Source organism: Dryobates pubescens, chromosome 4, assembly GCF_014839835.1.
Source record: "Dryobates pubescens isolate bDryPub1 chromosome 4, bDryPub1.pri, whole genome shotgun sequence".
Lineage (NCBI taxonomy): Eukaryota > Metazoa > Chordata > Aves > Piciformes > Picidae > Dryobates > Dryobates pubescens.
In genome coordinates, this window is record NC_071615.1 from 2,589,030 (window position 1) to 2,658,689 (window position 69,660).

Sequence of the window (69,660 nt, forward strand, 5' to 3'; positions counted from 1 at the left end):
AGAGGTGGCTGCCATGCACGGTGCAGTGCACGCAGGAGGCTGCAGTGTGGCTCTGAGCGTTCTGGGGCCCCAGAGGGTCCCAGTGTCTCTTACTCTCTGCCTGTGCTCCGATTTCCTTGCTAAACTTGCCAGAGGGAATTGCCCTTGGCAGTGCTGGGTTAATGGTTGGACTTAATCTTTTCCAACTGAGCGATTCTGTGATGCTCTGGAGGGGGCTGATGGAGGAGATGTCTGTAAACCCTCTCGGTTTGTCTGTGACTTGGTTGTCACAACGCTTTGAGGGAGACCTGGGAGGGCTGTTTCCAGGGTCCTTTCTCTAAGGCACAAACAGGGTTGGATCAAGGTGGAGGAGGAGGATGAGCTCCCTGGGCAAAAAGCGAGTGTGCTCGGTGCTGAGATGGGGCTTGTCTGCAGCCACGATCAGAGCCTGATGGTGCTGGGGAAGAGCCTCCCTCTAGCTACAGAAGAGAACTGTGTTTGCCAAAAAATATTAAACTCTTGTGCTAACAGGGTAATTAATTAATTACAGCTCGTTAGAGGAATTACAATCCCATTAGTACCTTGGGATCACAGCTTGGGGGGAAGCTGATCCTTGGAGGATGCGAGCAAGGGCACTGCAGGCTGCTGAGCACTGCTGATTGCACCGGGGAAACTGGGGGAACTTTGGGCTTGATTGTGAGCAGTGGGTCAGGCTCAGTCAGCCTTTCTTGGGACCCCTCCAATGGTGGCCAATTGATTTCGAGGAAGTGTCCATGGATGTTGCTCCTGGCTTCCTAAGATGGAAGTGCCAGCAGCAGTGTTATCCCAGCCTGCTCCTGCGACTTCATCCTGGGCGTCAAACCATGCCCCATCCTCTGCCTGCATCCCTCTTTGGAGACAGCTCCTGAAACTCTTGCCCTGGGTGAGGATGGATGAAGGGAACAGGCTGAGCCCAGGTGGGACAAGTTGTGGCACCCTGGCACCTCCATTCTCAGGAGGAGCAAAGCTTCCCTCCTGCCCCACTTCTCCCCTCCAAATCCCATTAGCGCTTCCTTTGTTCTCGGCTGCGTGCTGCCTCGCTGCCTGGGCGCTCATCTCTTTGATCCCTTTTAACTTAGTATTTTTATTTCAAAGAATTAAAAACTAAAGAAATTAAGGTTGCCTCCCAGTCTTTTTTTTTTTCCTGAAGTCTCCATCAGCAAGGTGAGGTGAGCCTGGACCTCCTCGATTAAATATAGCAATGAGATGTGCTGATCAAAGCACACCAGCCTCGGGATGTAGAGCTTGTCCTCTGCGTGCTCGGGCCGTTTCCCACCTCCCTCTCCTCCTCCTCCTCCTCCTCCTCCTCCCTGCTGGGACATGGAGGAGTGCTAGGGCCTGCCACAAGTCCAGACAAATTGCTCCAGACCTTAAGCCCTGGCTGGAACAAACAGCCAGTTTCCCCCCCGATTTCCCTTGCCTGAGCCTGGAGATCTGGGCGTTGCTGTCATGCAGCAGCACACCTCATGAATAAAGATTAAGTTGATTAAAAAGAAAAACCCACAGAATAAAAGTGATTTGCAGAGATTAGATGCTCTGGCACATCAGGAGTTCCCTAAAGGGCTGAGCTAACATGTTCAAGCATAAGAGCTTTAAGCCCTCTTCCCCTGTTTTGTAACTAATGGCTTCAGATTGGGCTGACTCCCTCCACCGTTTGCTAATCGTCCCTGTGGGGCACTGCTTGGATTTCACACACCGAGCATCCCCTCTTGTAACCTCTTCTGTGCCCTCCAAGGGATGGGCTTGGAGTACTCACACGAACTCTGCCAACAAGATGCTCCTTTTGCAGTGGCCAGAAGTGGAGGAAATGGAGCAAAGGGCTCTGAGGATGATTAGGGGACAAGAACATCTGCCTTCTGAAGAAAGGCTGAGGGACTTGGGGCTCTTTAGCTTGGAGGAGAGAAGACTGAGGGGGGATCTTCTCAATGCTTGTGAATACTTGGAGGGTGAGGAGGATGGGACCAGTCAATTTTTAGTGGTGTCTAGTGGCAGGATAAGAAATAATGGGCACAAACTAGCACACAGGGAGCTCTATCTAAACACAAGGAGGAACTTCTTTGAAGCTGCTAGAGCACTGGAACAGGCTGCTCAGGGATGTGGTGGAGCCTCTGGAGTCATTCAAAACCTGCCTAGATGCCATCCTGTGCAGCCTGCTCTAGGTGAACTTGTTCTGGAAGGGGAGTTGGATTAGGTGATCTCCAAAGGTGCCTTCCAACCCCTATCACTCTGTGATTCTGTGAAAGGAGCGGTGTGAGGCTTGTACCCCAGCAGGCACATCTTCCATCCTTCTGCATCCCAAAGCTGGGGGATCCCTTGCCATCAGGTGCCCAAAGAACAGATTTCCACAAGCAATCCTACAGAGGAAAAAAAAACAACCCTAAACAATAATAGAAGTTTTCTTACTTGAAAAAGGAGACTGAAAACGAAGCTCCTCCCAGCAGAGCATGTCCCAGGTCCCTGGTGCAACCAAGGCAAACTGCTTAACTCCTTTTGTCATGCATCCAGCCTCATGGGTGACTGGTGTCACAGCCTGAGCTTTCCATCTACCCCACCAAAGCAAAGGGACATCTTTCTTGACAGCTGGGGAGGAAGGAGTTCCCCTACATCCTCTTCTTTCCCCAGGACATCTTCTTTGGGTAGCCCCAAGGTCCAAAGCACTGCTGCTGCTCCTTGCTCTGGGTCAAGTGCCCTGGTGTTGCACTGGGAAATGGACACTGGGTGTTATTTAATGAAGTGGTGGGGAAGGGAATGTGCCTGCATAATCCAGAAACCCTTTTGTCCTGGCTTTGCAGGGGGAGACAGAAGGGCAGAATCCAGCCCACTCCATTTTAATGATGCCAACCTCTGTCTTGATCAGAATTTATTTGCTTGCAGGTCTGCAACAACATATCTGCCCAGGCCAGGACCTTGTCTTATTAAGCTCTGTTTGAATGAGCAAGACCATTCCTGTACCAGAGAGATTATAAAGTAACTGACCTTTTAATTCTGGCCTGAAAATGCAGTATTTTCTATGCCACATTTCCCTTCCCTGTCCCATTTTTCTCCTCTCTCTGAAGATGCTGTCACTGAGACAATGCTGGCTGTACCCAGATGGGAAACCAGCTCTGAGGTGGTGTCTGGGACCTCTGTGTGCCCCAACAGGTTGGAAACCAGCTCTGAGGTGGTGTCTGGGACCTCTGTGTGCCCCAGCACGTGGGAAACAAGTTCTGAGGTGGGGACTCCTGGACTTGGAGGATCCCCAGAGCTGTTGGGAGGAGACAGCTTCAGAGCAGGATGCCAGCAGTGGCAGGGGTTAGAAAACTGAGTTAAAGTTTTCCATGAGAGACTTCTGAATTGGATTATGCAGCCTGGTTGCTGGTGATGGCAGGGTCTGGAGCTGATTGATAATTCAGGGTCCTGCTGCCTGTCCCTGTGTGACCTGGGAGCCCTAATTCCTGCCGTAGCACTTGTTTTGTGCAAGCCAGCTTCCAGCACGGGTAATTACACTCCGTCTCTTCAGACTCCTGGGGGAGCATCGATGCCATTTGCTAGTCCTTTCTCCCCGCTGAAGGAGTCTCGGGTTGCAGGGACGCTGCAGCCCGCAGGTGGCCGCATTGCAGGCGTGCCGGCCCCGGTGAGCTCCAGAGCCTGCCAGATGCTCGCCGGAGCTCACACTGGTGGGGTTGGGGGTTCCCTGTCTGGTCGCTTAACGACATAAAACTGTTTTGCTCTGGGTTTCCAGGTGGCGATGGCAAAGGGGAGGTTTGGAAGGTGTGTTTGGGCTGGATGTGCTGCCCCTGGAGGTCGGGTGCTGAGGGATGCGGTTGTCGTTTGGGGAAGGTGGCAAAAGCTTTGAGTCCAACCCAAACTGCAGCCAGGGGAGCAGCTACTCCCCACTGCTCCACTCAATTCTCCCTGCAGCCACAACCGTTCATCCTGAGCAGTTGTATCCAGTGCTGTGTGTTGGCAGAAACTGCTAGCCCATCAATCCAGGCAGCTCCTTCGTTCCCCCCAGCGGCTTCCAGAAGGCGATGAGTCTGCAGCAGCACAAACGCTGAAGTGCTGCACGTGGGGGATTAGTGACTTGGCAGTTGAAATATTTGACCTACATCTCGTTGAGGACCAGCAAGGTCAGGTGACTCTGTGCTTCCTCCCAAAACTTCTGCCCAAAGGGATTTCATTGTTGTGGTTGCTTCTCTTTGAACAGGCTGCTTGTTTCCTACCGACTATAAAGGGGAGGGCTTGGGGCTGGGACCCATGGATGGGGCTGTGTGAGGGCCAGACCCCTCTGCAGTGATTTTTGGGGTGGTGGGAGCAGCTTCTGGGGGTAGGTAAGTGATCTTCTCCAGCACAAACACCTCTGAATATTGACAGGACTCTTCCCACAAAGGCAGCAGAGAACAAGCATCTCCTTTTGTTCCTGAGCTCCTACGTGCTGAGAATCCTTGTCCAAACAAACAAACAAGTGAGGTTTTTCTTCCAGCAACCACCACAGAGCTTTTTTTTCATCTTTTTAAGTTGTTTTTTTTTTTTTCCCCCTCTCCCCTCTCCCTCCTCTTTTTCACATCTTGTTCACTCTGTTCTGCAAACAATGTTCTTTTTAAGCTTGGGCAGAAAAACCTCTGTCTGTCTTCAGAGCCCAGCAGAAAGCAGCGGCGTCCGCTTGGCAGTGAGACGAAGCAGAAGTCTTTTACAAAGCTCCTCTCATCCCAAAGCAAGGGGAAGGGGGAGCAAGAACATCCCCACCCCCCACCACTCTTTGCTTTGGATGGTCAAGCATGCAGCTGGGTACAGGGACAGCAGTCAGAGGGTTCATAGACACCTCCCAGTCCCAGATCCAGCACAAACCCTCCTTGGTTTTGAAGAGCAGCTACTGGGGCTGGAGTTGAACATTGTGGCTAATGGGGGCTGGAGGAGAACTGTGAACTTGCTCCCTTGGCCCTTGGGCTGTTGGCTGTCCCCTCAAAACTAGCTTGCCTAGCTTGCAGCCCACCATGGCCTGGGCAAGGCACTGTAATATAGGCTGTTAGTTTGTTCTACAGCTGGGTCCAGCAGCTCTCCTTGCAGCTCCTTCCATCAGACAAGCATCTCCTCTCAGCTTACCTGCTCTGGGTGGGACTGCTGAAATACCAAGCTGCAGCAGCCTGGTGGGAAGTAGTATCTCAGGGGGTTTGGAGTCTACCTTCTGGAGCTGGAGGCTGGAAGTGGCTGCAGCCATGTGTGGGCTGTGACCCTGTGGCTGGTCTGGGGGTTGCCACTGGCTCCAACTCCCTGAAATTCCACTGTTCCTTCCCCTCCCTGGCCAGTGAGGCTGGGGGTGCTGTCCTGGAGGAGGAGGAGGCCAGGCCATTGTCACTTCCCACTGGTGCTCCAGAACCCAGCATGAATCTGAACTGAATGGAAATCATAAAATCATAGAACTCCAGGTTGAAAGAGATCTCAAGGATCACCTGGTCCACCCTTTCTTGGCAAAAGCACCATCTAGACACGATGGCCCAGCATCCTGTCCAGCTGAATCCTGGAGCTGGCCAATGTTGGGCAACCCACCACCCCTAGGGAGATTGAAATGGCTCCTCAGCTCCTGACAAAAAGTTGACCCTGATGTTTTACCCATCCAGGCCAGGAGCAGGAGTGTTTGCCAAGAGACTCAAGTAACAGGTTCCCCTAACAGGAAGGATGGATTTTGGCAGAGCAACACTTTGGAAACGGAAACCAGCAGGGCTTGCAGAAACCTGAGGCTCTGCCATCCTGGAATTCAAGTCCTTTGCACATCCTCTCCATGCTGAGGGGCTCCCCCAGCCCTTCAGCTCCTTCCCAATGGAATGATGCTCCACAAAAGGTGTGCATTTGGGATTAAAACCAAAAAAATCCCAGTTGCTGCTGTGGACTTGCTTTAGTGAAGGTCATTGCAGCTCTCTTTGCAATTACATGGTGTGCTCAGGCCCTGCTGGGCTTCTCTTGCCTCCCCAGGTGGGTTTTGATAGCCTGTTTTTATCGAGTCACGCTGGCTTTGGAGTCCCACAGCAAACCTCTCTTGCACAGCCATCAGTGTCTTGAGGGCTACCAGCTTGTGAGCCAGCAGGGAGCAGGGAATTGCCGAGTTGGGCTGAATTTGTCATCAGAAAAAGAGTTCCTCAGAGTTCCTCCCTGAGCAATGCACGACTTAAAACAAGAAAAAAAACCCTACCCCCAACCCAAACAAACAAAGGAAACAACCCCAAACAAACATAAAACCCAAACAAAAACCCCAAACCAAACCAAACCAAACCACCCCAGACAAGAACCCAACCCCCTCCCCAGGGGCACCCTCAGCAGCACAGCTCTGGAGAAAAGCACATTTGGTTGGTTTGGGGGGGGGGGGGGGGTAAGTTTCATTCAGCACATTCTCCTGTGCCTGCTCTCTGATTTCTCTTTAGAAAAAGAGAGGGGGAAAAAAAAAAAGCAAATGAACTTCTGCCTAACCCTATTCAATCTCACAAAGCATTTCAATTTTGACAGGAGTGCAGAGGCTGGAGGAGCGTGGTTCCATCAGTTTTCTCCAGCCAGCTCTAATCCCAAACGCCTTGCTGTGACTAAACCTCATTTCTATGTTAAGTACTTCAGCTTGCCTGTAAGGACCAGGTAAAAACTCAATCAGTCAAGTAGCTTCCCTGCAGCTGTCTTGTTAAACACTGAGGGTTTAAAATTTTTCTTTTTCACTTTAATGGAGCAGGGGTGGAAGATTCCCTGGGGAGAGGCACGGTCTGATCCCTGATAAACCAACCCAAAAAGCTGCGCCGGGGAAGCTCCTTTGCATCAAGAGAGATGAGGAAGCTTAGGGGGTCCTGGTCCCTTGGGGCTGCACTCTAGGAAGCTCTTTGTTTGGCTTTTATTATCCAGAATGGAGGGAAAGAGATTAAAAAGGAAAAGTCAAGATATTCTGCAGAAGCATCTGAAGCATCTCTGATGAGAAGTGCAAAGTGTCTGGCACAGAGGGCAGCTCCACCACGCTGGCTGCAGTCCTGAGGGGAGAACATATATGGAAGCATAGAATGGTCTGGGTTGGAAAGGACCTTAGAGATCATCTAGATTCAACCCTCCCTGCATCTTCCACTAGAGCAGGTTGCTCAAGGCCCCATCCAGCCTGGTCTTGAGCAATTCCAGCAAGGGAGCATCCACAATTTCCCTGGGCAATCCTTTGCAGTGTCTCCCTACCCTCATAGTCTCTGGGTACCACACTTCCTCTCTCTGATGCTTCTTGCATTGCACGCTTGCTGTCCCCAAATGAAGTGTAGGTAGCACCTGGACATGGCAGCAGAATGAGCTCCTTTCTGAAACAGAGGATTGTAGAGAGATACCCAACAGCTGCATGTGGGAATGATCCCTCCCAGGTCTTTGCAAAATTGCAGGAGCAGCAGCTATAGAATGGCTTGAGTTGGAAGGGACCATAAAGATCATCTAGTTTCAACTCCCCTGTCATAGGCAGGGACACTTTTCACTGGGCCAGGTTGCTCAAAGCCTCATCCAGCCTGGCCTTAAGCACGTCCAGGGATGAGATGTCCACAACTTCCCTGGGCAACCCCCCCCAGTGTCTCACCAGCCTCACAGTAAAGAACTTCTTAATGTCCAATCCAAACCTACCCTGCTCTAGTTTCAAACTCTTGCCCCCTGTCCTGTCACCACAGGACCTTGTAAAAAGTCCCTCTCCAGCTTTCCTGTAGCCCCCTTCAGATACTGGAAGGCCTCTATAAGGTCTCTCCAGAGCTTTCCCTGCTGATGTGATCTGTCATGCAAAACCCCACATCCCAAAAGAGATTCCCTGATTCAGTCCAGCAGGATGAACACCCCAGGAGAAGGGAAAGAGCCTTTGCCCACCCTTTTATGAGCCTCCTGCCCTCAGCTTTGCTGAGTGCTCTCTCCCTGCAGCCAAAGCCCAGCTCTGCTCCGGCAGCTCTGTGTGCTCAGCACCAGCGCTGCAGAGCCTGGCACTGATCCCAAAGCTATGCAGTGTTTGGAAAATCCATGTGATGGCATAAATCAGGGGGAAGGAAACAGCTGAAAAGATCACCTCAGCTTTTGGAAATGTGAAGGTTTTGTTTCAGGAAGAGTCAGATTTGAAGAGCAGGTTGCCTTTTTCAAATGGGATTTTGCCTTTTCCGCCCTGCAAAATGCCTTTTAACTGCTCCACAGGAGAGCTGTGATGACACAAATGGATGCAGTAACCTGGAGGGAAGCTGGCTCAGTTTTGGTGAAGTTACCAAATTGGTTTGAGCCTTTTGTTTGGAGAACACCTTCGTTCTGCTGTCTTTTGCTTCAAACCCAATTTGTTTCCATTGGAACGTAGTTTCCTTTCGCTCCACAGAGAGTACCTCAAGCCTTCCTCTGCCCAGCTCTGGGTATGCTGAGCTCCCATTTTCCAAGCCCACCCCCTTGCAATGCCTGTCACAGCTATCTCCCTAAAATCCAGCTCCCCTGACCTCTCACTGCCCTGGCTTCCCTGCCACAGCCCAGGTGTCTCATGCTGGTCTTGCCCCATGGCTTTGGGCAGAGGATGAAAACTGGGGATTTCTGTGCTGGTTCTGACAGTTTCTTCACCTCTACAAAGTTTGAGCACTTGCTTCTGGAGCCTGCAGCTGCCTGGTGTCACTTCATGCTGCGCACCTGGGGACAGGACCGGAGCGATTTGTTATTGCCACACCTCAGGTCTGAGGAGCTGCCAGGCAGACCCCTTTTGCCCTTTCCCAGACCTTGAGAGCTGCCTGAGAGTGAGCAGTGATGAGGCAGAGGCCTTGCCAGTAACAGGAGAGCACAAACACTGCCGTGCCCCCTCTGCCAGCTGCAGCCACAGAGACCCAAATTCACCCTCGGACTCCGGCTCGGGGTCAGTGGTGCCACGGCCAGCTCGGCCTGGAGCAGCAGCACTGATGGAGAAGCTGCTGGTGCAGGGATGAGTTTAACCTTGCTCCTCGCTCAGGACCGTCCAGGGGAGCCCTGGTTGTGCAAGCAGTGCTTGGGCTGCTTTATTTAGCAGCGAGGGCTGGTGTGAAGTGCCTCTTGTGAAAGACGGGGATGGGTTGTCGGTGGCTGCAGGGGGTTAAGCGACCTGTGAAAGAGGAGCAGGGAGGCTGGGGCAGGCAGAGGGGCAGGTTCTGTCCTGTCTGCTCCCTTGGCCTTTTGCTGTCTGTGCCTCTGAGCGTCCCCCTGCTGACGTCCAAACCCGCCGTGCTCTTGCGGGATCTGGTCTGGCAGGCTGTGCCCTGTGGATGGGCAAGTCCCCCAGAGCTGCTGCTGAGAAAGGTGACAGAGAGCCTCAAGTCTGCTCATTTGTTGGGTTTTTTTTGACCAAAACCCCTGTGCAGCCAAGTGGATAAATCCTCTGGGGATGTGAGCCTGGAGGGAGAACACCGAGGGAGCAATTGACATCTGCCAGTACAGCCCCTGCCTCAGTTTTTGCCTCATTGAACAGCCTGGAGGGAAAGCCACTGCTGTGGATGCTTACAGGTTATCCTCTGTGGCCTTCTAATGCCACAGACCAGCTGCTTTTACACCTGGCTGTGTCTATCCATGAGCTTTCTTCAGCATCTCAGCTCTGGTGGGCTCCTGGAGGTTGCTTGGGACAAAGAGAAAAGACCTCTGTGTGCCTCTGGACATCCTGAGGAGTTTGGTGGCTAGCCTGCAATGAAGGAGGCTGGGATTTGAAACTTCCCAAGCAGGGAGAGGCAAGAGCTGGCAGAGGTCTCCTGGTTGGTGTGGAGTCTCCATCACAGAAGATACTTAAGGTGCAGTGAGACATCTGTGTCTGGTCTGAAAGGACTGGCCTTGCTCCAGGTGGGTGCTGGGCTCTCCAGCTACCGGGTGCCAGAGGACAAAGAGTTTGGTGGCAGAAGTGACTTGTCATTGTGACCCCCTTCTTTTGTGCCTTTTTTGCCATTGGGTTTGGGTTGCTCTTCTCCAGACACCAGGGCTTCTCCTGGAGTGTCCTGTGGAGAAGGATCACCAAAGGTTCTACAACTGTATCACAGAATCATAGAATCACAGCCTCATAGAATGGTCCAGGCCAGAAGGGATCTCCAAAGGTCATCCAGTCTGACCTCCCCACAGTCAGCAGGGACACCCCCAACTAGCCCAGGTGTGTCCAGGTGTGTACTATGAGGTGAGGCTGAGGGAGCTGGGGTTGCTTAGCCTGGAGAAGAGGAGGCTCAGGGGAGACCTTATTGCCATCTACAACTACCTGAAGGGAGGCTGTAGCCAGGTGGGGGTTTGGCCTCTTCTCCCAGGCAACCAGCACCAGAACAAGAGGACACAGTCTCAAGATGTGCCAGGGGAGGTTTAGGCTGGATGTTAGGAAGAAATTCTTCCCAGACAGAGAGATTGGCCATTGGGATGTGCTGCCCAGGGAGGTGGTGGAGTCACCATCACTGGAGGTGTTTAAAAAGAGCCTGGATGAGGCACTTGGTGCCATGGTTGAGTTGATCAGATGGTGTTGGGTGATAGGTTGGACTTGATGAGCTCAAAGGTCTTTTCCAACCTGGCTCATTCTGTATTCAAAAGCCCCTTCTGGCTCCTTGGACCTTCATCTCTTGTGCCTCTGCCCAGGAAGGACATTGCTGCACAACAAGGCTGAACTGGATCCGACCTCAGGCCAGAGGTGCTTATATAAGATATTTACTGTGTGCCCCAAGACCGCCTTGGGAGGAAGCCAATGTGCTGATTAGGTGACGTCTGCTCAGGACGGGGTGGATTTTGCCTCGGAGCATCTGCTGCCTGCTCTGGTGGTCTCAGAGGCGCTGCCCTGAGGTCATTTATGTAAGAAGCCAGTTGGGCTCTTTGGCTGCAGCAAGCCCTTTGGGAAAGGCACCTCGTGTAACCCAGAGGCTGTCTGGAGCACCCAGCTTGCCTGGGCTCTGCTGTCAGCAGCCGTCGGTTGGCTGGTCCCTGCTGCGCTTTCCTCCTCCCTGGCCCAAAATAATTCCCCTTGTGGGAGCTGAATGCTGCTGGTGGAGCATGGAAGGCAGGAAGGGGATCAGTGGTTTCTCCTGGGGGGCTATGAACACTGTGGACACCCCAGGGGAGCTGCCCTTTGCTGTTCCCCGTGGAGCATCCCATGGTGAAAAGCCATGCTCGTCCCAGCTGGCCCAGGACGTGGAGCTAGCTCTGGGCTTACGCATGAGGTCTAGGAAATCCCATCTGCTGCCCCAGATCCTGCCCCCAAACACTGCAGGTCACGACAGCAGCAGATAAGCTTCTTGCCTCCTGCTTCATCCTATGTTTTCCAGGCAGGATCCCAGCATGACATAGTCTCTGGCCTGATCTTGGGGTGGTGGCACGCTGAAGGCATCCCAAACCGCCTCTTTTCCAGGCTTCCACCTCTGGCTGTGGTACAATCCACGAGCCAAGGTCTCCTCAAGTGTTTGTCCAACAGATGTGGCCTGGGCCTCTCTGCATGCACCAAGGCAAGGCCAAGTGCCTTTGAAGTCCTAGAAAGACTGTGTGGTAAACATGCACACCGTCAGCTTCTTTAAGGTTCATGCCATCAGCCACCTTTAAGGTCCCTTCCAACCCAAACCATTCAGTGATTCTATGAACCGGGGTAGCCTAGGGCTGTGCTTTGTGGCGGAGATGGTTGCTTGAACCACTTCCATGAGCTCAAGATAGAGCTTGCTCTCCTTGCTCAGCCTTCCTGAGGTGAGCAGCGTGTGTATGGAGGAGGGAAGAAGTGGAGGAGGAGTTGGGGGAGGCTGCTGGGGTGTGCTATCCCCTCGAGACCCTGCTGAAACAAGCTCTAATGGGTGAAATTAAGCTGAATAGAAAGAGAAATTTTCCTGAGGTGGGTTGGAGTCTCCCAAGGGACACAGTGCAATCCCAGCAGCGTGGTCCCCACAGCAAACACAGGGATGAGGAGGGTGGGAGCAAACCTCAGCAGGGGAGCTGTGCCCATGCCGTGGTGTGGCACAGGGCTGGCCAGCTGAGAGCTGCCAGCGCTGGGATGCGACGGCTGCTGCTGCCAGTGCCCGTGGCGTGGCTGGGGCTGGAATCCAGCTGGAAGCTGGAAGGAGCAATCCTTCATCAGCAAAAACTGCAGAGTTTCACTGGCTACAAGTGGCATCTCATTTTGTTGGCTGGCAGAAATACAAATGTCTTTTTCTCCCCCTTTCTCCCTCCCCCCCCCAACCCTGTGCTAGACATTTTAGGGGAGAGATGGCTCACCTGCCCCATGGCTTGGCATCAGACAGATTGCTGCTCCTGCTTGATGGTTCCTCAAGCCCAACCCTGCTTTTGCTTTTCTTTCATGGGTGAGTGAACACAAAGGTGCTGAGCCTGGGGAGTTGGACCCGCTAGGCACGGTGCCACTCACGGCCAGCCTGCAGAGACCTGCTCCACGTCCCTGCACGGCGGTGCCGATTCTTGCCCCCATCAGCACTTTCTGGTCCCCAGGACCTTGCACACGGTCTTACAAAAGCACGGCAAGTGCTGACCTCGGCCGCCGTGCTCCTCCTGCCGGCAGCCCAGTTCCTTCCCTGTCCTCCCTCCCTCCCTCCCACGCCAAAGCACAGGCAGCAGCCAGAGGTGGGCAGCGATGCACGCTCTCCTTTTCCAGATAAATCTGCAGCAGTGCCACAGTTCATTACTCCTTGTGCCTTGAGTTCAGTGGTCCTCAGCTGTCTGGGTTGTGCTTCCTGCTAACCAGCTGCTGGAACAGCCCTTGAGATGTCCTGGACATAGAGACTAGATCTGAGCATCCATTGACCCGTATCCAACTGCTCTTTGATGTTCTCAGCTGCACTCTCAGGCCCAGATCCCTACCCTCCCCCCCCGTAAGCCCCCACCTCTATCACACAATTATCTGTTCTTCTGCACTGGCCCTGCACCCCTATTTTCTCCCTTGGTGGATGACCAGGTGTAGTAGTTTTAGGCTGATGGGGATCCATCCTATGAGGACAGACTGAGAGAGCTGAGGCTGTTCAGTCTGGAGAAGAGAAGGCTCTGAGGAGACCTAATTGTGGCCTTCCAGTATCTGAAGGGGGCCTACAAGAAAGCTGGGGAGGGACTTTTTAGGGTGTTAGGTAATGACAGGACTAGGGGGGAATGGAAAAAAACCTAGAAATGGGTAGATTCAGATTGGCTGTGAGGAAGAAGTTGTTCCCCATGAGGGTGGTGAGAGACTGGCACAGGTTGCCCAGGGAGGTGGTGGAAGCCTCATCCCTGGAGGTTTTGAAGGCCAGGCTGGATGTGGCTGTGAGCAACCTGATCTGGTGTGAGGTGTCCCTGCCCATGGCAGGGGGGTTGGAACTGGATGAACCTTGAGGTCCCTTCCAGCCCTGACAATTCTATGATTCTATGATTTTTCAACCCACTGCACCAGGCAGCCTCCATCAGCCCCCCCAGGGCAGAGAACGATGCCCACAAACCCACAGCATCCTCCCACCCGTCTGCCGCATCCCCTGGCCCCTTTGTCTTCCCAAAACCCACCAGGACTTGGCCTTCCACACCATCAGAGTGGCCAAGAGTGCGGGCTGGCAGAGCCGGCATCCCGCGCCGAGGGCGATGCCAACGCCCGGAGCAGATGGCAGGAGCTGTCCGGTGCCTTCCCTGCAGCCGGTGTGGAGCAGGGTGGCCTCGGTGTGCGGTGAGACGGGAGCCAGCTCGGCCGGAGAGCCAGGGGCAAGGCATTGTCGATGGCACAGGAAGGCTATTTTTAACTGTGAGAGAGGAGAGCTCATTTCCTGCCGCGGCTCGCGTGGCGCAGCGGCACACGCGTGTCTCCCGCTGCCGGCGCCCGGAGGATGGGCGTGGGGGAACGTGGGCCTTGTGGGTCATCACGTGGGCCAAACCCCCAGGCCCCAAGAATGGTCTTTCTGAAGGTGGGAAGGGAGAAGCGTGCCAGGAGAGCAGGGCTGGTACTCCACAGGCATGTGCCACAGCCCCGGGGGTGGGCTGGTGGGGCTTGACTTTGGGCTCTGGGATAGATGCTGCCTGGGTGTTCCTCGGCTTGTGCTCAGAGTCCCAGTTGTCATACTGCAATCTCAAGCCTATTTCCCCAGCATCTCCTCTCCCTTCTTTTGCAAAATCCTGTGGAGCAAGCCAGGGAGATTCCCATGGGAGCAAACCTTCCCTTGGCACCAGGGATTTGTGACCAGCCTTGCACATTTTGGGGCTCAGCAAAACCAGGTTGCTCCAGATCCCATCCTGTCATGCTGCTGGGCTTTTGGAGGTGCTGGAGTGTGGTAGCTGCTCAGCATGGGATGGGAAGCATGCTGGGGTGGTGGCATCTGATTTGAGCAGCCCCATGGTGTTGGGATGAAGGGTGGCATGGGTGGGAAGCACACTGGGGTGGTGGCATCTGATTTGAGCAGCCCCATGGTGTTGGGATGAAGGGTGGCATAGATGGGAAGCACACTGGGGTGGTGGCATCTGATTTGAGCAGCCCCATGGTGTTGGGATGAAGGGTGGCATGGATGGGAAGCACACTGGGGTGGTGGCATCTGATTTGAGCAGCCCCATGGTGTTGGGATGAAGGGTGGCATGGATGGGAAGCACACTGGGGTGGTGGCATCTGATTTGAGCAGCCCCATGGTGTTGGGATGAAGGGTGGCATGGATGGGAAGCACACTGGGGTGGTGGCATCTGATTTGAGCAGCCCCATGGTGTTGGGATGAAGGGTGGCATGGATGGGAAGCACACTGGGGTGGTGGCATCTGATTTGAGCAGCCCCATGGTGTTGGGATGAAGGGTGGCATGGATGGGAAGCACACTGTGGTGGGTGGTGGCACCCGGGCCACGCAGCCCCATGGCGCTGGGATGAAGGGTGACTTAGCAGGTTTGCCCATCCCTGCTCCCCCCACACCTCCCCCTCAGCCTCTTCCTGCAGGAGCCCTGACACTAATGCAGCGGCAGTGTGGGATTTATGGGCGGCAGCCCTCCAGTGGGGCCATCTGTCTTGATTAAATTAGCCCTAATGGCTCTGTGCTGGCTCGCTCCGGCCCCGCGCAGACGCGCGGCGGGAAGGGGCCTGCCCGAGACCCTGCTGGCTGCACCCCCTCGCTTCACCCTCTCACCCTCCTGCCCTCCCTTTGGTGGCTTCTGAACGGCCCAAGCTGGCCTGGCTGTGGGGTGAGGCTGGGTTCTGATCCCAGCTGCTCTCCAGCCGAGAGGTCATGGGGTTATTTTCTGGGGGCTGGGGTCCTGCACCCCAGGATGGGCACTCTGGGGGTGATGGGCTTCTCCATGGCTCTCTTCACACCCAGGTGTCCTGAGTTGATGGCAGGAATACAGGGAGCTTCTCTGCTCACCCAGTGGGTTGGGTGAACCCTGGGACTTGGAATCATAGAATGGAAGGGGGTTGGAAGAGACCATCAGAGAACATCTAGTTCAGAGGTCCCTTCCAACTCCTACCCTGCTGGCTTGCTGGGATGGAAATCCCAGGCTCTTGGGAGCTTGGACAAGATGATCTCTGGGGGTCCCTCCCAACTCCTCCCATTCTCTGTGACACAAACTCTCTTTTCAGGGAGAGGCAGCTGAGATGTTATTTCTTTGCATTTCCCGTAGCGAAACAGAGGGCTAGGGGTAAGCCTGATGGGGTAGGGCAGGGTGATGGGAACCCAGCCTCACCAGTTCTGCCCAGCTCCCTCCTGCCCTCCCAGCTGACCCTGCCCACACCTCCCATTGATTCCGAGCCCCAAACATCTCCCACTTGCTGTCTCTGGCAGCCCAGGCAGAGCGACATGTTGGTGACCAGGGTTGGGGATCCCGCTGGGGACCACACAACTGCTCCCCTCACCTCTGGTGTTTCCTCCCTGCCCAGCCCTGGCCCAGAGCCAACAGCCAGCCCCAGCCCTGCAGCCAATTTCCAGGCTGCCCTGTGCCTTAATTACATTTATTGCTGGAGGATGCCGGGTGCAGGGTGCCTGGGGCTGGCATGGGGCTGGCTGCCAGGCATGGAGGCATTTGGAAAGCTTTCCACAAGCGATGAGCATGGTGGACTGGCAGGAGAGGAGCAAGCCAGGGTGTGACAGGCTGCTCAACAAGCGGAGGGGAGCAGTGTTTTGGGGTCAGGACACTGCTGGTTGACCCATGGCTGGCTGTGCAAATGGCCACCGTGCCTGGCATGCAGGGTGGTGCCTCCTTTGCTCTGCAAAGCCTGAACTGCTGCTGTTAGCTGAGCACGGGGGGTGGGTGGGTGGGGAGGGTTAGGTGATGCTGCTGCCAGAACAAGGCCCAGGGACTTCAAAGTGTTGGGTAAAATTACTGGTTTGTGGGGTTGGTGAGATGGGTCAGGTCAGGGTGGAGAGGGGAGAGGAGGCAGTGCTGCAAGCATCACCCTGAGGTGCTTGGGAGCTTGGGGGTGTTTGGGAGTGGCAAGGGGAAGAGCAATGCTCCATTACTGTGCTGGGGAGGGGTGGAAGACAGGGACAAGGAGAGTCACTCTGGGGTGCTGAGGGACATGGTTTAGCAACAGACTTGGTGGGGTTAGATAATGATCTAACTTGATGATCTTAAAGGTCTTTTCCACCCAAAATGATTCTATGATGCTGCTAAAGGGAAGAGGAGAGAGAGGGATCGCTGGTCCCAAACCTGTGGTGAGAGATGGAGAAGAGTCAAGAGAAGGCTGGAAAAGGGTAGGAGGTGATGCAAAGGGGTGATAGAGCAGGTGGGGAGGCAACCTCTTCATGTGCTGAGGGCTTTTTACGTGGTCTGCTGGCTGCAGCGTGGAGTCTGGGGACCTCCTGGTTGTGATTGTTTCTTTAACAAAGCCCAACAATCTCCTAAAAAGGAGCAGGCAGCAGCCCTGGGATCTTGCAGGCAACTGAGAGTGGAGGAAGTCTAGCAAAAAATTACAGATGGTGACTGGTTTGCATCTCCCTCTGGCTGGAAGCCAGCCAGGGTTGTGAGCCCACTGCAGCATCCCTCAGCCACCCACTCCCCTCCACGGCAGGGAAAAGGCTTGGGAGCCGGGTTCCACTTTGAACCTCTCCAGAAGGCCTCTCTGTTATAAGGACAAAGTGTCCTGGAGATACCCAAAGCCTCCCAAAGGGCTTAAAATAGTGCTCACCACCAACACATAAACTTGGGCTCCAAACAATGTTAAAGAGGGAAAAAAAAGGAAAAGAAAGGGGGAAAAAAAATCCTCTTCTGCAATGAAAAGAAGTGGCTCTGGCCTGGCCCCAGCTCCTCTCTGCACACTCAGACCCTTAAACTATCCAAAACCCGAGGGAAACCTCGGGGGACACGGTACCCACCATCGAGTTTTCGTGGAAGGCGCCCAGAGAAGGAGGGTGAAGGACTGCAGGGCCACAAGCCCCCAGCCACAGCAGCCGGTGCAGGGGAGCTGAGATGAATCCATCAGCAAGGGGTTGTTGCTTCCTTGTGGCTGTGGCTGTCGGAGCAAGGGCTGGGCTAGAAAAAGCAGGCGGAAGCCATCAAGGTGGAGGAGAGGAAGCGAGGAAGAAGAAGAAGAAGAAGGGCCGGAGGACTCGGGCGAAGCAGCCATTAGGAAAGTGCTGATGCAGAGGTTCACTTGTGTCTAAGGGCAGAGTTGGAGTAGTTGCTGTTCACGGACAAAGGCGGTAGGAGGGAGTGGAGCTTTGTAGAAGCCGGAGCCTGTCTCACTGGGTGTCTGTGTTTCATTCCCTGTCAAAAGGCTGGGAGCCGGGGAAGGGGGGGGGGGGGGGGGGGAATAAAAAAGCAGGGAAGCGGCGAGCTGCAGCGCTCGCTCGGGATCAGATAGCGAGAAAACCAATAGCAGCGAGAAAGGGAGGAGAGAAAAAAAAACCCAGAAGAAACAGAAAACCAACCCACATCAACCAGCCGACCAACCCACCCACCCTCTCCACGCTGAGGCTGGAACAGGCAGGTCCCTGCCAACTCCACAGCACGCAGCGAGCAGGGAAGAAGTCCACCCTCCCCGGGCAGGAGCGGAGTTGAGCCCGAAGGATATTTGATGACACTTTGGCGACGATGGGTCCCCCAGCATCTTCCAGAGCCCATTTGAGGGTGAAGGCTCTGAAAGCACAGAGGGAGTTTGAAGCTAAATTCACCTGAGTCTGGATCTTTTGGTCGCTGGGATTTACCTTTTTTATTATTATTATTAATTTTTCTCCAAGGGGTGGCAGGGGGAAACCAAACCAAGAAAAAATCCTCGGTTTCTTTCTTCCTTTTTTTTGTTTCTTTATTTCCCCCCCCCTTTTTTTTTCCCCCTAGTCTCCCTCTTTTTAAATTTTTTATTTGATTTGATTTTTTTTTTTTTTCCATTTGAAGAAGCTACGTTTTTATTTTTGTTTTCCTCTGTGGTTGGAATGGAGGGGTTGGGTCTGTGCCTAAGAAGAAGCAACCGAACGTCGGTCCTGGGAGAAACCCGAATGGATCTGGGCTCCCCTGCCAGCTAACTCTCCAGGACCTGCAGCCCCACAGCCGGGGTGGGGGGGGGCTGGATGCAGTGAGAGGTAAGTGACAGCTCCGGCGTCTGCCTGCCAGCGAGCCGCCGCGACAGCTCCTCCGCTCCTCCAGCTCCGTCTTAATCCCAAGTCAGAGGCAAAAACAGCAGTCTCATAGTGAGTCGATCACTTCCACTCAGTGCAGCCCTGATGGGGAAATAAGATGGGGAAGTTTTGCAGCAATGAAGTTCTCCCGTGCCCGAAATGCCAGCTTTGGGGAGGAGGGGGGGGTGGTGAGGGGAATGGATTTTGCAAAGCTAACCACCCTCACCGTGCCAACGCCGCGGGCCCCTCGGTGCCCAGCGAGCCAGGGTTTTGCCGCTGCTGCCCGGGGAGCATCGGTGCCTCGCTGGGCTCCTGCTCGCTTCCCCGGGGCCGGCTCTCCTTCTTGGCCAGAAACTTTTGCGCTCTGGCTGGTTTTGGCGATGCCCACGCGGGGTTATGCCCCCGAGCATGTGCACACATGTGGGCGCACACGTGTGTGCCGTGCACGCTCACCTGACCCTCCGGTTCCCAGCTACCTGCTTGCGTGGGGGGCACGCCTGGGGGGAGCCCAGGAGCTGGGATGGAGCGGGGGGGGGGGGGGTGGGATACGAGCGTGTGCTTCAAAGGCAAACTGCAAAGCGCAGGGGGGAAAGCGAAGGGAGCCGACAACGACAGCAGCAGCATAATTGCATCACTGTAATAGTATCGGCGCTGAGCGTGAGCCAGGCGAGTAAAATTGTCCAGAAATGAGCTGTGCTCAAGTGCCTCCAGTGAGCAGCACCTGCACGCCTTCTCCGGGTGCTTGAGGCTATCTGTATTTTTAGAAGGCTCTCTTAATTATAGAGCAAAGAGTGTTAGTTAGAGGGGGAAATGGTGTGTATTTAGCAGCCCTCGTTCCCGGGTAGTTTTGCAGTGAATGTGAGCCCAAAATCACCAAATAAGGGTTTTTCTCCCCCCTCACCCCTCCCTCCCCCCCTCCTCCTCCTCCCCCCTACCTTCTCCCCTGCACTTGTGATTTTTGAACCACCTGTTTTGCAGTGGTGTCAGCAACCAAGGGCTGGAATTTTTTCCTTCCTGTTCTTAGAAAGCACGGTGGGGACTTTGCCTGTGTCCAAAGGAAAGATGGGAGATGATCCCTGGGCCTTCCCGTTGCCCCCCTCTGCACCCCAAACTGACTCCACTCTCATAAAGGCTGTGAGCTCTCCCTGCTCCCAGCCTGCTGGTGACCCTGGTGGGGACAGGGGACTCGTGTGCCAGTGCTGGGTCTCCTGCAGACACCAAAGAGCTGATGATGCTTTACAGCTGACTGCAAAGCAGAATAAAACCACCACCCAAGCCCTGCAACAACTCCTTTGGCTTCTGTAAAGATCCTTCCCCTCAAAACCCTTCTCCACAAAACTTTCCAGGGCCCTTTGTTCCAAACAGCAGGTGAAATTCCCTTTGTGTGAGCACAAGGCGACGAAGCCACCAGAAAAAGAATGAAAACAAGAGTAAGAGAGGGCAAAAAAAAGGAAGGAGAGAAATCCTTGGCTGCTCTTTTTGGGCCTGGAATAAGAGTGAGCATTCCCAGCCATGCTGGATGGGCTTCACAGAGCACCAGCCTTGAAGGCCACTTCATTTCTTGTCCCTGATCTACCACACACTTTGAAATCCTGTGTTGCCTCTGCTGCTCTGTACCCCAAAGTGTTGTTTTACATGGGAACTTCAGGTGGGGTTTTTCCACCCCCTCCCCATAGCCCTGAAATGACCCCAGGGGGTTCAGCCAGCACGCCAGGACCAGCCCAGGTGGGCTGCCGGTGCTCCCTTTTGATGCACAGCTCAGTGCCATGGTGCTCTGCGATGCTCTGGGCATGGCCATGTCTCCCTGTGGGTTCCTCCTTTCTCCTTGTAGAGGCTGTAGGGGCAGCTTTGCTGGTGACAGGGTGGGAATCGTTTCCCCCCTGTGGATAAACTTCAGAGGAGCTGCTGGAAGTGCATGAGGAGCTTAACCCCAGCATCTTCTCCCTACTTGGCGTCAGGTCTTAGGGTGTAAACGTGCCTGAGGGAGACGGGAGCCTCCCCCAGCCTCTGTGTGGGGAGCAAAGGGGTTGGGTTGGCAGTTTTGAGGCTGCTGGCTCTGGAGAGAGCAGGAGCACCAGGACTCTGAGGGAGGGATGGATCTGTGCCCCGCTCCCATTGCCGCTCGGGCTCGTGGCACGCAAAGCGGGCACCTTATGTAAGCAGCGATGACAGCGACGTGCCCCAGCCCTGCCATCCTGCTCCACCACTGCCAGGCCCTTCCCAGCCTCAGCCACCTGCCTCAGCCCTTGTCTGGGGGGGTCCTCTTTGGTCCTCCCCTGTGACCAGGGTGGCAAGCGACTCCAAGCCCAGAGGTGTGTCCGTAGTTTCTCCAGAGTTTATGGCTGCATCTTTCCTGGGCTTGGCTCTGGGATCCCCAGCCCTGGAGAGATGGCACCTGGCCTCAAGCCCCTTTCTAGCCTCTTCTGTGCCCCTTGCCTGAGGTCCAGCCTGGTTTAGGTTTGACAGTGCAGGGTGAGGGCTGATTCTCAGGGATGAGAAGGGAGAAACCAGCCCAGCTTGCACCCGTTCCTCCTGCCGCCGACTTGCTGCAGGAGCTGGGAACTGGCCTTTGAGCACAGGAGCTCCAGCTGGTGCAGAACCTGTGTCCCTGTTCCAGATCAGAAGCCTTCATCCCTGTGGGCCCCTGGGTGCCCCAGTGCTCGGCACTTGGCACATCTGAAACGGGGGAAGGGAGAGAGAAGCTGAGCTCCCCTGCACCCCAGGCAGCAGAGTGCAGCGGGTGCCTCACCAGCCTGGCCCCACTCCAGTTTCTAGGTTGAGGTGGGAGGGAGAAAGCTGGGAGTGGGGTAGCAGTGGGGGGACCCCAGTGCTGCTCCCCACAGCTCTGGGTGACAGTGGGCCTGTCACCTTGCTGAAACATGCCCCTCTTTCTGTTCCTGGCTCATCCCTAGCTTGCTCCGTGTTTCTAGCTCAGTTCTCCAGTCCCAGCTCCATCCTTTGGTCCCAGCTCAATCCTTTAGTCCCAGCTCAGTGCTGGTCCCCAGCTCGACCCTGGTTTCCAGCTCACTTCCTGGTTCCTGGCTTGCAGGACTGCCGGTGGGCGATGGTTTTGTGCTAAGCTCTTTCAGATTCCCCCTGTTGGACTTCTGAAGCATCTGGTATCACTATCTCAGCGTCATTATGAATTAATTAACATTAATTCCCTGTTCTGTTATCTCCTCTTGCCGGCAGTGTTAGCCTTGGCTTGCTCCCCACCCCCCCAGCTGAAACGGCCAGATCCAGATTGTGCCTGGCAAAAAGCCACAGAGAAGCCACAAGTTTGGGGGGCTATGGTCTCCCCATCACTGTCCCCATCCCACACTGGGCTCGGGGATGCTGCCAGGCCCCTGCTAGTCTGTTAGCCTAGGGCTGGCCCTGGGGGGGCCCCGGTGCTGCCAGTGCTGCACACCCACTGCCCGTGCCACCAGCACAGGGCACGGGTGCTTGGCAGGAGGGTGATGCTGGCTCTGCCAGCCCCCCCCTCTGCTTCCCTGCAGGGCTGTAGTGCTGTCCCACAGGGGCAGGAGCTCCCCTTTAGCTCTGGGAAGCCCCAGTCTTGGCTCCCCAGCCTGCGTTGGAGGCACCAGGGATGCTCTCCTCAAGAATGCTGACCTGGGGATGCTGATGCCAAGGCTGCTGTTCCCAGGAGTGCTGATCCCAAGGAGGCTGACCCCAGGGATGCTGTCCCATGGACGCTGATCTGGAGAGCTGTGGGTGTGGGAACACAGCCACGGTAGGTGGCTGCAGGCTGGGAAGGAGGCCGGGAGGCTTTGCCCCGGATGCATTCATCCTTACTCTGTGAGTCACTCCGAGGGAGGCACAACTCAGGAGTCACAGCCTGGCCACCCAGGTCCATCCCTGAGCTCTGGCTTGCAGTGCTGAGCCCTGGGGAAGGGGTGATTGAAGGCTGAAGAAGGACTCAGTGGGATGTGGGTGCAGCACCCACCACCTCCCAGCCCTGTCCCACTCCATTGCCTGCCCCACTCCCCACCCCACAGCAACACAACCCTGCTGCACATCTCTGTGCCCACAGCGCTCTCCCCCTACCACCACCACGTGCCCCATGGCAGTGCCACAGCAACCTCCAAGCCCACCCCGAACCCCCCCTGCAACCCTCGCAGTGCGGGCTGAGCCCGTGGGGGGGATCTCCCCAAACTCCATGGGTCCTGGGGCTGAGGTGGGATGGGGGTGACGGCTCCCGGGTGGGCTCGGGGACAGCCCTGGTGTCCTACATGCCTGGAGCCCAGCTCGGGCTTACGTAACGGCCATGCTGCAGTGTGCTCTGCTGAGCCGCCGGTGCCACCGGCAGAGCTGCAGCGAGGAGCCCATCTCCCTGGGTGTTTGCTTTGGGGGAAGAGGAGGAAGGGAGGGGGACACCTGAGAGGCAGCCGAGACTCAGGAGGCGGCCAGGACCTGGGGAAGGTGGTTGGCAGGGCTGGCTGAGCATGAGGGCTGAGCTGTTTGCCCCCAGCCTCACCTGTCTGCCCCCAGCCTCACCTGTCTGCGTGCCTGGTGACCTTGTGAGTTGAAATCCCCCTGGGTGGAAACACCCTGTGGGCAGAGGGGTTGGGGAGAGCAGAGAGAACCCTGCCCTGGTCCGTAGTGAGGGTCAGGATAGAGACCCTGCTGGCATCCTCTGCCATCCATGTGGCCATCTCTACCCTCCTTGGAGAGCATAGCCCCCTTGTGCAGATGGGGAAACTGAGGCAGGGTGCTGTGACCTCCCATGGGAGCAGGTACTAGGGCCCCCCTGGACAGAAAGAAGGAGACAGGACAATACCAACCTCTCAGATACTCTGGCTGGAGATGCCCTGGTCCAGCCTGGACTCTGTACCCGGAGCTGATGCCCTGGCTCAGGGCTGGCATGCAGGGGTGGGGGTGTGCTGGCACTTGGTGCAGCATCCTCACACCAAGATGTACCTCTAGAGCTTGCTGCAAGTGCCATGACCTGGTGACATGGGGCAGTGGAGGACAGCAGGCTGGCCACAGCACCCTTCCTGCCCCCAGGGAGGTGCAGGAGGGGGGAACTGGGTGGAGAGACCTAAGTGCCAGGTTGTGTTGATGCCGTGGTCTGGAGTGGGGGGGTGGGCAGTGCCACCGTGCCTGATAACTGCTGAATGCCAGGGCTCACTCAGGAGCTGTTTTGGTGTCAGCATCTACCAGGAGCCAGAGGGCTCAGGGTGCTGGTAGCAGCCCCAGGGCTCAGGGTGGTACCTGCAGAGGGTCCCCATCCAGACAAAATGTCATCACACCTCAGTTCCGGCACAGCTTGCTGGAGCAGCAGGAGGCATGCAAGGTCCTGTCCCTGTGCTGATGCAGGGAGCCAGGGGGTCTCTGTCCCACCCCAAGTGTGCAGGGTCACTCAGTGCCACCAGCATCTGGGTTGTGCCTCTGTGGTGCCCCAGTGAAGCCAGAGGCACCCTGACACGGCCTCTGAGGGGGAAGATGCCACCACCAATGGGTGCTGCACAGCCTCGGGAGCTCCTGGCAGGGCAGTGTGGACATCTGTGCAGTGCTGCAGGAAAAGCTAACATGAAAACTATGGTGTCCCCCACCAGGGAGTGCCAGAAATCCCCACAGCCTCTGAGTCCCCAAGACCCTCACCCTCTCTCTCGTCTTTCACCCCTTGTTCCCAGGCTCATCTTGTGCTTCTCAGTGGGACAGGCCCCAGCTGAACCCCAGCTGAGGCTGCTGCCCTCCCCAGGCACCCCAGCTAGCCCTGGCGCCCGCTGTGCGTGGCACAGGGAGCCTGCACCCCAAAGCTGGGGGGAACCAAGGACAAGAGTGAGCTCATCCCTCCTGCCTGGGCTGGGAAAATAATTGCATTGTGCTCTCTGAGAGAGGCTCAAAGGCCTTTGGTTCCCCTTTAGGACAGGGCTGGAAAGGAGCCACTGAAACGAATGCCAGGAAAAAGAAGCCTTTGGTAGGGGCTACTTTCTTCATGGGTTTGGAGGGATCCAGATGTGGAACCCTCACCTTGGGGAGCCCCTTGGGGACTCCCTAGTGCTCATGCTGCGGGGATAAACAGGGAGGTTTAGCCAGTGCTGGCTCAGGCTCTTCCCTTCTGAAATGCCAGATCCAGCCCTGCCAGGCGATTCAGAGGTCGGGGAAAGAGGGGTTGGGTGCAGCTCTGGACCCTGCTGCCCTTTGGCACTGCCAATTCTCCTAGAGGGCCAGGACACCTGGCACTGTGGGATCCTGCTCCCCAGCCTTGGATCCCCCAGGCCCAGATCTGGCAGCCTCAGCTGGGCTGAGGACGCCCTCCAACTCATTACAGAGAGGGGCCAGCTAATCTCCATCTGACAGCGAGTCATCCTTCCTGCCGCGCTGAGAGCCGTAATGACAATGTGCTCAGAGGGGCTGATGAATTAAGTGCATCTTATAAATACATCAGATATTAAAATTCCCGTGTAATTACAGTGCAATGGATTATGTGTGGTGCTGAAGGGGAAGCGAGTCAGTGGAGCCAAGGAATTACAGTTGCAGAGGAGAGGCAGCGAAGCGTAATCTCTGCTCTGCTCTGCCTGCTCGGCTCGGCTCGGCTCGGCTCTGCTCCGCTCGGCTCTGCTCGGCTCTGCTGGGGGTGTGAAGTGAGCATTTGCATTGGAACTGCAGCAGGAGCCATGCCGAGCAGCACCGGGGCTCTGCTGACACCGAGGGCCTGGCCCAGCTGCTGACAGGGTTCAGGAGAGTGAATAGGACCTGAAGGGGTTTGTGGTGGGGACAGGGGGAGAGAGTTTTGCTCTGCCTCATCGCTTCTCTTCCGGAAAAGGGAAGCAGCCTGCTCCTGTGGGCTGGCTCCAGCTGGTGGCTCTGGGGACTTGGGCAATCTCTTGCCCCTGCACTGCTCCTGTGCACACACAGATGCTCAGGTGTGAGACAGCAGTCAGTGCCTGAGCTTCCCTTCCCTTCCCTTCCCTTCCCTTCCCTTCCCTTCCCTTCCCTTCCCTTCCCTTCCCTTCCCTTCCCTTCCCTTCCCTTCCCTTCCCTTCCCTTCCCTTCCCTTCCCTTCCCTTCCCTTCCCTTCCCTTCCCTTCCCTTCCCTTCCCTTCCCTTCCCTTCCCTTCCCTTCCCTTCCCTTCCCTTCCCTTCCCTTCCCTTCCCTTCCCTTCCCTTCCCTTCCCCTTTTCCTTCCCCTTTTCCTTCCCCTTTTCCTTCCCCTTTTCCTTCCCCTTTTCCTTCCCCTTTTCCTTCCCCTTTTCCTTCCCCTTTTCCTTCCCCTTTTCCTTCCCCTTTTCCTTCCCCTTTTCCTTCCCCTTTTCCTTCCCCTTTTCCTTCCCCTTTTCCTTCCCCTTTTCCTTCCCCTTTTCCTTCCCCTTTTCCTTCCCCTTTTCCTTCCCCTTTTCCTTCCCCTTTTCCTTCCCCTTTTCCTTTCCCTTTTCCTTTCCCTTTTCCTTTCCCTTTTCCCTTCCCCATTCCCTTTCCCTTTTCCCACTTTCCCCTCTCCTCAGAGTCAGTGCTCCCAGGCAGCTGCAGGTGTGTGATGCCCAGGCAGGGGCTGCCATGCCCCCCTGCCCGTGCAGTGTCACAGAACAAGCGTGCAAGCCACTCACATCCTGACTCCTCCACATCACCCAGCCTGGCTGGCACAGTGGGGTGGGGGTGTCCCTGAGGCCTTCAACCCACCCTGCTGTCCCCAGTAGGACTTGGGGGCAGAACAGACATCCCCAGCAAAATTAGGCTGCTGGGGGCTGCTGGGGGCTGCTGGGGGCTGCTGGAGCAAAGGCTTTTCTCTAACGAGCTGGAGCTGTTCCCCCCATTAATTAGAGGGAGCGCTGCCAGCAGCAGACAATGAATCAGTGTTGTCCCAGGCTCTAACAAGGGTGTGGGGAAAGTGGGGCACGGGATGCTGTGCCCTGGCACGTGTGCGGGCACGGAGCGGGGCCGCGCCGAGGCACCTGCACAATGGGCACCAGCTGAGACCCTGCCAGCACCACTGCCTGGTCTCACCACCACCCACAGCACGTCCTCCTTCTCCTTCCCCACACGGGACCACTGTCCCCCTCCCCATCGTGTCCCTGGCCAGGGCCTGACCTCGCTGGGGAGAGGGGAGGGCCGCGTGACGCCCGCCTTCGCTTTCGCTCCTGCGCTGATTAGCAAACGCTGGCAGCCTCCCAGTCATTAATTATTATTAATTATTTGTTATGTGAATAAAGTTGTTGGAGAGCACAGAGCTGGAGGCAACACAAACACAAACAGTCCCAGCTCCAGGCAGCTTATGTAAGGGGGGGGCGAGTGGGCATTGCCGTGGCCCCAGTGCGTCCACACGCTGTCCTCTGCACCGAGGCCACGGCACACTGGTGTCCCCTGGCATCTGAGGACATGTCAGTGGTGATGGGCACAGCAGAACTGGTGCTGGAGGGGCCTGCAGAGGTGCAAGGGTGTGGGATGCAACAGGGATAAAGGTGGTTTTAGGGGCCTGGAGGATGAAGCTGATGAGGAGACCTGAGGACAGAGGGGAGCTCCACCGGGTGCTGCTGGTGGTGGATCTCTGGGGTGGGTTTTGTGGGGGCAGAGGGGGTCCTGTGCCACTGCTCTCCCTGCAATCTCTCCCCAGACATGGTGTCTGTGGATAAAGCAGGATGTTTCACTAGATGATGCCATACAGATAGGGCTAGGTCCCAGCTGTGCATCCCTCCCTGTCCCGCTGCCTGGCCACCCATGGCCCCAGGGCATTATTTTGGTGCTCTCCACTCTCCTTTCCCCCTCCTCCCAGAGCTCTATGCCCCATCTAGGGCTTTCTTCCCCTCATGTCTCTGAGCTTGCCAGCGACTCTAAATGCAGCCACCCGTGACACCCCTGTGTGGTGGAGCCATACCTCGGTGGCACTGTGCTGCAGGGACCCAACCCCTACCTGGGCCACTGGAAAGGGAACCAGGAAAAAGTGGAAACTGAGGAGAGGAAAGGATTACTAAGGATGCTGCCTCAACCACAACAGATTTGTTTCAGGAGCGCTGATGCTGTTCCTCAGAGGCCTTGGGAAGCAGCAGGGGTTTGGTGATGCTCAGGCACGGTTTTGGTGAGCGTGTTAGAGATGTGTTTGGTTCTTGCTCAGCTGGAGGTGTCCCCAGGCACCTGGTCGCTGTCCCCAGCTGGGCTCTGCAGCCATGGGTGTAAAGCAGTGACCTGGTGAGGTGGAGATTCGGGGTGAGAAATGTGTTTTCACAAAGTGATGCTTCTCCTGCTGGGTGCTACTGCAGGGCCCTGCTCTGAGTGCCTGAACTGGGTGGTGGGACAGCTGCTTGTTCCTTCTGCTTAGGAGATCATCCTGTAGCAGCTATACAGTGGGCACAGGGACAACCTGCATGCTTGAAACCATCCTCTCCTGCCACACACCAGGCACCACGGAGTCATAAATGAATCATTAAATCATCCAACAGTTTGGGTTGGGAGGGACTTTTAATGGTCATCTAGTCCAAACACCTGCAGTCAGCTGGGATACCTTCCAGCACAGCAGGTTGCTCAGAACCCCAGGTATCCTGACTTGGGATGTTTCCAGGGATAGGACACCTATCACCTCTCTGGACAACCATGCAGGTTGTCTGTGCATCCCTTCCCAGCCACCGGTCTTATTTGCCTTTGCACTTACTAGCCCCCCCCCCCCCTCCAGCTACCACTCAGGAAGCCTTCTTCAGACCAACCTGTATTTCCTCTGTCCCCTTTAGGGGAACATTTCTTTAGAGGGAATTCAAGGCATGGCTGAGAGAACAGCAAGGCTTTGCTCAAGCTGTGCTCAGAGTCAAGCTCTCCCGTTTATTCCCGTTGCTGACATCCACGGGGATCTCAGCCTCTTTTCTTCCCTCCCCGCAGCAGGAATCAGCTCTAGTTGCTGCCGGGGTTATCTCCATCCTCCAGCTTGCTGCATGCTCTGCTAGTTCACCCCCCCACACCCCCCGAGAGCTGGGGCTCGACCCTTGCTAGGCAGCACATGCTTCCGTGGAGGAGTCATCCTCTTTATTTCCCCACTGCCCATAATAAGTTTGGAGATGAAATCTGGGGACTCATGCAGGTTCCCCACCTGCCGCTGCAGCTGCCTGGGCACTTGTGCGTGCTCGTGGCCCCATCCTGAGCCCAAGCCTGGGCGGGTGGCTGCAAGGGAGGGGGGCTGGAGCCAGATGCCTGCTTCTAATAAAGCTCAGCTCCCGCCGTGAGCCGCGCTTAGCCTCGCCCGCTCCAGATGATAACGGCAGGGCTGCTGCTGCTGCTGGACAGACCTCGTGGTAAATGTGAGAAGCGGCTGAAGGTGAAAGAACCAAGCTCCAGCTTTGCATCTGAGCACTGCTGAAATAACGAAGCTCTAAGGAGCCCAAAACCCCCTTGCCCGAGAGCCGCTCGCCCTGGGGGGCTGTGGAGTCCGGCGGCAGCAGGCAGAGGGCCGGGATGCTTCGTGGAGCACAGCAGGAAGGAAGCGCTCGGTGAGGACACAGCCAGCACTGCCTGCTCGTCCTTACATATGTGCTATTTTCAGCTTGACGGGGAGCAGGCCAAGTTCTCCAACAGATTGAGTTTGGAGCTGAAATCCTCCTCTCCTCCTCCCCCCTGCCCAGCACCCACTGCCTGCAGGCACGGGGAGTCCAAGTGTGCCCAGGACACCTTGCTCTACTCTCGGCAGCCTATGTTCCCTCTGGGAAGACACTTTCCCAGTGCTGCCGCTGCCCAAACCCTCCCCTCTCAGCAAGACCGCAGGATCTCGCCCTGCTCAGGGGGCAATGGCTCCAGCTTCTCCCCTTCCCACTTCAGACTGGTCCAGATACTGGCACCAGCATCCTCCCAAGCCCATCCCCACTCCATTATGGACCTTCAGCATCTCCTACCTTTGGCTTCACATGCTTGTGTGCACTCCCACCTACTCTCCTTGCTTTTCTTTTTCCTGAAGGAGGAACATTCCTCCTTCCTCCTCTCCACAAACCCCCCCTCCTGCCAGCTCCCCTCTCCCTCATCACTGTGACCCCTCCAGAAGTGCAGCTGCTTTTGCAGCCATGTCCTCACCCTGCTTGAAATGCAAGGAAGAAATCCATGTGCAACTTACTGTCTCGGCACCCTGTAATCATTTTGTCAGCCAAAAAGCACTTTTGTCAAACCCCCACAGGCAAACCAGGAGGGGATGGATTGGGGAGAGGCACCTGACACCACTCTCTGCTTTTCTTCCCTCCTTTTATTCATCCTGGGTTTTGCTTTATGGGTGGGACCAGTGTTGTGTTTGTTTCTCTTTCCCTCTTTGGTGTGTCCGGAGTGAGAGAAAGGAGCAAGGAAAACGTTGCAGGAGAGCAGTGGAGCTGGAGAACAGGCAGTGCTGGCGGCTGTGTTTGCTCAACAAAGTGCAATTATGCAATGGGAGGAGAAAGAGGTTCGGCTGCAGAGGGCTTTCCAGCAGGGACTAATGGATCCTCAGGCTTGGTCAACTGGGATGGCCCTGAGAGAAGCCCAGACCCCTTTATGGATGCTCAGGGGACATTAAATGGCTCCTTCTGTCCTGTATGTGAGCTGCTCAAGGAAGTCTTTGCAGCAGGAGGTTAATGTCATCAGTTTGTTCTGTCCTTTATGTGCACAAACCAAGTGGCAGTGGCTGCCCTGCCCAAACCTGGAAGCTCTTCCTTTCTCCAGGGCCGGTTCCCAAACAGGACATTGTTGCTCTCCCTGCTGACTCTCCATCTCAGATGCTTCAACATCCCTGATGGGTGTCTAGGGTCACCACAGTGAGAGACCCCAGCCCTCACCCTCCAGGAAAAGGGTCGAGGATACCTCTCAGAGATGTTTATGTGGACTTGAGGACAGACTTTGCTTTACCCCAGGGTGGTTTTCCAAGGGCAGACTTTTACTGCAACTGTGTGCCCTTCTGATTTGGTCACCCACAAATGGAGACCACGAGCTCTCCCCTCTCTTGATGTTGTTTTTTTGGCTGCTGGTTGCTTGAGCACTGGGCTGAGCTGCCTCTGCCAGCCTGTATCACGAGAGCACCACGGGGAGTTTGCACAGAGCCGAGCTGCTCTCCCTAACCTTTCCACTAATGAGGTAATAAATGCCTGGGATGGCTGCGGCGCTCGAAGGTCAGAGCCATCGCAGCCTGCCGGCCCCATGGTCCTGTCCTACTCATGTCTTCCCTGAGCCTCTAGTAGAACAAGATGAAATGGCCTCAAATTGTGCCAGGGGAGGTTTAGGTTGGGTATTAGGAACAATTTCTTTCCTGCAAGAGTGGTCAGGCATTGGAACAGGCTGTCCAGGGAGGTGGTGGAGTCAGAACAGGCTGTCCAGGGGGGTGGTGGAGTCACCATCCCTGGAGATGTTTTAAAACCACATAGACATGGCACTTTGGGACGTGGTTTAATGGCCATGGTGGTGTTAGGACTCAATGATCTTAGGGGTCTTTTCTAACCAGAATGAGTCAATGATTCTATAGCTCCATGGGGTGCAAAGAGGGGCTGGGACTGAGGTGCTGCATGGAAAGCTTGTGTCTGTTGGCTGGAAACACACTGAGCCGTAAAGCAAAGTGCTCCTTTCAGCCTTGCCTAACCGAGAGGCTAACTCTGCACCAAGTATTTGCAGGTCTCAAAACACAGAAAAAACACCCCAAAACCCACTTGTGAATGCAGCTCAGCTAATTAGAGTGTGGGGCAGGACTCATCCATCCTGATGTGTCTGATGTGTCCTCACCCTCACACGTGAAATACAGGCCATCAAACACCGGCAGCCGCCGGCGCAGCAAGGCGCTCCTGGCCAGAGACAGGTCTCTAAATCATCCCCCAGCGCTGGGAACATCACAGACAGCTCTGGAGCGGAGAATGGAAAGGCAAAATGTTGTTCCTGGAGCTTTTGCCCTGAATTATTTGCTTAGCTTTAATAATAAGTTGCACACACCAAGGAAAAGCGAAGCAGCTTGGGTGAGTTTCTGCGGAGCAGTCTCCAAGCCCCGGCTCCTCCAGCAGCTTTTTGGGCACAGGGACATCGCTCCGGGAAGATGGGCTGGGAAAAGAGATGGGAAAAGAAATCCTCTTGAATGCCTTTTTGGTGCAGGATTCAGATGTGGGAGCTGGGGCTGGAGCTTTTCATTCATTTTTCTGGAGGCGGAGGGGAAAGCCACAGTGGGGATGATCCTGAGCTGTCTTCTCTCCGCTGGCCCCATCGCTTCCACGGGCTGATCCCTGGCAGGCATCAGCAGGGCAAACTCGGGGAGATTTCCCCTGCCTCCTTCTAGGCTGGTTTGACTAAATGGAGCTTGTTTAAGATGAATCACTCCAGCGCTGCTGGTTGTGACCTGCTGGCCGCTGTTGCTTGCTGAGCCTCTGCAATTCCCCTTTTATTGGTGAAAGTGAGAAGTTGCTTTTTCTGCCTTTCGCGCCGGGATGGCAGATTGCAGATAATGATTGCCTTAAACCCAGGCTGCTCCACAGCTCGCTGCTGCTCTCAGGGATGGGCTCGCTGGGAGCTCAGTGCTGGTGACACCAGGAGCCAGGCGAGTGCTGTGCTGGTATGGTCCAACAGGCAGCTTAAGTTAACTCTCCTTAAGTTAACTCTCCCCAGTCTAAGTCTCTTTAATTCAGCTCCCCCTAATTTAACTGTCCCCTCTCTCACCTTTATCTTTCTTGACAAAGCAGAGCGGCTGAGGTCTTGCCACGGTCTGTGTGATGGGCATTGCACACTGGGCCTGGGTTGGTTCTATGGGCTGCTCATAGAAAGGTGATGGATGCTGCTCTGCTGAGCTGTGATGGAGCCCGTACTCTCTTGTACCTGATCCTATGGGGGCAGTTCCTATGAGGAGCTGTTTGCACCGAGTGCCAGTAGCCAAAGCCATCTCCCTGGATTTATTGGGTTTTGTTTGCTCCTTTTCCTCCTGTTCCCTTTTCCATGGGGTTATTTATAGCTGGGCCAACTCTGTTCCCCATCCCCTTCTCCCTCCTACCTCCTCAGTGCTGCCTTGAGGAGGCAGGTAGCTTATTCCCAGCGAAGGATGCTGTCAGGGCTTTGCCCAAGGGCACAGGTATAAAACTTCCTACATGAGCAATTTGCTGCAGAAATTATGCTGAACTAGCCAAATTGGGTGGTTTCAGGGCAGCAACAGAGAGTGCACTGAGGTGATCTCCTCCACTTGCTTCCAGCTCCATCCTGCAACCCAAAACATGTTTTGCAAGAAAATCTTAATTGCTGGCCTGGCTTGGGACCTGACTTTGGCATTTCTGGTGATAGCAAAGTCTAGTTTTCTTTCTCCCAAACTCTTCCCTGTGTGACTCCTGTAAGAGCCCTGAGGAGTTTTCCTATGTCCAGCCACACTCCCTGAGACCGTGGTGGGTCTGCTTGTGGGGCGCAGGAGGGCAAGAAGGGTCTCCAGGAGCCCGAAGAGCAGTTCTGTGTTTGCCTGTCTGCTGGGAAGAACCCAGCAACCTTTCCCCCAGATTGAAAACATGCTTTTTAGGGTAAAAAATGAAATAAATAAATCCACCACACCAAAACAAGTCAGTAGCTGCGATGCCATCTGTGCCTGCAGCGTTGCACAGCGGGGACAAGCCACCCAAGCCGGCTGCCGTGCATGGTCCCCTTGAGCACCTATGATGAGCAGCTGAAAGAGGTGGTACAAACCTTCCTCCTCCCTTCCTCCCCCTCGGAATGTCCTGTTTCTCCCGGGAACACAGTATCTCCTTGGCATCTCTCTTTTTGGAGCTTTGATTTCTTTTCCAACTGTGGTGCTCTGGCCTCAGCAGCGTGTCTTGGATATTTTTCCTCCCAGTGGCCTCCCTCCTTTTAATCCCGGGGGGGGGAAAGCTGGTTGGAAACCTCGCTGGCAGCCCTGGCCGGAGGAGGTGAAGGGCCAGGGGCAGAGGGTTGTGAGGGAAACAAATGATTCCTGGACGTGGGGCTTCGAAAAAGTGATGGGCTGATGGGCTTGGAGTCTCAGGGGGGCAATTTTCCTGGCAGCAACCAAGTTGTGTCACCTCTCTGCTTGGCTCTGTGACGACAGTGTTGATTTGAATTCTTCCAACTTAAGACTGATTTAAATGATGGTGAAGTTGGGGGGTGGCGTGTGGGAGTAGAGCACTGAGCGCTATTCTTTTTCGGCTGTCATATGCCTCCAGAAAGACTTCTGCCTCGGGGATTTGCATAGAGCCCTGGTCCAGATTGTGCTACCAAACCCACCGGTGGTCTGCAAAGCTATGGCAACGGCTCCTGAAGCACACAAAGCCGGGAAGTTTAGGAGTGTTTGCAAGGCTTAGTGCCACGGGCCTGCCTTTTTGGCTTGGGGGCTGCAGACAGGGCTTGGAGGGCAGCCAGGAGCCATAGGTGTTCAAGAGGGGATTGGACGTGGCACTTGGTGCCGTGGTCTAGTTATGAGGTCTGTGGTGACAGGTTGGACTCAATGATCTTTGAGGTCTCTTCCAACCTTAGTGATACTGTGATACTGTGATCTTCTCCACTCCTGATCCATGGCATTCCCCATTTCAGCAGCCTTGTGCTCTGGGGGAGATGTCCAGTTGCATCTTCTCTTCTCTTCTCTTCTCTTCTCTTCTCTTCTCTTCTCTTCTCTTCTCTTCTCTTCTCTTCTCTTCTCTTCTCTTCTCTTCTCTTCTCTTCTCTTCTCTTCTCTTCTCTTCTCTTCTCTTCTCTTCTCTTCTCTTCTCTTCCCTTCTCTTCCCTTCTCTTCCCTTCTCTTCCCTTCTCTTCCCTTCTCTTCCCTTCTCTTCCCTTCTCTTCCCTTCTCTTCCCTTCTCTTCCCTTCCCTTCCCTTCCCTTCTCTTCCCTTCTCTTCTCTTCCCTTCTCTTCCCTTCTCTTCCCTTCTCTTCCCTTCTCTTCCCTTCTCTTCTCTTTTCTCTTCCCTTCTCTTCCCTTCTCTCTCTTCCCTTCTCTTCTCTTCCCTTCTCTTCCCTTCTCTTCTCTTCTCTTTTCTCTTCTCTTCCCTTCTCTTATCTTTTCTCTTCTCTTCCCTTCTCTTCCCTTCTCTTCTCTTTTCTCTTCCCTTCTCTTCTCTTCCCTTCTCTTCCCTTCTCTTCTCTTCCCTTCTCTCTCTTCCCTTCTCTTTTATTCTCTTCCTTATTCTATTACTTCCTCTATTCTATTCTATTCTATTCTATTCTATTCTATTCTATTCTATTCTATTCTATTCTATTCTATTCTATTCTATTCTATTCTATTCTATTCTATTCTATTCTATTCCGTTCCATTCCGTTCTATTCTATTCTATTCTATGACCCTATCCTATCCTATCCTATCCTATCCTATCCTATCCTATCCTATCCTATCCTATCCTATCCTATCCTATCCTATCCTATCCTATCCTGCTCTCCCCTCTCCTCTCCGAACCTCTCCTCCCCTCCGCCGGTGCGTGCCGCCTTGCCGAGCGCTCCCAGCGTCGTTCTGGTGACAGCTCTAATTTGATGGAGAGGTAGTGAGGTCAGGGAAGAAGAAAAAAACAACAAAACAAACCCACAAAACCAAACAACAAACCAAAACAAACCCTTTTTCTAGCTGCTTTTGTGAAAAATAGGTGTTTGGGTAATGACCTCATGGGGAGGGAGGCTGCCGAGCGAGTCGGTCTGCTGCCAGCGAAGCCGTAGGAGGCGAAGGAGGGGGATCGTGCAAATGTCCCAGGCGCAGGGGAAGCTTACTGTGGTGGTTGTAATCACTGAGGACATGCACATCTGTAGCCAAGCAGGCTCCCTTCCTCGCACTGCTCCCAGCAGGGCTTGTTTGTTTAATTTTATCTCACAGAGAAAATTATAAAAAGAAAAAAAAAAAAAAACCCCAAGCAAGCCCAAGCAGCAGCCTGTGGTTTGCTCAGCTGCAGCACAAAAACGGAGCCCGGAGAGCGCCGGCGACCGAAACCCTCGCCTGAGCCCAGGTATTTCCTTGGGGTAGAGGGGCAGTGAAGGGGCCGTGACCCTGGTGCGCTGCCAGGATCCCGCTGCCCACCTGTGTCGGGCTGGTAGGATGGAGCTGGCTGCGGGAATCCCCAGAGATGGAGAAATCTGGACATCACGCTCACCACTCTGCTCTCCCTCCTTCCACCTCCTGCTGATCAAACCCCAGTGCCTAGAGCAGCTGGATCCGTCCAAGAGGGAGATCTCTGCCCGCCGGGAGGCTGGAGGGGGGGGTGTTCTCACCAAGGACCCCACCACAGCAGCCCAGTCTGCCAGCAATGCACTTTGAGACTGAGCATAGTGGGGAGATTTGATATTGCGGGGCGGGGGGGGAAGAGATTTTTGGGTGTGGTTGGTACTTTGCAAGCTGCCAGCTAAACCCTCCCGTGGTCAGGGCTGGTCCGGGCTGGTGCTGCTGGATAACCACTTGTGCTCTGCTTTCAGCTCCTTTTCCTTGCCGTCATTAGTTTAAATTTCCAAGGGAGCCTGAGCTTGGCACCAGGCACTGACATCCTTTAATTTAGCAAATGTAAAAATGGGACCTTTTCCAAATGGAGTGATTAGGAACGTCCCACTCCGTTCCCCAGCCACGGTGCTGGGCGCTGGTCGGGCTGTCACCCTCAGCTGTCAGCAGCCCCTTTCCCCCCTCCGCCGGCGTGACTGTGGCTGAGACCTCCCCCACTCGTCACAGGGGTGTGACAGCCCTGTCAGCACCATCCTTGCTGAGCGCTGCCAGGACCTGCCGGTGGGCCTGGCTGGCAAAGAGCAACGACAGGGGTTGGGGAGGCAGGAAGAGAGCTTGCAGGGGGGGAGGGACGGAGCCGTGCCCCCTTGCCACCCCCCCGCAGCAGCCAGCAGTAACACCGCTTTGCCCTGCCGAGAGCCTTCTTCACCTCCGGGTCTGCGTACAATGGTGCCTGTCTCCCCTAAGCTGCTTAATGAGGGTTAAGAGGCTAATGGGCTTATTACCAGCCATTGTTTCCAGAGCCCTGCAGGTGTCCCTGAAAGGGGCAGGGGCACAGTGCCCACCTGGGAGCATCCTGCTGGCGCCATCCCCAGCCAGCTTGGGGTGCCATGAGGTTGTCAGTGCTCAGCCAGCTGCCTGAGTCAAATGGGTGGCTGTTTTCAGGGGGGGGTTCCACCCTGTCACAATGATCCAGGCAGTGGTTTTGATAGGGCAGTGTGTGGGGGGTGTGAAATCCCTATGGATACCCTCCCCCCAGCCCCTCCAACCCTGGTCCCTCTCGATCTGCCTCCAGAGCGGCTCTGCAGCATCCCTGGGCGGTCGCCTGGAGACGGCCTCGGCAGGTTGCCACAGCGACGGAGCCTTCCCTCAGCATCCCTCCAAGTCTGCTGCCTTGGCCGAAGTTGGGCAAGAGAGAAAAATATCCTGGGGAGGGGACACTACAACCACCCCCCCACCCCCCCGCGCCCTGGGTGGCACAGGCAGGGCTGGGGAAACTGAGGTGGAGCTGGAGGCAGCTGCAAGGTGTTGAAGGAGGTTTTGAAAGCTCCCTGTGGGTGTAATGGGGCAAAAAGTGGTGGAAATGGGGCCGGTGGAGGGCAGGGAGTACCTGCAGTTGCTGTGAGGCATTCAGAGCTTGGTGGAGGCAGGTGCTGGTGCAGCATCTCCACACGAGCAGCAGCTAATAGTCACCATGGCAATGTCATCCATGCTCGGGCTGTCATCTGCTCTGACATCCAGCACGTGCTGGGATGGGCTGGGTGTGTGTGCACACCCCAGGAGGGGACCAGCCACCCAGAGCCCTCCCAGATACCTGGGCTCCCCCGTACAGGGTTGGGGCAGTGGCCACAACACCTCCGGCGTCCCTCAGGGGTAGGGTCCTATGGGGCCACAACGGTGACACAGGTTGGTGCCTGGCTCTGGGGACCTGCTGTGGTAAGGAAGAGGAGGGTGAAGTCCTTTGGGGTGACTCCAACCGCAGTGCCCCCCACCAGCCCTGCCATGGAGAGCTTGCCCCCCTCCCCCCCCCCCCCCAAGCCTATAATTACAGCTGGTGTCCGGGGCGAGGTTACGTAACTTCGGCGTTTGGAAAATTCTTTCTGCTCCCTTATCGGCTTTATAAATACCTCCAACTGGGGCCAGCCAGGCTGGGGGGAAGGTGGTGACATGGGCTGCAGCCTGTCCCCACGCTCCCACCCACCCAGCCAGCCACCCTGCCTTGGTTTCCCCCTCTCTATGGACAAAACCCTTCCTTGCTGTGCCGTGGTGAGGGCTCCTTGCTGCCAAGGTGAGCACAAGCGCTTGTCACCACCCACAGAAAAGGAAGGAGGTTTTTCCTCCTCCCTTGGGAAAGACTTGAAGTTGCTTTTTTGGCTCGTGGCCACCCTGAAATGGCAAGTTCAAAGAACTGAGCTCCTGGCTGTGGCCACTGACTGCCTGGTGTGAATTTGGTGTCATACCTCTCAGGTTTGAATCTATTGCGTCCTTCTGCCTGGTCCTTCACGTCCTAAAAATCCCCAGGTGGGAGCCATGGGGTGCTTTAGGTGCTGTGATGACTCTGCAGGGTGCTGGTGGTGGGGGTTTGCCCTGTTCCCCCTACTCCACACAGCACCATCACCTGCTGCCTCCTCTGCACAGCACCCTCACAGCCTTCTAGACACCCTCCCCATCAGCATGGCTGGGCCGGGGGACAACGGGGCTACTTGCTGCGTCCTGAGCACCACCAGTGACTGCTGCAGGAGGCCTGGGGCCGGGGAGGGGGATTGGAATAGGGCCCCCCCACTCCCTTCTCCTGCCTCACATGTGCTTGCATTTGTGCCACTTGCTGAGTTCTGCCCCTGAGGGGGTGTTGGAGGGCAGCCGGGGCCGTGTCGATAGCAGTGTGCCCGGCAAACACAGCCAAGGGCGGCCGGGACGCCGTTGTGTAACTCTCCATGTGGCTCCTCACCAGGGGCATGTCTCTGTGTCCCACTCTCCCCAGTGCCACCAGACCTGGCTGCTGGTCCCAGCTGCAGGGCACCTTTGCTCCATTGCCACCACAACCACCTGACTACACCAGGGTGCTGTGTGTGGTGTTTGCTTCTACACCTCCAAGAGATGCTGGTGGGCAGGAGTGGCACCCTTGGGAGCTCAGCAGGCTGTTGTGGCTGGCAGCACCAGGGGTCTTTGCTGCCTGAAATCTTCCCATGACAGCATCTTGCTTTTGCTTACTGGAGAAAAGGCATCCTGCTCCTCGTCAGCCCCTCTGGATCACAGCAGAGCCTGGGCTCACCAGTGCCAGGCTTTGCATTCTCCTTCTTTATGTAGGGTTGTGTCCTCCCCAAAAGAAAAAGAAAAGCAGGGATTTCTGGATTCTCCCCAAGAGGCTTTTGTGATCCCACAGTGTGTGGCACCCATCAGTGACCTGGGTAGAAAGGAGCAGAGAAGGGAATGTGCTGAACCTCACCGGGTTAAAACCAGGCTTGTAAATGCTGAGCCCCTTAACGAGGTGAGGCACAACAGCACCCAAGGCTGAGGCACAGAAAGGACTTCAACACCTGTCCAGCAGGTGCCTTGGTGGCCATCCCCATCTGGGCAGGGCTTCCCTAACGAGGTGGGTGCCCTGGGCAGTGGCAGTGGCAGTGGCAGTGGGGTGGACCCCAAGACCTCACCCATGGCTTGTGACGGATGCTGATCTTGGGCAGAGATTTGACTTCTTGCTGCTGGGGCTGGGTGGAGAGGGCAGCCAGGGCTGGTACCCACAGACAGGGAATGAGGGAGGATTAATTGAGCTGCTGATCTGTGATGGCAAGAGGGGCCAGGGAGCAGCAAGCCCCACCCCGGTGTTATGCAATGCCTGTGCTAAATCTTCACCAGAGCAGATAAAGATGGTCCCCAAAATACCCTGCCCTGCCTTTGCCACCCTTGCAGCTACTTGGGTTTGGGGTCATGTCTGTTATCTGAGGGTGTCCAGCTCCCTGCTGATACTGGGGCATAGTGGAAAAGACATAGACCTGAGGCTAGAAACTCTTGGGAAGGGAGATCTCCAAGCAGGCTTAGCTTGAGGAGCAAGAGCATTAAAGGGAACCCTTGGAGGGTTTAAAACTCTTGAACTGATGTGGGCAGAGCCATGAGTTGGAGCAAAACTAGTGGCAGCAAAGCAATGCAAAGGCCTAGTTCATCTTGAAGATGCTGGCAAACATCATGTGCTTGACCAGGGGGGTTGTCACCCCTGACAGAAAAGGAGGGGGATTTTTCTTCCTCCTCTGGGAAAGGCTCGAGGGTGAATTTTGGGTTGTGGCCACCATTAAGTAGCAAGACTGAAGAACCAAGATCTTGCTTTGCCCCAGACTAGAGTCTGATCCTACAGGTTTAGATTTGTTGAGCCCTTCTGGCTGGTCCTTCTTATCCCCAAAATCTCTGAACCCCTCTTTGAGCTGGTTCTCTCCCAGCTGGCCTGAGACCATTAAGGTGTGTTTTGCTCCCTGCTCCTTAGAAATGCCGCTGAAGGTGGATGTTCCCCCTCACGGTTGGTGGCTCCCCAGGGCTGCAGCCGAGGTGCCAGCTCCTGTACATGTAGGGAAGAAGAGAGGCTGTAATCTGAGCTCGGGAGCAATTAGCCCTGACCAAGTCCCAGCCACCCTCCCGCCCGCTCGCTCGGCTGCCGGCACTGGGCTCAGCATCTGCGGCTTCTGCTCTGACCGTGGGGTAAGTAGGGCCAGGAGGGTGTCTCTGACCTAGCAGGGCATGTTCTTCCTCTCCACTTCCTTCCTCCTGGGGTTCCAAATCAAGTTCAGGGCGCTGCAGGCACCTTAACCCACAGCGATGCCGAAGGGTGCTGGAAACCCAGCCACTTCTGGGGTGGAAACAGCAAGTTTATCCCTGGCATGGCCAAGGAAGCAGGAAGAGTGCCCGGGCTGGTGGGACACAGGTTGTGTTTATCATCAGGAATTGAGCATCTGGACAGAGCAGTGGCTTTAGAGCCCAAAACAGAGTAAAGGATGCTGACGCTGGTTGATGGCTCAGCCTTGCTTACAGCCCATCCCTCCCTGCGGGAAGGGACCTGTGCATCCCAAGCTGTGTCTCCTGCTCCTCTGGGTGCCGTTTCCCAGCCGGAACGCCAGCGTGTGAGCCTCTCCCTGCGGCTCCCTGCGGCTCCACCGGCTCCCAACCTGCCGCACGCCTCGCCTTCAGGATAAACACTTCCCCGGGCGCAGGCTCTGCCCACACAGGAGGCTTCCCTCGAGCAGGAGACACGGACTCCTCGGGAGGGGTTGGTGCTGGCTGAGAGCGGAAAGCCCGCCTTGGGATGGATGGGATTTGGGAAAGGGACATCGCTGGGAAAGCAGGAAGTGCAAGATTAGTCCTGCCGTGAGCTGAACGAGGTCCAGAGCCATCATTTTCTGCCTCTAACCCTAAGGCGTAGGCAGCAATCGCTCCATGAAAGGGCTCTTAAAACAATTGCTGCCTGTGATGCCCCAGGGGCGCTGCCTGCCACTGCCCTGGTCCCCTCAGCTTTGCAGCCCTGGGCTCATCTCCATCTGAATGGTGACAAATCCAGTTGAGGACATTTGCCCTTTCTGTTCTGCCTTTCCCTTTCTTCCCTTGACTGGGATAGGGTTATTGCCTTCCTCCCGAGCCTCCTGGCCCACGCTGGATGGGAATCCACTGCTCCCAATAGGAACCTGCATCCTTGAAGATACCAGAGCACAGGGAAAAGGGGAGCATGACTGGCTGAGTTTGGCTCTGCCACCATCTGCCTGCTGCCCCACTGCTGGGATGGTTTGGGGCTGGGGCTGGGGCTGGAGCCCAGCACATATCTACAGTTGGGAGCATGCAGGCAGGACCAGGGCCATGTGAGGGAGAAAAGCACATGGGGCAGGCTCAGGGACAGCCCAAGGTCACCCACCCAAATAAACCCTCTGGCCCATACTGTCCTGGAATGGAGCTTTTTGGGTGGGAGACACCCACTGGAGCCCAGGCAGGAAAGGGGACTTGCACAACTCCCTGTCACCCTGGGCACAGCCAAGCCAAGAGATACTTCAAAGTCTCAGAGAGCTCTTGGCCTTGAATCCCATCAAGGTGGGCTCATCTTCACCCTCTAAACACCTCACCGACCCCAGCTCCCTTCTGCCACCCAGCACCAGACCTCTCCATCCCCAGTGCTCCATCCCCAGAGGCTCCATGGAGCTCCTGGGACATCCCCAGTCACTGTGGCAGGACATGGGGAGAGGGGACTGTACATCACCACCACAGAACCTTAAATCCCAGCGCCACAGGGCTGCTGGGAGCAGATCTCTGACGTCCTGTGGGACAAATCCTGCGGGATACAGAGCCCAGGGCATCAGCAGGCTGGGAAACCTCCCCTCCCCCTTACTAAATCCCTTCCCCGGCGCAGGACAGTAGGTTACGGGACTCAACCAGGGCTGGATTTAAGGAGATTACAATTTCTGCCCCAGGATAATCTAGAAATTCAATTAAAACTCTCTGTCTCCTGCCCGGGCTGCAGCAGGGCCACGGGGCACTGTGCCCCCCTCAGCCATGGCCAGACAGTGCCGGGGAGACCCCTCCAGGCTCACCACAGGTAACGGCTGCCCCCCTCCTCCCAGCCCCCTCCCTGCCTGGGCTCTCTCCCTTCCCAGGGCGATTTGCTGGGGTATTAACAACTGTCCTCTGAGCTGGGGCAGCTGGCACTGGCTGCAGGGCTTGGTGGAGGGGCTGTAGGCATGGGGCTGTGGGTACTCTGGAGGTCTGGGTGAGGGGGTTGCAGGGATAAGGCACTCTGGCTTCATCCCCTGGGGGTTTGGGGCATCCTTCAGCAGCCCTGGTGTGGATTGACCCTGCCAAGGCCTTTCACCCCCAACCTGCTTTTGCCCTCATCTTTATCCCCAGCCATGTCCTGCTGTATGGATGTGAGTGGACAGACAAACAGCTGGTGCTTTTCAGGCGGCCGAGATGGGATTGCAGGACCTGGCAGGGCTTGGCTGTGGGGACTGTGGGTGCTCTGTGGTGAGCTGGGGTGCTGACACTGTGATGTGGGTGCTGGCGTAGGGGTGGGTGCCACGGCTGGAACAGACTCAGAGGCACTAGGGCTGGGAGGCTCTGTCCCCCTCACCATGCCATGCTCAGTGCAACCTCCAAAGGGATCTTTTCCAGGATCTCCGCTGATCCTGGGTGTATTTAGGAGGAGTTTTAGGGTGCTTAAGCACAAGCCCACCACCCCATGGACACCACCTACTCCTAGCAGTGCTGCACGCTGCACCTGTCCCCTTTCCTCCTCCCATGTCCACAGTGGTGTCTGCATGTGTCTCAGGGGGACAGAGATGAGCCAATACCTCTCCTGGCACTCCACCACCTCCAGTGGCCGTATCAAGAGCCTTCTTTGTCCCTTGTGTCTCAGTGTCACTCTTGGATGCCCTGTGCAAACAGCGATGTCTCAGCTGCTTGTTGGCACTAGAGGAGTGTTGTGGGTCCAAGGCAGGGGTGCATGGGGGTCCAGGGCAGGGGTGCATGCCTGTAGCTCTTTTCAACCCATGGCCCTGCCAAAACAGAGTTGGTTATGCTCGTTAGGAATGTCCTGTGGTGGGAGCCCCTCTCCTATCCTCCCTGGCAGCAAGAGAGAAGCAGGAGTTCATTTATCCCTTGGATTCATCAAGGCCTGGCCTGGCCTGTGTCAGCCCTTAATTTATTGGGATTGCCCAAAACCAGGGTGTTGGAGGAGAGAGTTATTCAGGCTGCAGTGCTGTCCTGTCCAGGTGATGGCTGCAGCTGGAGAAGCTCCCAGCTCTACTGCCCTCATTCCCATTTTGTGGGTGCACAGTGCTGGGGCATGCAGTTGGGACGGGGTGAGCAGGAGTGATTTGGGCACCCTCGGCTGTGCCATCACTTCTGTGCCACAGCCCCCAGCTGGGAGCAGAAATCCCTCCTCACTGCTGACATTGCCATCCTGCTGCTGGGGCATGAAGGGCATCGCTGCCAGAGATAGCAGCCTTATCTCCTGCTGCAAGGCAGACAGCAGCACTGAGTGTGACCTCCTCTCACCGTCCCCTCCTGCACCATCACCTCTCCTGCACAAGCGGCCAAGGGGATCTGGGTGCCCCCAGCCTGGCTCCTCTGAGTCCCCACTTGTGTTGATCCCATCCAGTTCCCTGCCTGCCTCCGGGAGAAAATCCGTGCTGGGAGGATGCAGTAAGGGATGGCAGCCCTGATAGCCCTAAAATATGTCCCCTCCAGGGGCAGAGGGAGAGGTGTGATGCTAAATGACATCGCCACATTCAGCAGGCTCTAGCTAATGACCTCCCCGGTGCTCAGCAGATTTCCCTGCCACGCTCAGAATCTTCTTGTAGCATTTAACTCCCTTCTTGGAAAGAAAGAAAGAAGCAAAATAAATAAAATCAGCTGTGCAGTCTGCAGACTGCTGGAGGCACTTGGGCTCTCTGCAGGAAGCTGCTCGGCGGTGGGAGCTGGGTGGCTGCAGCTCAGTGGCAGGAAGCTGGTGCCTCTCATGTCAGCTCATTAGCTGGGGTAGTTCTCGGCGTCGCTGCCTTCAGAGCCCGCAGGGAGCCGGGGCCGCTCCTGCCCACTCTTCATCCTGTGGCCCTGTTTTGTTTCCTGCCTGTTAACGCTCTTAGTGCTGCACACAAGACACGTGGCAGGAGCGACAGGGGATGCTCCCGCTCCTGCCCGCCAGCCAGCATGGGTTTGCCGGCATCAGAGCCGGGGCTGGTGATGGGATTAAGGGGCAGGGGTTAACGGGGGAAGTTTGAGGGATGTGCTCAGGAGATAGAATTGTGATAGTCGAGGGTGTGAAAGACCTGCGAAGGAGGCAGGGAGGGGCTACGTCCCCTCCTGTAACACCTCCACCAGTACCTTGGGGCAGTTTGGGTGGGAGGGAGATGCCAGGGTGATGCCGGAGGATGGAATTTGTGATCCAAGGAGATGCAGGCTGACCACGGTCGCACGGCAGAGCCCATCCAGCCACCGCTTTCCACTCGTTCACATGAGCCCTCTCCCAGCCTGAACCTCCTGCAGCCTCAGCGTGAGGCTCCAGCCCTCAGATGAAAACCAAAGCAGAAATGCAGCTTTCAGCGCACTCGAGAAAGTGATTTCCAAACAAAACTGTGCTAAATAAAGTCGGAGCTGCAGGCGGGCGCCTGCTCCGCCACATCCACTTGGCTGCCTTTATTTAGCTGCCGTCTCCCCGGGCTGCCAGGACCGGCCTGGGGGCAAGTTGTTCCCCCAAGAGATCTGGGGCTTTGGGGAGGACTCAGTCTGTGGAAGAAAGGAAGGAAGGAAGAAAGGAAGGAATTGGGAAGGAAGGAAGGAAGGAAGGAAGGAAGGAAGGAAGGAAGGAAGGAAGGAAGGAAGGAAGGAAGGAAGGAAGGAAGGAAGGAAGGTGGGTGTTCAAGGGGAGATTGGACGTGGCACTTGGTCTAGTTGTGAGGTCTGTTGGGACAGGTTGGACTTGATGATCCTTGGGATCTCTTCCAACCTTAGTTATACTGTGTGATACTGTGTGTGAAGGAAGAAAGGAAGGAAGGAAGGAAGGAAAAGGAAAGAAGGGGGAGCAGTGGTGATCTCTGGGGAGCCAGAGGGTCCCCAGGAGTGTCACCCTGTGCGCTGCTGCCTCTGCAGTTACCTGGGCACAGTTAATCCAGACCCCAGCTAATCCTCTCACAGGTCACTGGGAGCTCATTGCATTTTGTTCACTTCTTAGATGCACCCAGAATTGATCAAGAAACCCCAACAGTAAATTCATCCCATGGCAAAAGCACTTGGTGCACTCCCATGGAGTGAGCTGGAGCGGTGCTGGAGAAGCAACTCCTTTTTTTGTCTCTAAATGCTTAGCTCTCATGAAAAAAAACCAGAGAGATGAGGAGGAAGGTTTGAAAGCAGTGAAAGCAGTGACCAGGCTGGAGTTTGGCTTTGTGAGCCTGTAGCCAGCCTGAGACATCCAGCTCTGCAGGTCCACTTTGGTCCCAGTTGGCTTCCAGTGCTGCTGATAATGGTCACCATTAATACTAACTGTGCCCACTGTGCTCCTTACCACGGCTGTAAGGAGGGAGAGGAGCTTGTGCTGGGTGTGAGGAATCTCTTGGTCTGCCAACACAGCACCAAATAACCCTGATGCTTGAAAAAACAGTGTTGGGGATTATAAAATGGTTCTCTGGACTGCAGCAGGTGGAAATATGTGGTTTGGTGGCACGTGTGGAGCTGTGTCCAGCACCTGGGAGGCTTGGGCGTGCTCTTTGTGCCCCTGCTTGTGGTGCTGGGCTTCTGCAGTCCCTGGCTGGATTTGGGGTGAGTTTCACTGAAAGTTAACCCAGGGTCTGGTTGCTGGCTGAGTTTCTGCAGCCCTAGGCAGGCTGAGCTTGGCAGTGCTCGCTGGTGCTGGCACTGGTGCCAGGCTGGCCAGTGTGTAATGGAAAGGGTGTGCTTGTCCCAGCGTGCCCCCGGGCACTGGAGCTGATTGCAGGGATCGACTGCATCGATCGGGCTGGCAGGTCCCACACGGCACATACAGCCCAGAGGGGGCCCTTGGGCATCAGCCAGGCACTCCTGTGACGGGGTGATGGGGTGTCACAGGGGGTCCTGCACCCGCTCCCCCACCATGCTGCTGCCCCACGCAGGTCTCGTTGCCAGTGACGTGGGTTTGTCCCCAGTGACACGTCCCGTGTCACTAAAGAATAGGATGGACTATGGCAAGGGGAGGTCTGGGGAGAGTTTTTGCAGGGCCAGCTCTTTGGGGTGCTGAGGACTTGCCATGTAGCTTCTCCAAAGTCCCATCCACTGCCTGATGCAGCCCCAGGTGCCATCACAGGGACACTGGGAAGCCCACTCAACTTGGGCCACCTTGTCTGTGTCCATGCCGCTCCCACCTCTCTCCCAGGCAAAGCTGAATGTAGGTCCCTGACCCTGCAGCTGAGCCCTCCAGAAGGAATTAAAACATCTCCCTGTTCCCTAGTGACAGTTGTCCCTTCGTAAAACTTGGCCAGTAAAACCCATCTGTGACCATAGATGGCTCCATGTCCCGGTGCCTGCGTTGGGAAAGTTGCTCCTCAGGCCATCTGCCCTGAGCGAGTGCCTTCCCTGGGCCTTCTGCAACCAGCTGCACGTTGGCTGTGTCCTCTTCCATCCCCAAGCTGAGGGATGGAGGTTAAATCCACATCTCCCTGTGGTTTCCTTGACCCCAGAAAAGCTCAGCTCAGGAGGCTGGGCGAGCGCTGCTGCGATGTGCTGGGCAGAGGTCCATCTGGCATGGGCAATGTGAACCAGCAGAGCTGCTTTCGGGTGTACCTTTATTAATATCTCTGTGCTAAGGAGAGCAGCTTGGCCTCTCCACTCTCCTCTCCAGCAGCCTGACCCAGCTCTGAGAGCAGAGCTCGTGAGAAAAGCCAAGGGGAGAGATTTCAGTGCAATCCAAGGTTTTTCATCTGCTGGTGTCCCCGAGGGTCCCAGTAATGCCGCATCTCAGCACTGGTAAGGCCACACCTTGAGTACTGGGTCCCTCACTCCCAAAAGGGACATTGAGGTGCTGGAGCAGGTCCAGAGAAGAGCAGTGAAGCTGGTGAAGGGTCTGGTAAATGAGTCTTGCAAGGACTAGCTGAGGAAACTGGAGGAAAGGAGGCTGAGGGGAGAGCTTCTGTGTCTCTACAAGTCTCTGAAAGGAGCCAGGTGGGGGTTGATCTCTTCTCCCTAGTAACAAAGCAAGAAACTGCTTCAAGTTGCACCAGGGGAGGTTCAGGTTGGATATTGGAAGAAACTTCTTCACTGAAAGGGTTCTCAAACGTTGTAACAGGCTCCCCAGGAAGGGGGTGGAATCCCCCTCCCTGGAGGTGTTTAAAGGCCACAGAGGTGTGGTGCTGAGGGATGGGGTTTAGCACCAGGCTTCTTAGGGTTGGACTCAATGATGTTAAAGGTCTTTTCCAGCTGGAAGTATTTGATGATTCTCTCTCCCAGCAAGGTTTGCTCTTTCCTTTGTGGTATGAAAAACAAACTGTAAGACCTTCTGCCTTCCTCATGTGTGGTTTTGGGGAACAGCTGCACCGGTTCAAGAGGGACAGGGATCTACTTGAGAGAGTCCAACGGAGAGCTGTGAGGATGATGAAGGGACTGGGGCACTGCCCTGTGAGGAGAGGCTGAGAGCCCTGGGGCTGCTCAGGCTGGAGAAGAGAAGACTGAGAGGGGATTTAATAAATGTTTATAAATATCTGAGGGCTGGGGGTCAAGAGGGAGGGGACAGGCTCTGCTCAGCTGCACCCTGAGATAGGACAAGGGGCAATGGATATAAACTCCAGCACAGGAGGTTCCACCTCACCATGAGGAGGAACTTCTTCACTGTGAGGCCCACAGAGCACTGGAACAGGCTGCCCAAAGGGGTTGTGGAGTCTCCTTCTTTGGGGACTTTTCAGACCCACCTGGATGTGTTTCTGTGTGACCTGTGCTGGACTCTATGGTCCTGCTCTGGCAGGAGGGTTGGACTCAATGATCTCCAGAGCTCCCTTCTGACCCCTAACATCCTGAGATCCTGTGATAGGAGGGAGAATAAAGGCAGCTGGTGGGTCTTTGCTCAATGTGCAGCCACCTACCCTATCAGACCCCCTTGGGTGCCTTTGCCACGCAAGGTAACAGCCATGCCTTTGTTTTCTCATTGCAGAGCCTCTCACGGGATCTGCGTGGTGACGTGGCAGCCAAGACGTGGAAGCTTGGGACTTCTCTTCCACCGCAGCAGAATCTGGGGGGTGGGCAGGGGTGGGTCAGGGGGACACTGGCAGTTGCTAGAGCCTTCACCTTCACTGTGGGCTTGGCTCAGGGATGACTACGGGCAGAGTCAACCCTTACAGCATCGTGTCTTCTGAAGAAGACGGGCTGAGGTTGACCACCATGCCAGGCATCAACGGCTTTGGCAACGGGAAAATCCACACCAGGAGGAAATGCAGGAACAGGTTTGTGAAGAAGAACGGGCAGTGCAACGTGGAGTTCACCAACATGGACGACAAGCCGCAGAGGTACATCGCAGACATGTTCACCACCTGCGTCGACATCCGCTGGAGGTACATGCTCCTGCTCTTCTCCCTGGCCTTCCTGGTGTCCTGGTTGTTGTTTGGGCTGATTTTCTGGCTAATTGCACTCATCCACGGGGACCTAGAAAACCCGGGGGGAGATGATACCTTCAAGCCTTGCGTCCTGCAGGTCAACGGCTTTGTGGCTGCTTTCCTGTTCTCCATCGAGACCCAAACGACTATTGGCTACGGCTTCCGCTGCGTGACGGAGGAGTGCCCGCTCGCCGTCTTCATGGTGGTGGTGCAGTCCATCGTGGGCTGCATCATCGACTCTTTCATGATTGGTGCAATAATGGCAAAGATGGCCAGGCCCAAAAAAAGGGCCCAGACATTACTGTTCAGCCACAACGCGGTAGTGGCAATGAGGGATGGGAAACTCTGCCTGATGTGGAGGGTCGGCAACCTCCGGAAAAGCCACATCGTGGAAGCCCACGTCCGGGCTCAGCTGATCAAGCCCAGGATCACGGAGGAGGGGGAGTACATCCCGCTCGACCAAATAGACATCGACGTGGGCTTCGACAAAGGCTTGGACCGGATCTTCTTGGTGTCCCCCATCACCATCCTCCACGAGATCAACGAAGACAGCCCCTTGTTCGGGATCAGCCGCCAGGACCTGGAGACGGACGACTTTGAGATCGTGGTCATCTTGGAAGGCATGGTGGAGGCCACCGCCATGACGACGCAAGCGCGGAGCTCCTACCTGGCCAGCGAGATCCTCTGGGGCCACCGCTTTGAGCCCGTCTTGTTCGAGGAGAAAAACCAGTACAAAGTAGACTATTCCCACTTCCACAAAACCTACGAGGTCCCGTCCACCCCTCGTTGCAGCGCCAAGGACCTGGTGGAGAACAAATTCCTCCTGCCCAGCACCAACTCCTTCTGCTACGAGAACGAGCTGGCCTTCATGAGCCGCGACGAGGAAGAGGAAGACGACGACAGTCGGGGTTTGGAGGACCTGAGCCCGGACAACAGGCACGAGTTCGACAGGCTTCAAGCCACGATAGCGCTGGATCAGCGCTCGTACAGGAGGGAGTCAGAGATATGACTCTTGGCCCTTCCGCTGACTTTTCCGAGGGTATTTTTTCTTTCCTCCTCTTAATCTCTTCCCCTACAACCCGCTCAAATTATGCAGAACAATGCAAGTGCCATAGGAATGCTTGAGAAATTAGAGTTGTTCATAGTTTTCCGTTTCATTGCAATAACCACTGAGCGGTCTGCAGGAGGGGACGGCGGCGGAGGCCACGGCGGCGGCTCCCGCGCCCGCCGCCCGCGGCGGGGCTGGCGGCCCGGGGGGTACGGGCGGATGGTCGGGTGGACGGACGGACAGATGGAGAGAGGAGGGTCCGTGGGGTGAGGGCAGGCGCTCGCCCCAAGTGGCTTCACGGGGCTTTGCTCTCCCCGTGGGCCAAATGCCAGGGTTTTAAGAGCACTGGGAGAGCCAAAAAGAGGAACTATCAGGAAACAAATTGTCCTTCCTTTTCCTTCCTTCCTTTTCCTTCCTTCCTTTTCCTTCCTTCCTTCCTTTTCCTTCCTTCCTTTTCCTTCCTTCCTTTTCCTTCCTTCCTTCCTTTTCCTTCCTTCCTTTTCCTTCCTTCCTTTTCCTTCCTTCCTTTTCCTTCCTTCCTTTTCCTTCCTTCCTTTTCCTTCCTTCCTTCCTTTTCCTTCCTTCCTTCCTTTTCCTTCCTTCCTTCCTTTTCCGTCCTTCCTTCCTTCCTTCCTTCCTTCCTTCCTTCCTTCCTTCCTTCCTTCCTTCCTTCCTTCCTTCCTTCCTTCCTTCCTTCCTTCCTTCCTTCCTTCCTTCTTTCCTTCCTTCCTCCCTTCCTCCCTTCCTTCCTTCTTTCCTTCCTCCCTCCTTCCCTTCCTTCCTCCCTCCTTCCCTCCCTCCCTTCCTCTTTCCCTCCCACTCTCCTTCCCTCCCTCCCTAAATCCCTCCATTTTTTTACCTGAGCACCAACAGCACCGAACACCATTGCTCCTCCTGCCACTCTGGCCCAGTTGCACAAGAACAACACTTGAAAAGAAAACAAAAAAAGTGATGCAACTTTGACTGACTTCTTTTTAATTTGGGGAGAAAGAAAAGGAAAAAGGGGGCGGGGGGGAGGGAGGGAGGGAAAGGAACTGTGAGGATTTTAAATTTGGGGGGGGAGATTGTTTACCATTATTATTATTATTATTATTATTATTATTATTATTATTATTATTATTATTAACAACAACATTAACATTATTAACATTATTGCATAATAATAATAACAATACCAATAATAATAATAATAATAATAATAATAGTAATAATAAATCTGGAAGAAGAGATTCAGTAATTTTTTACCAATGAACCAGGGAATGAATAAAGCCACTGGGGTCCTTTGAGGGTGTGTGGCTGAGTAGGTGCAAGATCCAGAAGTCAAGCTTGCATCCCATTTTGGGGTGGTTTTTGGGGTGTTTCCCCCCCCCACTGGCATGGCTTTGCAGGCAGAAATCAGCTGTAAGTAGCTGGTGGTCCGTAGGAGCGAAAGCCAAGCAAGAGTAATTAGTGCTAAAGCAGCTAATAAGGGGAAGATTGTGAAGGAAAAGGAAGCATTGGCAATGCAGTAATCAGCCAACTTCTGGGACTATTGATTTTGTCAGGATGGAAGTGGGGTCCTGGGGCATCAGCTGCTGAAGGGCTGGGTCTCCCCGGATCTCTCTGAGAAGGAATTCATAAGTTTCACCCCAAGTGGGACAAAATAGAGAAAAGCACAAAAAAAAAGGAGAGCCTAAAGCTCTCACACCTGGGTATTTGTCCCCACTTTGCCCACCAATCTGGTGTTGTTTGGTTCCCCCCCACCCCCCTTCAAAAATCATTTCAAAGGTGGGAGTCAATGTGGAAGTCATCCTGCTGGGTTGCACTTCTTCTAGCACAGGCTGGGACTGATGAATTCCCTGTCCAGAGGAGAGCCCTGCTTCAGAGCCAGATGCTTTTCCAAACGCAACAGATGCCAGTTGAGAACACCACCCCATCTTGTGCTTCAACCCACCCCCCCTGTCCCAGCCTCAAGGTGGATTGTGCCTTAGAGATGCAAACTCATCCCATGCTCCAGCCCTGCTCCACAGCATCCCATTTGCATCCCACCCCGGGGTGACCTCTCCTCTGCTCTGCCCCTGGGGCAGTGCCCACATCCCACTGGCTGCTGTGTGTGTTAGGCTGACCTTGATGGCACATTGGTTTAGCTTTGACTATGGCACAAGGCAAACCAGTCCCTTCATGGGAAGCCTTCACTCCTGCCCTGCCCTCTGCCTTTGCACAGAGGGAATGAGCCAGGAGGATGCAGACTGTGGGTCTCTTCATCCCTGTCGTGCTGCTCTTTGGTGCTCTGGCAGCCAAAATCCGGCTCTCTGTTCCCTGTGGCTGTGGGAGAGGCTTCAGTACCCACAGGCATCCCACATCCAACCCTGGGCACAAAGTACCAGCAGCAGCTAGTCTCAGATCTGGCTTGAGAGTGGGGCTCCCCACAGTGTTTCAGCTGTGACAGGCTCCCTGTACTTTTCTCCTTGCTGCTCACATCAGGGAAGTTGTGTCCCAGGATTCCAACTTGCCATGACACGTCCAAACATCAACAGCAGAGGCAGGATTTGCCCTGTGTCCTCATCTCCTTCTTGCAGAGGGCTCTGAGGAGCAGCTGCCCCAGTGCCACCCTCACTGTCCCGTGCCCCTAAGCATCACGTCTCACTGGTCAGCCATGTGATGAGGACCAGGACTTCACCCTTGTGGAGTTTCTTCCCACCTTGCTCCCACCAGCATCCACCCCTCCTCCCCATGCTGCCCACCAAGGGGATGTTCTGCTTGTGACTTCCCCTAAAATCCAGCCACCGGGAGAGAGCACCAGGAGGGAGCCAGCTGGTATGGCACCAAAAGAGCTGCCCCCAGGCGCGGGGACGCGCAGGGACGTGCCGTTGAGCTCTGGCCACGACGTTTGTGTGTCTAAGGCAGCACCCATGGATGTCACAGACCCACAGAACTGCCAGGGTTGGGAGGGACCTCAAGCATCGCCTCGCTCCAACCCCTCCCCTAACGCCCCTCTCCCGCCATGTCATCCCATCACCAATCACTTCGCTCCCAGGGGTTGGTTTTGCCGCCCTCTTTTTTAACCCCATGGCACCTGGGGGTGGGAGGGTGGTGTGTGCGTGTGTGTGGGGGGGGGGGGAGGGGGTGGAGGTGGGGGAGGCCGGAGGAGGGCGGGGGGGGGGCAGAGAGGTTCTCGTTTTGTGCTCGCACTGATTTATTTTTTTAATGAAACGCTTTTAAGTGGTTTTAGGTTCTTTTGAATAAATAATAACTCTTATTAAAAAAAAAAAAAAACCAAACAAAGAAACAACAACAAAAAAAAAAACAAACAACAAACCAAGGTGCACATCTTGCTGCTGTAGGGTTCTCAGAGGGTTTCATTTCTTTATAAATAAAGGAATAAATAAATATATTATATTATATATATATATATATCTCACAGTAAATATTTGTATAAAAAAAAACCCACCAAAACCCCCAAACCAACCAAAAAAACCCTACCAAACCCCCCTCCCCCCCCCCCAACTCCAACCCAAAACAAACAAACCAACCAACCAACCAACCCCCTTCCCCCTCAACCCCAGAACTAGAGATGTCTTTAAAGTAAATTATTGCTTTTAAAGAAACTCCTCTGATTGTACAGTGTTATCCTGGGAGAACAGAATAATATATATATATATATACAGATGTATTTTTAAACCTGCTGCGTTGGGAGGATGTGAACTGGGCTGTGGGGGGGTTGGAGGGGGGTGGGGGGAGGAGGGGGAAGTGCCTGGACCTGGTGGTTCAGACCCTCCCCGGCCCTCCCCCCCCCCCCAGCCTCAGTTCACACAGCCTCTTCCCCCCAAACCCTTTAGTGAGCATCTAGCTCCAGCCAAGTTGTGGTATATATACTGTATAGTCCTCGTCCTGGCCATGGACCATGCTGGTACATAGTGTATAAAGATTATTTTTGCCTACCTGTGAGTTCTCTGAGCTACTGGTCTTTTTTTTTCCCACCCCCCTCCCCTCCCCTGCCATCAGGGAGCACGGGGAAGGCTGCCCAGGGATTGTTGTAATCGCATTTGTTAAAGGGGGTGGGGGGGAGGGGTGGGGGGGAGGAAGGAAAAAGGTGAAGAAAGTGCCCCAAAGTGGTGTTGGTTCAGCACTCAGCTTCCCTGCAGGGGCTGGAGAAGCACAGGGGTGCTCTGGAAGGTGTGGATTTTGGTGTTGGCCTTGGCAAGGATGGAGTGAGATCCCGGTGGGAAGGGGCTCGGAGCTAAGGTAGGGAAAACTTCCCCCCGCAGAACAGCTGCCAGCTGGTTCCCCCAAGCTGAGGCAGTTCTGGCCCTGCAGTTACCTCCAGCCTTACTCTCGATCCTTGGAGGAAGCCTGAGAAAAGGAAGAGCCTCTAATCCTTGGCCAGCATCCTGTAGGGATTGCTCCTGGCCGGGGCTCAGGGCAGCAGCCCCCACCCTGGCTGGAAGCCAGGGGCTGGACCTGCTGCGGCTCCCACCTGGCTTCACCCCAGAAAGATGCACCAGCGAGAGCAGAATGTGGCCCAACCCCCCTGCTGGGAACAGCATCCTGTGCTCCCAACAGGTGTGGGGCGGACCCCTCAGCTGGGCAGTGGGTCTCCAGGCCTGGGAGCTTTTGGGATGAGCCTTAGCTGCTCCTGAGTTTAGTGCTCTTAGTCTTTTGGGGCTGGGACAATCACGTAGCGCTTAACCTTTCGCGATGCAGAGCCTGCTTGACCTTCAAACCTTTTGTAGGAGATGAATTCAGAGCCATCTTTTCTATCTTTAATAAGGCAGAACAAATATGTTTATTTTTAAACCCTCCTGATCTTTCCTTTCCTCTCGTGCTGACAACCAAGAGTCCCCTCTGTGCCCTCCCCCCTCACTTCCCGTTTCTTCCACATCTAAATGCCTGCGTGGGGCTGGGTCTGGTCCTTCAGGTGGATCCTCCTCTTCCACCCTCTCAAGTCAGGAATGGTGCCACAGGGGAGGAGGGAGGGGAAGGCTGGGGGGTGGGGGTCAGTGCAGTGCAGGATTCAGCCACATTGTAGGCAGGGAAGGGACATGGGACAGTGCCCAACCTGATGCCACCCATCACCTCCTTGAGCCCTGGCACCCTCCGGCTGTGCACATCCATCCCACTGCCTACTCCTGGGGGACCATCTCTCCCCCTTCCTCCCCCAACTAAAGCACACCCTGGTGCTCCCCCAGGCTTGGCCCCCACATGGCTTGGGGACCAAGACCTGGCACCAGTTGAGGTGGGCAGGTCAGCAGCTGGGAGCAACTGGTTTCCCAGTGGTAAAACACTGAGTCCTTTGGCTGGGGCGGTGGAGATGCTGATGGATGTGATGAAGGCCTCTGTACCTTCCCCACCTCTAGGCTTTCTCTGTCTCATTGCACATATATTTGAGATATATGTGACAATGTCTCTGTGTATATATATATATAATTTGTAAACTGCATTTCAGATGACAAAACTGGCCAATTTTCTGTTCTTTTAAAGACATTATATATATATATACACACACACATATCTATAGCTATATAGTACATCTAAGAGTCTCCAAAGGCTCTAAATAGACTAGAGAAGAAAAGGATATAAATATGTAATAAATGTATTTTGATCTATTTAAAACACCTCGGGTCGTGCTGTGAGTGTTAAAGATGAGAAGGCAGTGGCTGCCTGTGGCAAACCTCAAACCTGGCTTCCAGCCTGTCAGTTGTCACACATTCAATACAGATGTGCAGCCAGCTTTGGGGACAAATGCAGATGTTGTTGGTGGTTGGGTTTTTTTCAGGAGCCTTTTAGCAAGTGTCCATCCTGCTGCCTCTAGCTAGGAGCACAAACTGCCCAGCTCAGTTTTCCTTCTTAACCTGCAAGAAGGGATAATGCTTCTCTGCTGCTGGGCAGTGGGCTGCAGGGATGCTCAGGGAGGGGTGGGACAAGGGGGTCTGCAGGGACCCCTCTCCCCACACTGCCTGGGCTGTGGGTACCGTTTGCTCTGCTGCGCTGCCGTGGTGAGATTTCCCCAGGAGCCTGGCCCACAGCAGCTCAATGGTGCGGAGAGCCCGGAGATGGGGAAATGTGTCTGGCAGCCAGGCAGAAAGAGGGCAGTCATCTGAAACTGACCCAACAAATCTCCCCAGAGCGACCTTGGTCGCCCTTGGGCTACATGATCTATTTCCTTCGGGCATCTCCTCCCCCGGGCACCTCAGGGCACAGCACGCCGCGGCCAAGGGACGGTTTCAGCGTCCTCACTGGTACGTCACGGCTGAAGGAAAGCAGAGCGAGTGTGTGGGATGCTATTTATGGAGAGGGTAATGGCCTGGTGGACACAGAGCCCCTGGATTTGCCATCCTGGATTTTCCTCCTGGCTCTTGCACCTGGGTGCTGCAGAGAGAGGGGTTTATGTACCGAGATGACTCGGAGGAGTTGTTCAGCAGCATTTCTCAGGCGGGTCACGGGTCTGAATCCTGTTCCAATAGCTTCCACCCACCAGTGATGGTCAGCACGGTCCCACTGGCTCCACCCCTCCCTCCCTCCCTCCCTAAAGAAGTTTTCTCACTCCCCCCCCCAAAAATCCCACCAAAATAAAATACAAAGCAAGCAACTGCCTCTAATCACCAAAGATAGGGCTGGGGCTGAGCATGATTTAAGAGTGCAGCCCATTTAATTTAGCAGAGGGGGAGACTGAGAGGTGAGTTGATTACAGCATTTGTCACAGGGAGAAAACAGTGGTGCAAAGAGGTAACCTAATCTAGCAGGGAAAGGCATAACAACCACCTCTTCCTGGAAGCTGAAGCCAGACAAATCTATCTTGGAAATAAGGAGCAATCTTTTAATAATGATTAGCTATTAGAACAAGCTACCAATCTCTGTCCCTTAATGCCTTTAAAGCTGGACCAGATGCTTTTCTGGAAGCTCTTCCCTCTCTGAGGAGAGGAGCTGGGGAGTTGTTGGGGAAGGTAATGACTTGTTGCAGGCAGGCAGGCAGGAGGTGAGATGGGAAAAACCTCCCTGCTCTCCTCCAAAACTGGGGCTCAGAAAGGAAAATGCCAAGGAGGGTTTGGGGGATGCTCTCCTGGGGACAAGCAGCAGCTTCCCAAAGCTCTTGTGCCTCCACTCTCCACTGCTTTGCCATGTGGCAGTGAGTCCTCAGGCAGCAGTTCGCACTACAAACCCCAGTGCTTCATTTGTGGAAGCTTTTAATGATTCAGGAGCCAGCAGCTCCCTGGGGATGATTTCCACTGCCTCCAGAATTCCTCTCTCAGTGGCTGCCTATAGTAGAATTCCCCAGAGAGCTGAGCTGAGGCTGGCACCAAGGGAAATGTGCTACCAGAACGTTTGGTCCTTGCTTTAATTCCACCCTGACCATCCTCATCTTTAGGACTAAGGGCTGAAAGTAAGGGGCAGCAGGGATGGGAAGGCAGCAGATGCCACTGTGGGGAAGGAACTTACTTGTTCTTCACAGGCATGGCCAGGGTGTCTCCAGCAGGGATGCTCAGCTGGGGGCTGAGGCTGGGGCTGTTTCTTAGCAGCAACCTCCACTTCTAATCCCCAAGATGTCTTGAAATGCTAACCCCCTCTCTAAACTCAGCGTCACAGCAGCTCTCACTGGCTGCCCTCCTGCCTCTCCCTTTGGCTTCAGGGGAGTGGAGCATCTCTGTGCCTCCACAGAGGTTGCTGGCCTCCCTAAAAGCAGGGTGTCTTGTCATCAGCTTGGATGGGTTTGGTTCAAACACAGCACCAGGGAAATGTGAGCAAGTTAATCCCTCTTGATGGGGCAGACAGAGGGTAAGAGGGGCTGTGAGCTCTGGGTTCCCACTGGGATGGAGCCAGCATGGGTTTGCTGGTCCCAGTTGCGTGCCACAGAGCAGGGCTGGCTGTGTCTCAGGGGCCAGGACTGGTGCCAGACAGAAACCAAATCAAATCCCCAGCATTCCCTCACAAACCCTCCCCAGCCACGCTGAGGGGATGCTCACACCTCAGAGGGGTGAAAGCAGGAACTGTGCCTTGGCCTCACTGGGGATGCTGCTCCTCCACCCAGCATGCATGTCTCCTCTCTCTTAGTTGCTTCCAGAATCTCAGATCCTACAAACCCCTCCAGATTCTCCTCCTTGCCCACCTCTCTTGCCCCAGTGCCATTCTGGGTGGCCAGGAGCAGCTCGGGTACTGCAGGGCGATACCCAGGGATGCTGGATTGTCTCTGGGGGTAACCATAGTAACGGAGCAGCATCTCTGCACTCCTGCTGGCAATTTGCTTCTTCATCCTGCATTAAGGTGGACCCTCTCTGACTCCTTTCTCCCTATCCACCTACCCCAAACGGCACCGCAAAAAGCTCTCCTACCGAGGGGGAGAGAGGGGGATGGCTTTCCAGCTCCTTGTGCCACATCCCACCGCATCCCACGCTGGGTTTCAGCTCAAGATGCTGCCAGGGAACCAGCCCCCAGCGTTCTGCGGGGAGACCGGGAAGGCAGCAGCTGGAATTTCTCCTTAACACGGATTTTTAAGTGAGTGGGACAAAATTAGGGGTTTCCTTACACTTGTCGTTAAAAGGTCACCGTCAAGGTTAAAAACCTTAAATACTTATTACTTGTTTTTTTTTTTTTTCCCATTCCAAAAGGCCTCTCTTCGAGGCAGCTTATTAATATGGATGGAGGTAATTAGCACCCGTTAAGTACTTTGTTCACCTTTCACTTTCTTCCCTGCTTGGGGAAGGCAAACACATGAGTCAGCGCTCTCCCCCCCCCTCCCCTTTCTTTTTTTCCCCTGTTGGTTTGAGGTAGTTTTGGTGACAAGCCGTCGTGAATCAGCACAGCGCTGCCAAGTTCAGGTCACAAACGCTCCCCACGGCTCTGCGCCTGCAATTCAAACCGTGATTCAAAGGAGGGGAAGGAAATCCCCAGCCTGACCCTGGGCTTTGAGGGGGGGAAAAAAAATCCCCGCTGAACAAGTTTGGAGACAAACTGGGCACAGTGATGTTGATTTAAGGGTTCCCCGATGGGATATGGGGGTTGTGAATGGAGAGGGAAGAGGAGATGTGGCTGAGCTGGTAGATCAATGCCCCTTCCCCAGGCAGCTGCTGCTTCCCCTCCTCTTCCCCTGCAGCCAGCGCATTTATTCTGGCAACACCTCATTAACATGTAATTAAGCCTCCCCCTCTTTGCCAGCCTGACGACCCCAAGCATCACACTTGTCCCCCAGGCTGGGGCGTCCCTCATTATTCACTTCCAGGGGCCCTGCTCACTGGGCTGCGGCGCCCACCTAGGATCTGGCTGTCGGAGGCTCAGGGGCAGCGTTCGAGGGGAGGGTGGCCCCGCAAGGCTGTTATCCGGGGGCTGGCATCCCCACCTCGGGGGCTTGCTGTCCGTTTGGGTTCGTGGCTGACTCAGCCCCAGATGGTTGCTGTGAGTGCTTATGTAACGACATGTTTTGGTGGGGGCCGGGGACGCGGTGCGCGGCGAGGAGGTGGGCGCGGGGGCGAGGGAGGGAACAGAGCTAAAGATAAGCCTGGCAGCTCTGGCAGTGCTTTGCCAGGCCCTGCTGGAGCTGGCAGGGGAAAGGCTGCTGGAGATCGGGCACCAAGCTCGCAGCCACCACAGCCACAGGGACAAGGTCCTGCCCCAGCTGCTCAGTGTGTGGCCAGGGAGAAGGAGAAGCAGCTTCGCATCCTGCTGCCAGCAGCTGCATTCTCCTCCCTGGTACCCACCGGGCACCGCTGGTGCTCAGCCACAGCTCACCCTTTCCAGGTTCACCTTCCTGCAGTTGCTGCCTGCAAACAGACCTCATAACCAACTCTTTTCCTTAAAGCAATTTCCCCCCACACACACAATGTTTCACGAGGGAAGTTTCTTTGCCTGGTTGCAGGACGGAACCAAACTACCTGGAGCCCTCCTGCATCCTTTACCCCCATCGCTTCCTTCTTCCTGTACCCTTTGCCAACCAACACCAAAGCTCACAAGTGGAACAGAAAGCTGATGTCATGTCTCTCGAGGGGATGTTTTGGATGACCCTTGGCCTCTGTAGAAGTCTTCCTCTTTTTTTTCTCAGTTTACAAATTCAGTGTAAAGGCCAAGATGACCTTGGTCTATGGGAGGTTTATTTTAATGCTCTGGAGATTTGCTAAATAAAATTGGTTCTCACATGAAGGATGCCCTGGGTGTGGTGGCTTTTCTCAGCTGGGGTGGCTGTGGGGGGGTCTGGGACAGGGAATTGGTGACTTGAGACCTTGCCCCATGCCTGAAAGGGTGCTGCACATCCCTTAGCACTGGAGTTTGCCCAGGGCAGTGCTGGAGACACCATCCCTGGAAGGGCTACAAAGCCGTGTAGGTGTGATGCTGAGGGACCTGGTTTAGTGGTGACCTGGCAGTGCTGGGTTAATGGTTGGACTTGATGATCTTAAAGGTCTTTCCCAACCTAAATGATTCTGTAATTCTAACCATGAACCCCCCAAGACAGCTTTTATTTGGCTGGAGCTGCCCCACCAAGGAGCCTTCCCCAATACCAATGGGGCTGAGCCTGGGTTTCACCCCCAAATCCTCTCTTGCCTTGTGTCACACCAAACACACAGCCACAGGGCCAACACCAGAAACCTCACAGGCTGCTTGCAAGCCCTAGAGCAAGGCAGGTCCCCATGCCCCAGCTGGGGGGTTTGCATGGATAAGGGCCCCTGTTCCAGGACATCTGGAGAAGATCCCTGTCCGTGCCCTGGTGAGCAAGGCATTGCCTGCAGAGTGTTCCATAAGGCAGCACCATAATGGCACAGGGTGTGGGGGTGATGGCAAGAACAGGCACTCAGTGTCAGCAGGAGGAGCACTGCAGGCTGGCAGCAGTGCTCAGATGGTAGGGGGAAGTTCACAGCTCCTGATAATTGGGAGAAAGGCTAAATAAATCTCTTTGAAAAAGACAATGTGGAAAGGGGGAGGAAGTTCAGGCCTGGGATCCTTCCAGCGATGGCTTTGCAGAGTGCTGCCTCCCACGCTGGCTGGGAGCAGAGGGAGGTATTGTCCCCACAAGGTCAGGGTGGCAGAGGGGACACCTGGCACATGGAGGGCTAATGGTGGTGGTGGTGGCAACAGGGTCAGGTGGTTGCCAGCCCAGGCAGCAGGTGTCTGGGTGCCCACTCCCATGCAGGTCTCTTTGAGTCCCTGTCTTCCAGGGCAAGTTTCCATCTCACAGCCCCCAGTGCAGAGAGGCCTGGATTTCTGGGGAGCTGGGAGCTGGGGATTACACTGCCAGAGTCTGACCAGCCAAAAATTGTTAAAAATCAGAATATCCCTAGCTCAAATCCAGCTTAGAAGTCAAACCAATCATCCAAACCATCTGCCTCGCCGTGGAAGATAATACTACTTTCATTGTTTCCATAAGCTGCTAAGCAGCTTTCCAGCAAAAAAAAAACCCTCTCTGCTGGGACATTGGCTGTGGTGGGACAGCACAGTGGCCTGCCCAGGGCCAGCTGGGTCCTGCTGGGATGGGGAAGCAGGGCACAGTGTGGTGACATAGAGCAGGGATGGCACAGGAGGGAGTGGTGCTGGGGCTTGTTGTATTGCTCCACACCATGGTGTGGATAACCGCTCAGAGCTGGCTGTCGTGGCCTCCCCTGGAAACACACTCATGAAGGAGGGGGTTGAAGGACTTCCTTTCCTCCAAGACATTCCAAAACTCTTCTGGAGGCTCTGGCAGCTGAGGGTGATACATGGCAGCCTGTAACAGGAGCTGCCCTTATGGCTGCCCACCCAACCTTCTCCCAGAGGTATTATTAGCTTGGCAAGAGCAGCCAGCCCAAGTGAGGAGCTTTCCATCTGCAAGCCCTCCTCAGCTGTGGGCCATGGGGAGGAGCTGTGCACAATCCTCCCCTTTTCCTCAGGGAGATGAACTATCCTGAAGGCTTCAAGCCACTCTCCAAAGTTTGCTCTTGGACATCTGGAAGATGCCCATGCCCAGCAGAGACATCAGCCTCTTCAGCCTCTTTCAGATCCTCTTTCTAGCACATTATCAAAGCAGCTCTTGTGCAGTTTCACCCTCTCCCAAACCATCACCCCACTCCTAAGCCCTCACTCAAGCAGCCTCTAAGGGGATATAAGCTGATATTCCCATCTCCAGCTTCTCCAGGTGACAAAAGCATCATCTGCCAGGGGTTGGACGAGATGACCTTTGAGGGTTCCTTCCAACCCGATGCAATCTGTGAATCTATCAAGCTCTTATCTGACATCCTTCCTGACATATAATTAACACCACCCTTGGCCCATGCATTTCAAAACAGGACATGAAAGGTGGCTATAAAAAGGTCTAGGTCACATTATTTGCCCCAGCCTGAGTGAGCAGGTGAAAATTCGCTGCTGTCTGTGAGCTCGTGTGGCTGCAGTGAGGGCAGAAGCACTTCTTGAGGAAATCACCCCACAGCCACTCACTTCATCCACTTGTGCTGGCATCAGGGTGCTCCTCCTGGCTTTACTCAGGATGTGTTTGCCTGGAGAGATTATTATCCTATGGGAAAGCATTCCTGAACCAACAGTGAGCTGTCCCCTCCTGGAAACAGGGGAAGAGAAAGAGCTGTTGGCTCTGCGACCAACAAGCCAACAGGGAACTGCTTCTAAAGCTCACCCAGCTTTTACTGTGTCTTATTTTCAGGGCCTGGCAGTGCACTGGCTCTTCTTTTTCCTTGGGAGAGGCAGAGTGTTGCCATCTGACACGAGGCTGTGGTGGGATCTTCTACCCTTGCTCCCCTGTGGTTAGTGGAGAACCACCACTGCCCCCTGGAAAGCGAACCTGCAGCTGGTGCAGACCACTCCAGCTCAGTGCAACGAGCTGGGCTCTGAGGCCCCTCTCAGCTGCCCCACATCTCTGGCAATGTTGGCTCTGATCTCCTTCCTCCTTTTGGGGACTCTCCTGGATGCTTGGTTCCTCTGTGGCACCCAGTCATGGCTTGGCAGGGAGCAAGCCAGGGAGTGACCCCATCCTCCCCCACTGCCCAGCGACTGCCCGGGGCTCACCTGCAGGACCTGGCTTGCAGCCACCAAAGCCACATCACTGACTTTTAATGAGGCAAAGCTGCAATTAGTGGAATACCACAGAGTGAGAGTAGAAGCCCTGACCTGTCAGTCTTGCCTGTTTTAGAGTGTTAGGCTGCAAAGTCCCTGACCCTTCCTTTAAGCATCCCAGAAAGACACGGCCTTGCCCATGACTGTCCAGTCACTGAGGTGAGTGTTGGGCCCCCAGTACAAATCCTGCCTGGGTACACCTTGCACACAACACAGCCCTGGGGGCTAAATGTCCACAGAATTCCATACCCCACCCCAGGAAAACTGGTGGCTGATAGCCACCATTTCACTTCTGTGTGCATGCTTGTGTCCTTTCTCCACACAGCAATGTAGGGGTCATGCTGAGGGTGCAGAAGAGGACAGAGCTTTGTGCCTGCATCCCTTCCACTGGTCCCTCTAGTGCTGTGGATGAACACAGGCTCTTTGATCTCGACAGCTGAGATAGCCAAACGTGGTGAGCCAGGGAAGCGCAGCTGGGAGGCACCGGCAGGGTCAGGCCCTTGGAGCTGGGTCAGACTCAGTGCAAAGAGGGATCCACAGCTTTCCACACACCACAAGCCATAAAGCATCCCTTGGAGACCCAGCCTGAAGGCAAATCATCTGTCTTGCACACGACAAGAAGCCACAGAAACCACAGGGAGCAGCAGGCGAGGTCGGGACCGTCCCCATGGCCCTGCAGCACGCCAGAGCCTGGCGTGGCACCGGTTCTGCTGCCTCCTGCTCACCAAGGACAGCGCCAGGCTGGTAGAGGGAGCTGCTCCCACCGCGTCCATCCTCATCCTGCTGCAGGGGGATCTGTGAAGAGAGATTTGCTGCTCTGAGCTGCAGAGAGCAGCTCCTTGACTGATTCTGCTGCGCCCGGGCTGCAGATCCAACCGGTGCCACTTCCGAGATGCTGGCAAGCATCCCCTCAAGAGGAAAGAAGCTCAGCCAAGCCTGAAATGACCTGCTGGGGCAGGGCAGGCTCCTTCCCCTCTCACATCATGTGCTGGGATTTATATCAAGGGGGTTCTTTGCAGGATGGTCTGCCCCATGGAGGGTGACACTCACAATGTGCTGCTCGCAAACCCGCAGCGTCAGCACCCCTGAGATCAAAGCGAGCCCCAGCCTCTGCCACAGAGCACCTGGCCCCCTTTGGACCCATGTGTGGAGTCACAGGATGGCTCTGGACCATTTGTGCACATCAAGAGATGTTACACATGCTTCTGGCACTGCCTGAATCCCCAGCTGTGGCACAGCATCCTGGTCCTCCTCCTCCTCATCCCACATCCCATGCTTCCATGGTGCCACTCACTGGATAAACCTCAAACCCCAGACCCCAGGGCAGCTCTGCTCCTTCTCCAGTGCAGAAGCCAATGAGCTTCCCCCAGCCATGGCTGCTCCTCTGCACTCTCCAGGCTTTGATTAACTCCAGGCTCCTCTCTCTTCACAGCCCCCAGGGAAATAAAACCCTCCAGTGATGCAGACTGTTTCCAGCTGATGGAGAAAGCAGGGGGTGAACCTGCCAGCAGTGGCCACACTCACCTCCAAGAAGGGGCTCTGCTGAGGCTGTGGATGGAGCCAGGATGGTTTCTTGTGTGCAGGGTGTCTCTGTGTGGCCAAGGATGATGGCAGCCACCAGGATGTCCCTGAACACCCCCTCCCACCCCCCACCAGGTACCTTCACATCAGTTCTGGATAACTGAGCCCAACCCTTATTGCTGGAGGTTGTTTCCACTTAGAGCATCTCAGATCCACAGCTTGAGGTTGGTCTCTTGTGGCAGCTTCACTGAGTCCTTTTGGGAGAGGATATTTGGAGGTTGGGAGTAGAAGGCTCCAAAAATCCCTGCTCAGGATCACAGCCACTCTGGGATTGGTTTGTCCTCACATCCAGGCTTTGAACATTTTAGAGTTCAGGGCTGACATGAGCTGGATTTTGGGTTGATGTACAGCAAGGGCTGGGAGCTTCAGCCCCTAACAGCTTGGTTGCCAGGCTGGTCTGCGTGGCACAGCTTGCCTCTGTGCACTGAGAATGCACCATGGCACCAAGAGGGAGCAGGGGGGAAATAGCCCCTCCTGGAATCCCTCAGACCAGGCAGGACCACCAAGCCAGCTTCAGGCCCAGGCCCCTGTGCCCTGGTGCTTTTGTGAAGTCCCCAGGAAGCTCAAGTTCTCTTGCTGTGCCCCTCAGAGCCGCAGTGCTTCTGGTTGTGTCCAAGACTGCTGACATTTGGCTGTCCTGCCAAGCAAGCTAACTCAGAGGTTCTCTCAGCCACATCTGACAGGCTGACTGCAATGCTGGGACAGCATGGGAATACTGGGAATGGATCCCCAGTCACTGCTCAAACACAACCCAGGATGGAAAGCAGATGGGAAGGAGGCAAGCTTAGAGATGGAGACATTGCACTGGTCCTTGGGAGGCTGAGCTGCTTTGGCTCTGCCACAGTTTTTGTGCCTCCTCAGTCACCTCCCTTAATTCCCATGACTCAGTTCCACCAGGAGATGGTTTCCAGTTCGTGGAATCATAGAATCATTGAGTGGTATGGGGTGGAAGGGACCTCCAGAGATCACTGAATCCAACCCCACCTAATCCCAGTGCCAAAGCACAGGCACAGGCTTGGATTCCCTAGGCTGAGTTGCAAAGTTCCAAGCCAGGTCAAGTGGGACCATCAGGAGAGGCTGAGAGCCCTGGGGCTGCTCAGGCTGGAGAAGAGAAAACTGAGAGGGGATTTAATAAGAGTGGCTCAAGAGGGAGGGCACAGGCTCTGCTCTGCTGCACCCTGGCATAGGACAAGGGGCAGTGGATATGAACTACAGCACAAGAAGCTCCACCTCAACATGAGGAGGAACTTCTTGACTGTGAGGGTCACAGAGCCCTGGAGCAGGCTGCCCAGAGAGGTTGTGGAGTCTCCTTCTCTGGAGACTTTCCAGACCCACCTGGCTGTGTTCCTGTGTGACCTGTGCTGGACTCTATGGCCCTGCTCTGGCAGGGGGGTTGGACTCAATGATCTCCAGAGGTCCCTTCCAACCCCTAACATCCTCTGATCCTGTGATCAGTGGTCCCCACATGGGGACAGAACATCCCTTCCCCTACCAGCTGGTCACCAGAGGGGGCTCAGCCATGGGAATAGTATCATAGTATCAGTCAGGGTTGGAAGGGACCACAAGGATCATCTAGTTCCAACCCCCCTGCCATGGGCAGGGACACCCCACACTAGATCAGGCTGGCCAGAGCCTCATCCAGCCTGGGCTTAAACACCTCCAGGGACGGCGCCCCAACCACCTCCCTGGACAACCCATTCCAGGGCTTCACCACTCTCATGGTGAAGAACTTCCTCCTCCCCTCCAGCCTCTGGGATTCAGTAAGGAGAGTGCAGCCACCCAGGCTGCCCAGCCGTGCTGCACCCTCCCTGCCTGCCCCTTCCTCCCCCAGCCGTGTGCGCAGGTGGCACCAGAGCAGGCGCTGCCAGGGCAGGCAGTGCCAGGGCAGGAGCTGCCAGGGCAGGCGCTGCCAGGCACTCCTCAGGCACTGCCACCTGATCTCCACAACCAGCTCCAAGCCCAGACAAAAATAAACTGAGCCACAGGAGCGAGCGCCACAGTGAAGTGGCTCTGGCAAGGCAGGCCTGGGCTGAGCCCGTTGTGGTGGGTTGAAATTTCCCCCTCAACATTAACTTTGCCAGCCCAGCCCAGCTGGAGGCAAGTGAGAGCTGCAGTTACAGGCAGAGCTACACTCTACAATGGAATGCAATGAACATGTACAAAATATACTGGAGTCACAATATTTACAGGGATTTGCAATCAATAAACAGCACAAGAACCGCCCTGGCCAAAGAGCAGGGGAAGCTACTAGCTCCTCCTTCCCTGCCTCCCCCTGAACCCCCTGGACAAAAGGGAGCAGAGGCAGAAGCAGAAAAGTTAATACCAAAACAAGGCAGCCAAGGTCAAGCAGAAGCAAGTTAGTATCTCCCACAGCCAAGAAGAGAAGGATAGGATAGGATAGGATAGGATAGGATAGGATAGGATAGGATAGGATAGGATAGGATAGGATAGGATAGGATAGATAAGGAAAATAACGGAGAGGAGAGGAGAGGAGGGGAGGGGAGGGGAGGGGAGAGGAGAGGAGAGGAGAGGAGAGGAGAGGAGAGGAGAGGAGAGGAGAGGGGAGGGGAGGGGAGGGAGGGAAGGGAAGGGAAGGGAAGGGAAGGGAAGGGAAGGGAAGGGAAGGGAAGGGAAGGGAAGGGAAGGGAAGGGAAGGGAAGGGAAGGGAAGGGAAGGGAAGGGAAGGGAAGGGAAGGGAAGGGAAGGGAAGGGAAGGGAAGGGAAGGGAAGGGAAGGGAAGGGAAGGGAAGGGAAGGGAAGGGAAGGGAAGGGAAGGGAAGGGAAGGGAAGGGAAGGGAAGGGAAGGGAAGGGAAGGGAAGGGAAGGGAAGGGAAGGGAAGGGAAGGGAAGGGAGAAGAGAAGAGAAGAGAAGAGAAGAGAAGAGAAGAGAAGAGAAGAGAAGAGAAGAGAAGAGAAGAGAAGAGAAGAGAAGAGAAGAGAAGAGAAGAGAAGAGAAGAGAGAAGAGAAAAGAGAAGAGAAAAGAGAAAAGAGAAGAGAAGAGAGGAGAGAATTCATTTGGGAGCAAGATCTTATGGCAGATATCTCTACTGGGACTGTTTAGAATGAGCTTTATTTGTCCTTTTTCACACCCAGCAGTGACTTGTTTACAATTTACTACTTTTCTGCTCAAGATCTGTGAAAAGTTTTAAAGGCACAGCCTAAAACTCCCACAGCCATTGTTCCAGTGCTGCTGGTTCCCCACCATGTGGATTTTCTTGTGGGGTAGAAAGTTCCTTCCTTGTGGGCAAGGCTCAAATTTCCACAGGTGGGTTTTTTGTTTTCCTTTGGATGTTTTTATTTAAGTAGAAGGGCAAAAAAAAACCCAAACCACAAAGCTCTCCCCTTGTTATCCCCAAAATGAAAAGGCTGAAGGTCCAACTCCCCTGCCCCACTCCCCCCACCCCCAGCTGCCAGGGCTCATCACCCTGCTGTGCAGCATCCTTCTGCTACAGCAAATCTTCAGCATCTCCTTGCAGCTCCCATGGTGCTGCCAAGCATGGAAAGAAATAGCCATGGAAGTGTGTGCTGGAGTCTGCCAGACTCATTTCATAGAGTCATGGAATTGTCAGGGTTGGAAGGGACCTCAAGGATCAGCCAGTTCCAACCCCCCTGCCATGGCCAGGGACACCTCACACTGCAGCAGGTTGCCCACAGCCACATCCAGCCTGGCTGCAAACACCTCCAGGGATGAGGCTTCCACCACCTCCCTGGGCAACCTGTGCCAGTGTCTCACCACCCTCATGGGGAAGAACTTCTTCCTAACATCCAATCTGAATCTCCCCTCCTCTAGCTTGTATCCATCCCCCCCCCCCCCCCCCCACCCCAGCCCTATCACTCCCTGACACCCTCAAAAGTCCCTCCCCAGCTTTTTTGGAGCCCCCTTAAGAAACTGGAAGGCCACAATTAGGTCTCCTTGGATTTCAGTCATGACCTAAGCTGGTGCTTGGTTACAGGAGTATAAAGCTGCTGTAGTGGCTTTGACAGGAACAGAGCTCAAGCTCTGTGGTGACCAAGGGGACATCAGAGTCCTGTTATAGCCAAGGGCTGGGGAGGACCAGCAGTTTGGGGTCTTCTTCAGCCCTCAATCAAGACACACCTGACACAAGGCAGCCCTGCATGGGGCATTCACCATTTCCCTGGAACATGCTTGGCTTCCACATTCCCTTGTGGGGGCTGAAAAGTTGTCCTCATGTCCCTGATTTCTCCTGCAATGGAGAAATACTGCAGGGAATCTGCCCCAGAGGTCCTTCACCTGCAGCCACCCTGGCACAGAGCCTGGCTGAGCTCTGGAGCTGCCCCAACCTTGCCTGAAGTTCCCCACGAAGGCTTTGCCACAGGAGCTGAGATGCTGGCATCAGCTGCACCTTCTCATGCTCCAGGTGGCCAAGTGGCTTCCAGGACCCCTGCCCTGAGCAGGAGACATCAAAGTCCCTTCGTGTGCGCTCTCCTTCCAAAGAGCCCAGCGTGCTCACAGCCTGGCACAGTGATAAAGCAGGGGAAGGAGCCAGGCCTGAGCAGAAAGCTGAGGATGGAGGCTGCAGCAATATGGTCCTGGAGAGAGCAGGAGCCCAAGCCCTTGGCTTCCCTCCCCTGCTGCTCCCCTCGCTGGCCGGGGTGCCCCAGGCTCCGAGCGCTGTGGCTTTGCAAAGACCTCCTGGCGCTGGCTGGGCCACAGCCCCATCCACATCCCAGCTTGCACTCTGGTGCCTCCACCAAGCAGCCTCCTGCTTCTCCCAGCAGCGTGCTGAGGAGACCACAAGGCACCAGGGGAAGCAGCTTTGGTCCTGGGACAAACACCCTGGCTGCCCTCATCGCTCTGCTCTTTGTCCCTCTCCCCCAGGTCTGACTTCTCTCACCTCCTCTCCCCAGGCCACACCTGGCTCTTCTTCTGAGGGCGTCATGACTTCACTGCCTATTTTTATCCAGCCCACTGCTAAGTGAAAGCAGAGTTGACACTGGCTTTGGGGGGGGGGGGAGGGGGGGGGGGAAAAAAAGCCAAAAAAAAAAAAGGAAAAAAAGGCAAAGAGAGAGAAAAAGGCATTTTTCTTATTGTGTGGGAAAAGATCCATGGGTTGGGTTTGCTTTTTCTCTTCCCCCTTAACTTGGAGATCTCCCAAAGCAAACAAGTGTGGTTGACTGGAAAATAGGATGATTCACCAGTCCCCTGGGCAGATGGTACCCAGGTCCTCTATTCTCCAGCTCCTGGCAAGGCAGAATGCTGCCCCCCCCCCCCCCCCCCCCAAATGAAAACCCCAACTTAAAATAGATGATCCTCTGGCCAGCATGGGATCTGTCTTGGTGACCTCCTGCCTGTGCAGGCTGCTTGGTTCATTCCCCTCTTGGTGCCCTGGGTTGTGCAGGGACAGATCAGGGGCATGGGAGGTTTCCAAAGGTTGCAGCCTGCCTGTGGATGCTGGGAGCCCAGCAGTGAGCTGATTTACAGCCCCGAGTGAAGGGGCAGAGCAGCCTCGAGCCGCCCCAGGAGCCGGAGCAGGGCTGTCGCGGCACGACAAGGTGTCTCCTCTTCTGTGGAACATCTGCCACCTGATGCCCTTGCTCTGGGCTGCTCACAAGATGCTGACATAAGGAAAAGCTGGCCAGGAGATCCCTGTGGGTGAACAAACAGTGAGGGCAGAGCAATGAAGCAACATTTCTCTTCCCTGCAGCCTCTGCCATGTGCCATGGAGAGACCATTT

At 55.2% G+C, this 69,660-nt stretch overlaps 1 protein-coding gene across 1 annotated transcript; it reads left to right on the plus strand.

The window, feature by feature from the left end:
* Window positions 1–18,234: 18,234 nt before the first annotated feature.
* KCNJ12 (potassium inwardly rectifying channel subfamily J member 12) lies at window positions 18,235–49,947 on the plus strand. Its single transcript, XM_009896833.2, has 2 exons — window positions 18,235–18,416; window positions 47,897–49,947. Exon 2 carries the CDS (start codon window positions 48,055–48,057, stop codon window positions 49,342–49,344), a length of 1,290 nt encoding a protein of 429 aa, XP_009895135.1. The 5' UTR covers window positions 18,235–18,416; window positions 47,897–48,054; the 3' UTR covers window positions 49,345–49,947.
* Window positions 49,948–69,660: the final 19,713 nt, after the last annotated feature.

What these genes read in the sequence shown, in the direction of transcription:
- KCNJ12 (XM_009896833.2), top strand. Translation starts at nt 48,055, where the DNA reads ATGACTACGGGCAGAGTCAACCCTTACAGCATCGTGTCTTCTGAAGAA.